Genomic DNA, 72,089 nt, shown 5'->3' on the forward strand with positions numbered 1-72,089 from the left:
GAAAAGTATCAGAAGCACAGCAGACTTCTCAGCACCAACAATGAAGTCAAGAAGAGCATCCAGTGAAATATTTCAGATCCTAAAGGAAAATGATTTCCAACCTAGACTGATGTACCCTGAAAAACTGTCCTTCAAACTCGATGGAGAAATAAGATACTTATATGACAAAGAAAAGCTGAAAAACTTCATGATCACCAAGCCAACTCTGCAAAGAATACTGAAAGACAGCCTAGATACATTTAGGGAAAAAGCACTAAACAAAACAGACAGTTAAAAAGAGCAGAAAGATAAGGACACAACAGCAGAAAGATAACATGTCAACAATAAACCAATATATAACAGTTCTAACCATTAATGTAAATGGTCTCAATGGACCAATTAGAAGAAACCGACTGGCAGAATGGATTAAGAAACCAAATCCAAACATATGCTGTCTACAAGAAATCCATCTAAACCCAAAAGGATATTCACAGACTGAAAGTCAAAGGATGGAAAACAATACTTCATGCAACAGGAAACAAAAAAAAGGGGGGGTAGCTATTTTGTTTGCAGACAATGTGAACTTCAAGCCAATAATGATCAGAAGGGATAAAGAAGGTCAATACATACTGGTTAGGGGAAAACTCCAAGAGGAAGAGAAAGCTATCTTAAATTTATATGCACCAAACTGCAGAGCACCCAGTTATATAAAACAAGTACTAACAAAAATGAAAAATCAAATTACCATTAACACAATTCTAACAGGAGATCTTAACACACCATTGACACCAATTGGCAGATCAACCAGACAGAAAATGACAAAGAAAAAAAAGAACTGAATTGAACCTGTGAACAAATGGACTTAACACATATACAGAGTATTCCACCCAACAACAACAGCATACACATTCTTCTCAGTATTACATGGGTCATTCTCTAAAATAGACAATATATTAATTCACAGAGCATATTTAAATAAATGCAAAAGGGTTGAAATTATCCCTTGCATGCTATCAGACCATACCATTATGAAATTAGAAATTAATGATAAGATACTGCAAAAATCTCACAAACACATGGAAACTGAATAACACTCTTGAGTAATCAGTGAGTCACAGAGGAAATTAAAGAAGAAATTAAACAATACCTACAAACAAATGGAAATACATATACAATGTACCCAGGATCTGTGTGATGCAATCAAAGCTGTCCTCTGAGGAAAATTTATTGCACGAGTTTCCACATTAGGAAAACAGAATGAATACAAATAAATAACCTGATGTTATACCTCAAACATCTAGAAAAAGAAGAGCAAGTCAAGCCCAAAGCCAAAAGAAGAGAAGAAATTATAAAAATCTGAGCAGAAATCAATGCAATAGAGACTAAAAAAAAAAAATCCAAAAAATCAATGAAGCAAAGACCTGGTTCTTTGAAAGAATAAATAAAATTGAAAAGCCCCTAGCCAACCTTATTTTAAAAATGGAAGAAAAAGTTCAAATCTATGCAATAAGGAATAAAAGATGTGAAATTACTACAGACCCTATTGAAATACAGAAGATCATCAACACCTATTTCAAAAACATCTACTCTCAAAGGTTTTATAACACAGAAGAAATAGACAGATTCCTAAAGCATATGAAGTACCAAAGCTAGGTCATGAAGATGTAAAACTACTGAATAACCCAAATTCTATCAATGAAATTGAAAACGTAATAAAATCATTACCTACAAAGAAGAGCCCAGGCCCAGACGGATTCACTGAAGAATTCTACAAGAAATACAAAGAAGACCTAATGCCAACACTCCTCAAACTCTTCATTGAAATGCAAAGGCAAGCATTCCTTCATAAATTGTTCCTAGAAGCAAATATCACTCTAGTACCAAAACCGGAGGAGGACCCAACTGAAAAAGAGAACTACAGACCAATCTCCCTAATAAACAAAGATGCAAAAATCCTCAATAAAATATTGCCAAATAGGATGCACCACATTAACAAGAAGATCATATACCATTACCAAGTGAGATTAATCCCAGGCATGCAGAGATTGTTTAATATATGTAAATCAATAAATGTACTACACCATAGCAATAGAGCCAAAAGTTATAATTACATGATCATTACTATAGATGCAGAAACAGCTTTTGATAAGGTCCAACATTCATTTATGATAAGAACCATGCAGAAAATTGGAATAGATGGTCCTTACCTCAATATAATTAAGACCGGCAATGACAAAACAACAGCCATTACCATACTAAATGATCAAAATCTGAAGGCCTTTACTTTAAAATCAGGCACAAGACAAGGATGTCCCTTATCACAGCTCCTATTTAATATAGCACTGGAAATACTGGCCAGGGCAATTAGAAAAGAGAGAGAAATAAAAGGCGTAAAGATAGGAAAAGAAGAAGTTAAATTATGATTATTTGCAGATGACATGATACTTTATATAGAAGATCCCCGAAGTTCCATTGAAAGACTCCTAGATATAATAAACAAATTCAGTAATGTAGCTGGATACAGAATCAATACTCAAAAATCAATAGCATTCCTATACACTAACAGCAAAGTCACAGAGACAAAAATAAGAGAGGCCACACCTTTCACACTAGCAACCAAGAAAATGAAATATTTAGGAATTACTCTCATGAAAGAAGTGAAAGACCTATACAGGGAAAATTATAACACATTGAAAAATGAAATTGAAGATTATCTCAAAGAATGGAAAGACATCCCTTGCTCATGGATAGGAAGAATAAATATTGTGAAAATGGCCATTCTCCCAAAACTTTTATACAGATGCAATGCAATCCCGATAAATATACCATGAACATACTTCATAGAACTTAAGAAATCACTCCTAAAATTCATCTGGAATGAGAAGAAACCTAGAATAGCAAGGACAGTTAGAGGCAGCAAAAGCAAGGTAGGAGGCACCACAATCCCTGACTTGAAGTTATACTACAAAGCAACTGTAGTAAAATCAACATGGTACTGGAACCAAAACAGAGCTGAAGATCAGTGGAATAGATGAGAAGATACAACCACAACTACAAACACACTCAACTACCTTATTTTGATAAAGGGGCCAAACATGTTCACGGGAAGAATGGCATTCTCTTTAATAAATGGTGGTGAAAAACTGGCTCTCCATATGCCTAAAACTAAAACTAGACCCATGCTTATCACCATGTTCGAAAATAAAATCTAAATGGATCAAAGATCTAAATATTAAAACAGAAACACTAAATCTATTGGAAAATAATTAGGTAAAAACCTTGAAGACATAGGAGTAGGTAGAGAATTGATGAACAGGACTCAAACCGCATGGGAAATGCTTCCCCGAATCAGTAATTGGGATCGCCTCTTATTCAAAAGTTTCTGCACATCAAATGAAATCTCCAGTGTAGTGAAAAGAAAACCCACAAACTGGGAAAAAATCTTAGTGAACTGCCCCTCAGACAGAGGACTTCTGTCTAAAACATATAAAGCATTTTTAAAAAGGAGATCACCAAAATTCAAAGACCCAATCCAAAAATGAGCATCTGAAATAAATAAACAATTTTGAGATGAAGAAATACAAATGACAAATAAATACATGAAAAAATGTTCACCATCAATGGTCATTAGAGAAATGCAAATTAAAGCCACACTGAGATTTCATCTCACTCCTGAAAGAATCGCCAAGATCAAGAAAACCACCAACAACAAATGTTGGAGACGCTCTTGGTACAAAGGAACTCTCCTGCACATTTGGTGGGAGTGTAGACTGGTACAACCATTGTGGAGGTCAGTCTGGAGATTTCTCAGAAAGCTGGGACTGGAAGCACCTTTTGGCCCAGCTATTCTACTTCTAGGCATATTCACAGAAGAACTGAAAGCATCATTCCACAGTGATATATGTGCACCCATTTTTATAGCAGCACAGTTTGTAATAGCCAGATCTTGGAAACAACCTAAGTGTCCATCAACTGAGGAATGGATAAAAAAGTTATGGTGTTTTATACAATGGAGAACTACTCAGCTATAAAGAATGATCACATTGACATATAAATAAATGGACACAGACTGAGACCATACTCATAAGTGAAATGAATCAAACTCACATGTATAAATACCAAATATATTCCCTAGTATAAGAAATGATAATACATAGAAGTATGTGGTAATCATGATACCCAGTCATATTGGTTTGAATCCATATAAGGTTTTCACTCATTAAGTGCAATGGTTTTACCCTGGGTTTTTCGATTTTAGTACCAAAAATAGCTGCTCTGAAGAAAATAACACATCATAAAAGCTAGTGCTGATTTAATATCATCTCCTTTGGAACTCCCATCAAATTGTTGTACATGTTTCCACTGGATTTAACATGCTGTATCTTAATATATTTTACTGTGATAGTACAAAACAATTTTTTACAGGCAAAGAGATAATATAGAAATCGTTGTTCATTTTCTAACTGGCTCTAAATACCCTGTAATTCTTTCATTGTCTTGAATGGCTTCACACTGTCTTGATGTAATTGATTCTATAGTATACAAAATTATACTCAAATAATTCAAGGAAAGAGGCACTATGGTGACTACTATTATGTTAGATTACCTGGTGGTGAAACCAAATGATGCTTTAATTGTTCAGTTCTGACCTGTGTTGTTCTATTACAATGTCTCTTTTATCTCAATCTCTACCCTTTTTAAAAAAAAATTATTCTATTTTTCTTCAATTAAAGGAAAACTAAATTAAAAAATAGTGGGATGTATTAGAGTAACTTGTTTTGTTTTCCTATTAACCTGATTTTAACCCCAGTATTGCTCTCCCCATCTTGTTCTGCCTGATTTTACTATATTCTATTTTGTTTGATAGTATCAAGTTTGAGAGTATAGGCAACCACTTTGTAGGTAATAAGATTTACTATGATGCCCATTATGGTTTGACTATTATCTTCTTTTGAAATTCTGTAAGGTTTCCAGTGTAGATTTTATTGGTCTTGTTCTGTACTGTTTTGATCAATTCTATTATACCTGATGATATAGGGAACTCTCTTTAAAAATAGCAAGAGGCACAGTGGTAACCATTTTTGATCACCTGATATTCTATTTTTGCATCAAGTACTATGCCCATCCTTATGTTCTAACCAACTCTGTTTTGTTAACTCACTTGAGGTTTTGTTCTCTTCAAAAAACTAATAAGAACTATGGGAGTAAAAAAAACACAAAAGTGTAATTGTTATTGTGAAGAAGAGAGGAAAGGAAGGTGGTCTAAGGGAACTAAGTGTCTGTTTGAGTGTGTTGGAAGGAAAACCATATTACTGAGCTTTTGTTGGATAATTGAACAGAATTGTCCGCAGTCTCGCTGTAGGAATGTTCACTTTATATGCTTTAATTTTTATAATCTGGACAACTGTTTCTAAGAAGACAATATGTATCCTATTAACTAGTGGTTTCTTACTGTATTTTATTCTTGAAACTCTTTATTATTTGTACAGTTTTACTGCTTTGCTTTTTATGTTCTTTTTTTTTCTCCTTAAATAAAAAAGTTAAACCTGGAATTTATATCTTTTATTTATTTATTTTTTGGTACTGGGGATCAAAATAATGACCTCACACTTTCCAGGCAGGGGCTTAAGCCACTGAGCTAAATCCCCAGCCCCACAATATATATTTTTCAGGTCTTATCATCTTCAGAGTAGTTGCCTCTACTCTTGGACTTGATACCAGCAATCATACCAAATGTGAATAAAATCAGTCAAGGCCAAATAACATTCAAACAAACAAGCTTAAAATAAGATCAGTCATAGTAAGACAATGTTACTAATACAGGGTTTCAGTTTTAGTTAATAGGAAATTAAGGACAATTACCATCATGGTATAACCTGCCATTTTTGGGTTACCTCTCTGTGCCCTCAAATCTAATATGAGTAGACAGACCAGAACAAAATATAATCAAACTAAACAGAGCAACAGAACTACTGTAGCTTTTAAATCCTCATACACTTTTCACAATGTGCTCTGCCTTCTTTTTTTAAAGGCAATTCCTCACCTTTCTCCTTCTCAGGATACTGTTATTCACTGTTCAGAGTGATATTAGTTTAGTCTCTTATGTTCAATTTCAGCATACATAAAAATAAAGATGTCTACTAAGAAGAGAATGAGACACATTATGGTAATCATTATCAACTTCCCCAAAATCAGTCTTGAAGATCAAAAAAGCCTGCATCATCTTGTAATTATTTGATTAGTTCTATAATGTTCAGTATATATTCAATGCTTGTGAAGATGGAACAACTATTTTGAAGAAAACTAGAGACAGTAAGATAGAAAATGAACATCTCAGTGGACTTGCTTTGAAACCTGTGTTTCCTTAACTTGTTTCTTTATGAACTGTTCTGTTTTGTCATGTTTAATCTTACCATCTTTAAGATAAAAAACAAGTTTGTAGAACAGATAAGCATATTAATAAGTTTTTGTTGGATCACTGAGGTGAACAGTTTGCAGTGTCATTATTTGAATATCACTTTGTATGCTTACATTTTGTAACTTGAATAATTACTTCTAAGATGACAATATGTAACTAATCAACTAGTGATTTCTTATTTATTATTTTTCAGAACTTCTGTATTATTTCTACACTTTTTGGTTTTTTTCTTTAAATAAAAATAATTCACAAAAATATAAAAATTAAGGTTTAAAGACAAAATATTAAGTACATAGACACTATCCATACTTGAAAGTGAAAAGCCCATTACAGTTTACCATGTTTAATTACAAGATGTCATGTTGAAGCACAAAGACACTTTAAAAAATCTAAAGAGGTATATGATTAACTGAAAACCACACAAAATATGTACTTGAGTAGAGCTCCATTTCAGATTTGTCATTTCTGTAAAATTTGTGAAGAAATATTGACATCAAACTTCTGTATTGATTATTTCTTCTGGTCTACTTGGAATTTTTAAAGTAAACTTAGATTTAAACTGTCTGAAGTGTGCTGATTTTTCTATGTATTTAACAACAAACATGGATTGCCATATTTCTCACATTGTTAATGCCCATAAGATAAAGTGAGCTCTTACAGATATGTAACAATGATCGTGTGTCCTTCGAGTATTCCCATAACACATAGCATTTATCTCTTGTGTGAGCTTGTTCACGTATTTCACTTGCAATCTGGCTGCTGAAAGTGTCTCCACTTGCTTACGTAGCCAGTGGTTCTTCCCCGTGTGAATTCTTTTATGTGTTTTGCAATGACTGTATGTGGTAAAAGCTTTGCCACATTGTTATATACATAGGTTTTCTCACCAGAGTGGAGTCATTGATGAATTTTACAAAATCCATGTGTGGTGAAAGCTTTCCCACATTCTTCACATAAACAGGGTTTCTCAACATTGTAAATTTTTTCATGTATTGTACAATGAGCATTTCTGCTGAAACCTTTCCCACATTCCTTACAGATATAAGTTTTCTTCCCAGTGTGAAGTTTTTCATGCATTATGCAATATGTACTTGTGCTCAAAAAATTCTAATAATGCTTATATACACTAGTTTTACCATTGCTTACATACATAGGGTTTCTCTCCAGTGTGAATTCTTTCATGTATTTTACAATTTGCCCATGTGCTAAAAGCTTTTCCACATTGCTTACATACATATGGTTTCTCTCCAGTGTGAATTCTTTCATGTTGCTTACAAGCTCCATGTTGGGTAAAACCTTTCCCACATTGCTTACATATATAGGGTTTCTCTCCAGTGTGAATTCTTTCATGTATTTTACAGTTTGTCTCTGTGTTAAAAGCTTTCCCACATTGCTTACATACATAGGGTTTCTCTCCAGTGTGAATTCTTTCATGTATTTGACAATTTGCCCGTGTGTTAAAAGCTTTCCCACATTTCTTACATACATATGGTTTCACTCCAGTGTGAATTATTTCATGTTGCTTACAATGTCGAGACTTGGTGAACCCTTTTCCACATTGCTGACATACATAGGGTTTCTCCCCACTGCCATATTTTTCATGGATCTGAACATGGTGGTGTGTTTCTGCTTCTTTCACATTCACATTACCTTCTGCAGTACAAAGGAATACTTCTTTACACTGATTCCAAGATGTATGTCCATAGGATTTCCCTACCTTGTCATTTCTGTTAAAAAAACAAAATCACATATCGGATTGATAACCATATCACTAAGTTTTTATTGGAGATTTGAACAAAATAGTTTGCAGTCTCGCTGTTTGAATCCCCACAACATATGTTTCACTTTTGTATTTCATTAACTATTTCTATGAGCAGCATATGTCATCACTGTCTTCAGATTTCTTACTGTTTATTTTCACTTTGAAAGTGGTATCATTTCTACTTATTTTGTTTTTTTAGTCTCTCCATACATTAAATAAAAAAAGAAACGTTCACAGTGAAATGGGTCTCAGTTTAATGACTGCATTAATGTAAAGTTCTGTTTTTAATGCCTGCTAAGAAACTCTGACCATGAAGTAACACAATGGCCTTGTAAGACATATTGAAAACAACCATTCCCAAAAGACTGGTACACATTTGGAAATCTTAAAATTTGGTACCTTTTGAAATGCAGAATCTTTATCTTCACTTTGGGCATGGGTGCGTATGTGTATCACATACAGATCATTCTGATATGTTTCCCCATCACAATCTCCCTTCTGCCCTTAACCTGTAGTTGCCTTTTCCATATGGTCAGTCTTACTTTTCTCTATTAACTCTTTCATTTCATTCCACAATTTATATTTTGGTTTCTCATCTAAGAGAAACCCTGTGAACTTTTAGGTTTCATAGCTGAGCTATTTCACTGAATTGATGGGAGAAAGAACCACCTATTTCTTATGGCAAATGACATTATATTCTTTATTTTTTGACATTATATAACACAATTTTTTCTTTTCCATGCTGGGAATGAACAACAGCTATTAGCATAAAATCTATAGCTTTTTAAATATGTTTTAAGAGATTTTTACTGATCATTAAGCTGTGACATTTGAACTTGAATTTGCAATTCTGCAAAATATGATTCCTAGTGTGCAGGATTTACAAGAATGCACAATCACAAAGAGTATATTAACATTTTCCTTCTCCACAAATCCATTGATAGATAGATAAGCTTCTTCAAGGCCTGATCTATTATATCTTGATCTGCTTTATATATGAATAAGCATGTATCAGTATTTTATGTGCATTTTGGATTTTTAAAAATACATCCAGGACAAGTATGAGGGGGTCAATTTCTACAGACAACTGCACACTGATATTCAGAATGTGTGCAATCAACATTCTACCAGCCTTCTAACAATTTTAGTCAGAATGGCTGATTCTTTAGAGCATGGCTTGGAAACACAAGAACTCCATTTTATTTCAAATTCTAATGCAATCTCAGCAATTTTTAGATGATGAATGTGTTGTATTCACATGTATATATGGGTAGAAAAACTGAAGAGAGAATGTCATAACTCAAAGTGTATGCCTTTCATACACATCTATATGCAATGTCATACATTTTCTTGATTTAATCCACTCATTATACATACCCTACCTTATACGTCTTCAGAGAATATTACTGAAAATAAATTGAATGGTGCCTCATTTCTTTGGCGGTATTTTTCTGCTGACTCACTAATTACTCAGGAACATTCCTTCTCCTTATGAGTGCAAATTACCTTAAGTATCTCCAGTAAATTTTGCATTCTTTTTCAGCTTCCTGGATATCCCCAAGTCCTCCTGAATTGTAGACATAGAAATACCAGCGCTCATTAGAATAATACATACAAATTAATAGATTTTGTTTAGAGTTATGATATAATGTGTCCAGGTCTGAACTATTTTTAAAAATATTTTCACATTGTTTTTAATGAAACAGTGACATACAACATTCTGACAGCATGAGTGACAAAAGTATTTTGTCATTACCTATTTCAATCATGTTCCTAAAGGTTTTGCCCATCACATCTCTGTAGAGCTTCTTTTGGGATGGACTCAGCAAAGTCCACTCCTCATTGCTGAAGTTCACGACCACATCCTCAAAGCTCACCACCTCCTAAAGGATCATACATATATTTCTCACATGAAGGTTGAGACACCAGGTTTGGGATATCTTAAATTCTCTTCTACAAATCTGAATCAAAAGCAAAGTGTGGTGGTATATATCTATAATGCCAGCACTCAAAAGGCTGAGGCAGGATGGTTTCAGTGAGTTCAGGGCAATTCTAGGCTCCATAGGGTGTTCAAATCTAGCTGATGTACATATAGAAAGCTTGTCTCAATAAAATGAAACAAAACTAAACAAATACAACCAAACAAAACAGCTGAATGAAGACTGATTTCTTCAAATTTTAATCCATGTCTTGGTCATTAATTTTGTGTATATACACATTTTTGAAGACAGCAAATTTGATGCTAGATTGCAACTCACTGCTAATGTAACAGCCAAATAGGAGCACTGATTCTTGTGCTGAGTCACTGCAATATTCCCTGTGTACTGTCTCTAATGCAGAGCTCACAGTGAGAAGCCTGCAGGACCAGCATCTACAAAGCACAGAGGCAGATAAATATCCCCTCAATCAAATGGGAAGCCACGCAAGCACCTCCCTTCCCTGGTACGTGGTGGCGGTGTGGCAGACTGTGGCCCATCCAGTGGGCAAAGCAGCAGCACCTCCTGAGATCCATGCCATGATGGAATTTAGGACACTTGGAAAGCAAGCAAGCACCACTTCTCCCTGGTAAGTGGTGGAGGTCTGGCAGAATGCTGCCCTTCCAGTGGGAGAACCAGCAGCAGCTCCTGAGATCCATGCCATGTGGGAACTTAGGATGCTGTTAAACAAAACAACCGGCCTGTCTCCCTACTAAGCAATAGTTAACCTACTGATGCATGGCCTAGAATCAAACATCCCACTTCCCTACCCCTCTTCTCCTGTCACCCCCCCCCCCGTTAGCAACTGGGAACCAGAAATCTGAGTGTCTCCTGGGAAGCAGACCATAACAAATAAGGGGGACTTCCTTCTACTATCTCTTTGAAGGTGAATATTTTTATTACTGTTTTGCTCTTTTCTGGTTAATGTTATTGCTCTATTCAATATTCTCTTTTGATAAGTACTATAATGTTCTGTATTTCATCTCATTTTGATATACGTGTTTGAAAGAACAACTATTGGGGCTGGGGGTTTAGCTCAGCGGCATAAGCACCTGCCTTGCAAGCAGACAGTCATGGGCTCGATCCCTGGTACTGATAAAAAGGAAAAAGACAAAAAAAAAAAAACGAACAACTATTATAAAGATAATACAATATACTGTGATACCTATTACTGTTAACGCAGTAACCAGTTGTGAAGTTGTGTACCAATTTCACTGTATGATCTTAGTTGGCCTTATTCTGCCTTGTTCTGTTGTATTTTACCACTTTCAAAATTTAAAAAAAAAGAAAAAAAAATCTCACCAATCATTTTGATAGGCTGCAGATAATGTCTCTTCTAATCTCATTTAGGCCAGTGAGTACTTTGTTCTTAATATACTTCAGCAGCATTTTGAAACATGAATTTGGTTTCATAGAACAAAACATAAATACCATCCAATATGGTACACAAATAATAACTCAAATGTTACTGGAAAATGCTGTTTTTAAAAAATAAGTATACAAAATGGAACCAGGCCCAAGCTGTAATTTATAGCTCACTGTCACCAAGTGTTCACTTTCAATTCAGATATAAGGAATATATCTTGTGAGGCTGGTGAAGGACTTCTTCCTTGAATTTGGGGTTATACTAAGTTACAGAGCTGGCTAAAATAGAGAAACCCTGACTGTGACACCCCACAGATAAAGTGAATCTTGAAAAGAGACTGCATAAGACACCTTTGGTTTGTTTTTAAAAATTATAGCCATATAATATGGAAAAATTCCAACAATATTCCACACTTTCTGAGAAACAATGTGGATATCTTCCATACAACAAAGAAAACACTTTCATAGTTGGGTATTTAGCTCAGTGGCATGAACACCTGCCTGGAAAGCATAGGTCATGAGTTTGATCCTTGGTACAAAAAAACCCCACATTTTACCTTCATGACACTGCGGCATAATTAGAGATAATCCAAATTAGATCTCAAGTATGGAACAGAAAATTCATGGGTTGACAAGGATGTGAAATACTGATTGTTGCCAGAGCTGGTGTTGATCACCTCAAGTAAGCAATCAAAACCCAGCTTTAACTTCACACTTACTCTAAGAACTACCTGAATTTCAGTGAAGACCCTCTCTGTTGTATGTCCTGCTATTGGCTTCCTGCATTCTGTCAGTCACTTGTACATCCTTTCCACACTCCTCTGATGGATCCTCAGCAGGAAACCCTTCATGCCTAACTATTGATATCACTGCAAAATTTCTGTTTAGAGCTTCTCCTTTACATCACTTAGTAAATTCCATTGCAGAGCATTTCCATATTTAAACTATGAACAACCAAGCCAATAAATCAGCTCTTAATTCAGAGATGACACACCTTTTACTTTCCATTCAGAAGGATATCACGTGTATATGTCCATGCAAATGCCTAAATTTCAGCATTTTTTGATGAGAATTTAACAGGTAGCCCTTTTTGGAATTTGTCCTTCACAAATTTTTACCCCGTCCTTGATAACACTTTCATATTTGCTTCATTTTTCTCAGACTTCAAAACTCTATGGCTGTTCGCACAAACCTAGTCTGTGAGCAAGGGTGCCACCTAAATAATTCAGTATGTTCAGAAATTATTTTGCACTGATCTGTATAATCCACAGGAGTTCACAAGTTGTTTGGGAAGCCTTTTTCCACTGAGGCACACTACTACACATCTTTGCATTCTCAGGAACTTTGCCACTACCTGTCATGAGGATGGAAATATGAGAACATAGTATAAATTGAGGAGATCACTATAAATACAACAAAGCCCAAGTTTAAGTTGAGCCATTGTGGCTATGAGGCCCTGCATTACAGACATTAATAAACTCCGGACATTCTAGATCTGCTACTCTGAGGAAAGAGAGCAGAGACCTAGCTCATTACTGCTCTACAAGCTACAAAAAGCATCATAGTCAGGGTCTTCCCAAGCTCCTTCCAGTGCCTAAGATGGTAGAGTTACCAGGCTAGCAATGAATTTCAAAGACGATACTTGAGTCTACGGCTGTCATAGTGAAGCCAGGGTACTGGGGACCCCAAATCACCCTTGTCAACAGCAAGAGACAAAAGGGCCAGTGAATGACACAAGGTCAGTGCTGGAGGACCTCAGGAGCTGAAGCTAACTAAATACCTGGAGCTCCAGACACTGGAAGTACTCCTAAATACTTGTAACTGGTTTCACCCAATCCACCCTACTTCTGGGCACCCATCCACAAACTCACTATTCCATGGTTCCAGGATCTCTCAGGATCTTTGCTAATCAGGCCACAGGACATCAAAAGTACTAAATGAGATCCAGCAAGCATTTTGCTACCATTATTATACTCAGAACAGATAAATCATCCTGAGACACTGGAAGAGACAGAAGTCACAGCCAGCAATGGCCCACCTGATTGGACAGTTCATATAGCCTGCCCTTTCATCACTGATTGACTCCTGCTCTACTGCCTTCCTTCTGAGTCAACAATAAACAGGGAAAGGAATACCTTCCTGTAAGAGAGGATCCCAAATGATAGTGAGAGAATCGACTCCCCGTTTGTAATGTAACCCCCCCGAGCTATAGAACAGAGCTGTAAGGAATGTTTCACTCCCTAATTCCTCCTTGAGATATTGGAGCAGGACAGGAAGGAATACATCTGCTAGTCATTAACCACAAGATGTTCTGTCCTCTGTAAAGATAAAGATAAGTAAAGGAATGTGCTGTTCAAACGAGACCGAGTTGTACCTGGCACTCTGAGATCAGACCAGGACCCTCAGTCTCCGTGGTTACTCAGCCCCAGACCCCTCGAATCAGCATCTGCCAAGTCCTGCACCGTTCAAAATTAACCAATGCGATTTGCTTCTGTAAACCTGCTTCCTTCCCGCTTGTGCCCTTAAAAACCCTGCACAGATTCCCCCCGGGGCCCTCCGCACTCGTTTGCCTGGAGGAACCCATGCGCATGGAAATAAACTTTTTTCCCTCACCAAGAGTTGAGTCCTTGGGGTCTCTTTCCCTGTGGCATCGGCCCTAACATCTTGGAGGCCCTAGCGAGATAGCACGTCTCACAGGAGGTGACCTCAACAGCTCTGCGATGGGTGAGTATGACCGGTCGCTTCTTATTTTTACTCTGAGGATCAATCTACCGGTACTGTTTTTGTTCTCTGGTGACTGGGGGACGCCCCACACGGTTTTCCATGACTCACCATCTGCGATAGGATTTTCCTATCGGTTTGGGGAATTTCATTCCCAATCTGTGGTCCGTCTGGGCCAATCTGGGGCCCAATCTGTGGTCCGTCTGGGCCAATCTGGGGAATTTCATTCCCAATCTGTGGTCCGTCCGGGCCAATCTGGAGGCACCCCCTAAGGTGACTTGTTTGGTGTGAAACTAATGCGTGAGAGTGAGGTGGCCGGCCTGTTTGTCCTGTGTGTTGTGACTGTTGTGAACGGTTATTTGTTGTGTCGCGTGTACGCTAACCAGTCTTTGTCTTCAGAACATCATGGGCCAAACGACATCGTCCCCATTGTCCCTCAGCCTCGACCATTGGTCAGAGGTTTGAGAGAGGGCTCACAATCTCTCCTTACAGGTTAAAAAAGTAAGTGGCAGACTTTCTGCTCGTCTGAGTGGCCCACATTCTCCGTGGGTTGGCCACTGGAGGGGACTTTCCACCTTCCCCTCATCTTAGCAGTTAAGAACATCATCTTCCGCCCCAGACGAGAGGGCCACCCTGACCGGGTCGCCTACATTTTGGTATGGACCTCAGGGAGGAGCCCCCACCGTGGGTAAAACCCTTCCTTCCTCCGCCCTCTCCTTGGTTGCCTGTTTAAACTTGTTACTAACTTAGGGGCTTGTTGCTCATTTCTGTTGCAGGATCCATATGGCTTATTGGATTCAAGGTTCATGATAAGAAAAATTATTTCCTTTAGCTGACCAAACTATGCAAGAAGCTCCCTTTGTTTGTGTCTTTAATGTTGTGGCGCCTTGTTTAATATGTAAGACTTCAATTGATTGCTTGCAACCTCGGCATGCCTTTTAAAAGGAGTATTTTTTTCTCTGGTGAAAATGTAAACATGTGCACATATATATATATCTATGGTTGTTAAGAGTCATGTCAACTTTGCCAAGTAAAAACCAGGCGGTACTATATTTGAGCCAGTTAAAAGGTTACAGTTTTGTTTTTAAAATACAGCATTTTTATGTGGTAAAAAGACATAAAATAAGTATGTTTTGGACTACTAGAAGGTGACTTCAAGGGTTTTGTTGAGAGTTTTGATGTTGTCTGAGAAATGAGAAAAAAGGTAATTGACTGGTAATAGTAAAAAGAGGGACAAAGAGAGTGGTCTTCAAGTAAAGGTGTCTGGCTATGCCAGAATGTAGAAAAAGATTAAAGTTTAGTTTGAGAGGTATTATTGTAAGTTGTAGAAGGCTCAAGAGGATGTGAATTTTATTTGTCTTGGTTTATAGTACTACAAATAACAGGTTTGACAAGAAGTAAATGTGTTCAGAATTTGACAGTATTAGATCAGTTTTGGTAAAGGTATTCAAAAGATTGTACTTTGCTGCAAAATGTTTTCATTAAAATGAGATGATAGGTGATACTAGAAATAAGATACAAGTTCTTACATGTGCTGTAAACATCTGGGAGATTATGCAGCACAATTTTGTTACCTATGAAAAAGCCCTTTTTGTTAAAAATATAATTTTAGTAAAATGATGGCCTGCCACGTGACACCCTTGGACAAAAAGCAGTGTGCCATCCAGATGAAGCCGGCTCTCTGATCCGGAATGCCAAAACCATGTTCTCCTTTTGTGCCACCCTGACTGGACATCCAAATGTAAGGAGGTTTCCCAATATCGCCAGTTGTTCTTTTTGTAACTCAGTCGGCCCCACATGTTAGACAAAAATTACAAAGGTTTGAGAGGTTTAAGGAAATGCCCCTCAGCCAGTTAATAGAGATAACACAAAAAGGTCTTTGAGAACTAAAAAACTTTTACAAAAAGATAGCCAAGGTGTTACAGACGAGACTTTCTGGAGGCAGTTGGATACTGTAGGCTAAATTTTACTGGAAACTTGCCTCTATATGACTCCCATAAGGGAGAAACTCAAAATTCGCTGAACTGGACTGATAAATGTAAACAGGCCTTCCAACAGCTCAAGCGGGCCTTGACAGAGGACCCAGCCCTGGGACTCCCTGACGTTACCAAGCCTTTCATCTTGTTCATAGATAAACTCAGGGACATTGCCAAAGGAGTCCTAACTCAGGACATTGGCCCTTGAAAGAGGCCTATAGCCTACCTCTCCAAAAGACTTGATTCAGTAACAGGAGTATGGCCCCCCTGCCTTAAAATACTAGCTACTGTGACAATGTTACTTAAGGAAGTGAAGAAACATGCTTTGGGCAAGTGATTTCTGTGGTAACCTCTCACAGTTTAGAAACTCTTATCAAAACCCCTCCTAAAAAAAGGCTCTCAAATGCCAGAATTCTACTGTCTAGCCCTGCTTCTAGACCCAGAATCAATGATATTCAAGACTTCTTCAGCTTTAAACCCAGCCACCCTTATGCCTGATGATGATCCGGAGGAACAAAGGACACCTCTCTCCATGAGTGCGCTGACATCCTTGAACTGCAGCAGAACCTACAGGCTGATCTTACTGACCAGCTTTTGGGGAAATGCCAACAACTGTTCGATGGAAGCAGCTTCATCCAAAATGGCAAACGAGTGGCCGAGGCAGCAGTGACCACCAAAAAGGAGGTACTCTGCGTTAAGCGGGTAGAGCCTGGCACTTCTGCCCAAAGGGCGAAGCTTGTTGCTTTGCCTGAGAGGCTAAAACTAGCCACAGGAAAGAGGGTAAAACATTTTTCTTACTGTAGATATGCCTTTGCTACTGTACATATACGTGGAGCCGTCTATCAAGAGTGAGGTTTCTTAACCTCAGTTGGGACTAAGATTAAAAATGCTCCACAGATTCTAGACTTGCTGACAGCTGTCTGGCTGCCTCAATGGGTTGCTATTCATTACAAGGCTCACCAGACAGGAGACGACGCTGTCACCTTAGGAAACAGTTTGGCAGATCAAGCCATTAAAAAAAAAAAATAGCAACCACATCAGAGGGGTCAACCAAGAAAGTAACTGCTCTTATACTATTCCTCTGACCTTGTCAGAACCAGTCTACACAAAGAAAGACCTACAGTTGGCATCTCAACTTGGAGTAAAGTCTCCCAACCCAAGGGGCTAATACCAGTTACCTGATATACAAGTATGGTTACTAGAGACACTAGGGCAGGAGCTGTTATACTGGGCTCGCCAGACTACTCGTTTAGAAAAAACTAAACTTGTAGATTTGTCCAGAACTCAATATTTTATTCCAAAACTCTACAAACTGACCACCTCTTCGAGCTCCAGATGCCCACAGTGCTTGTTAGTCAACTCAGCCAAGAGCTCTGCACTGGAGACCACCCGACATCAAGGAATTGTTCCAGGAGAACATTAAAAAGTAGGCTTTATGGACATGGTAAAACTTAATTTACAGGGACACCACTATCTCTTGGTATTAATAAACACTTTTACTGGCTGGGTAGAGGCTTTCCCTACTAAGCCTGAGTCAGCCTTAGTGATAGTTAAAAGGCTATCGCATGAGATCATACCTTGATTTGGCCTCCCACTATCAATGGGGTCCGATAATGGCCTGGCTTTCATAGCCCGAGTCACCCAAAAGTTAGCCCAGACATTAAAGTATTAAAGATTAATTAAAACTCCACTGTGCCTATCAGCCACAAAGCTTAGGGCAAATAGAATGTATGAACCAAAGTCTCAAGGACATTTTAGCTAAGCTGTCTTCAAAAACTGGCGATAATTGGATGAGCCTTCTTCCCTTTGCACTGTTAAGAGCTAGATATACCCCATATGTTTCTAAAATTTCCCCCTTTAAAGCCATGTTGGGGAGGCCCCCGCCATTGGTTCCAAGATTGTCAGAAGACAAATTAGCTAAAACTACTAATCAAGATCTTAAGTCCCTACAGACACTCCAACCTGTGTTGGCCTGAATCCACCAGCTGTTTAGACAAAAACACTTGGACCCGCCTTCAGAGACCAAGGCCCCAGGGACTCCAGACTTGGTTCAATGTCACCACCATGACTCCCTCAAATCCTGCTGGGAAGGACCTTTCACCGTGGTGCTCAGTACCCCCACTGGCATCAAGGTAGCAGGAAAAATTGCACGGATTCACTACACACATGTAAAGCCACTGGAAACAACAGACAACGAGGGACATACTCAGTGGACTACACAATAGACTGGTAACCCTTAAAGTTAAAAATTGACTAAAGCATAGTTAGATTATACTGGTCATAAACTGTTTTAGCTTGCTTGTTTTGATTTTAATAACATTGATGCCGACCTTACAAGGCGGCTTTGGTCCCCCTGTAAGCAAAAAAAAAACAATTGTTAAAGATCTTTTGTTTTTAAAAAAAGGGGGTCTCTGCACCACACTTAGAAAAAAATGTTGTTTTTACACTGATCATACTGGGATTGTAAAAGATGCAATAAAAATTTGAGAGAGAAAATCAGATCTCGAGAGCCCCCTTCAAGTGAAGCCAAAGTGTTCTCTTTCCGGGAATCAATTCTGCCCTATATCCTCCCTTTATTGGGACCCCTGGCCAGATTCATTATAGTCAAGGCTATAGCCCCTTGCCTCATTAACCGAGTAACCCGGTTTGTAAGGGCCCAGATTTCTCAAGTAAAAGTTATGATGCTACGTCAACAATATGATCCCTTACCCATACAGGACCTTTAAGATTAAAAGTCATCCACAAAAAAAAGGGGGGAATGAGAGAATCGACTCCCCATTTGTAATGTAACCCCTTCGAGCTATAGAACAGAGCTGTAAGGAATGTTTCACTCCCTAATTCCTCCTTGAGATATCGGAGCAGGACAGGAAGGAATACATCTGCTAGTCATTAACCACAAGATGTTCTGTCCTCTGTAAAGATAAAGATAAGTAAAGGAATGTGCTGTTCAAACGAGACCGAGTTGTACCTGGCACTCTGAGATCAGACCAGGACCCTCAGTCTCCGTGGTTACTCAGCCCCAGACCCCTCGAATCAGCATCTGCCAAGTCCTGTGCCGTTCAAAATTAACCAATGCGATTTGCTTCTGTTAACCTGCTTCCTTCCCGCTTGTGCCCTTAAAAACCCTGCACAGATTCCCCTCAGGGCCCTCCACACTCGTTTGCCTGAAGGACCCCATGCGCATGGAAATAAACTTTTTTCCCTCACCAAGAGTTGAGTCCTTGGGGTCTCTTTCCCTGTGGCGTCAGCCCTAACAATAGACTGTAGTGCAGAGACTTCTGGAGCTGCCATTCTTCTACAGTGGTGAACTGAGCTAGGCAGAGGAGTGTTTGTACTGAAAAGCTTTACCTCAGGCTTTTAATTTTCAAATCCATTTTATTTCAAGGAAAGAAGAGCACATCAACTAAATTTAATTTCAAAACATGTCAATCAGAGAGCAACACTGGTATATACATTGCACATTGTCATCCCCAGATCACTCACCCAGAGCACAAGACATCTCTAATCAAGTTTCAAAAAAGTACTGTTACAGGCACCTGAGTTACTTAAATACTCTTGACATGAACCAAGGGTAGGTCCTCCAAGGAGCTAATGCAGGAGACCAGATACCTTGCAACTATGGGGAAGACTGACACCTCATGATATGGGCCAAGGCTCAAGACAACGATAAACAAATTCATCCATATTCTAAGGATAGATATTCTAAATAGTTCCCTAGCACTCTGAGGAAGTTAGGAGTCACCATTCAGAGAAATGTATCCTTATCCTAAAGACTGACATTCTAAATAGTTCCTGTCATACTGAGGAACTCAGATATCACCCTCCAAAACCCCTAAAGGAAGAGTCACAGCTGCCTAAGAATGCCTGCTTTCTATGTGACTCCCTTCCCCCTTTGCTCCCAATTTAATCAGCTTTTCCTGAACTTAATAATCCTATTGGGTACCATAGCTCTGACCCATCTTATGCCCATCTGCATTGTGAGTTCCTAATTTTCCCCACCTTAAACTCATTTCACCAAATGATTTTACTCCATAAAGGTCCCTAGAAAGGACAGTGTTTAGCAACCTGCTCAGGACCCCTTATCTCTCTCAGGCAGCTTTCTTTCTCTCAATAAGTACATTCTTTACTTTGATTTCTTCATTCCAATCAAAGGTTGTACTTCAAAGTGTTTTACCCTAGAAACAATTACAGGACATCATGGTGGTAGTTCAAAGTGGAAGAAGGTGAAATCAGAGATGCTTATTCATATGGCCACTTCCTCTATTCTCCTTAATTACAACTTCCTCTTTCCTTCCCAGGGGCCTAATGAAAATTCCCATCAGCTCTCGCATGACATCAATCTCCCCTCAAGCACCATATCCAGTCAAAAGTCACATATACCCCATAACCCCATAGTCAGTTGGAAAAAAGAAAAAAGCCACACCCTTAGGGGCTGTGGGCTCCTCTCCACATTCTTTAAGTAAAAGGCCACTTTTACATTGCTTATATTCTGCTTCTCTACTGTTCTAGTTTATCTCCTCAGTAACTTCAATAATCTAATCCATTTTAAACCTATCTCACCACACGATTTTATTCTATAAAATTCCTAGAAAAGATAGAGTCCTTTGCTACCAGCTCAGAACCCCTCCTGTTTCTCCCTGACAGAAGCTTTCTGATAGGATTTTTGGTGTAGTAAAGAAGAGAATATAAAGTCAAAATGACCTTTATTCTAAGAATATGGAGAGAACCCCATGACCACTGGGGGTCTGGCTTTTTCTTCTGGAAAACTGTGGGTGGCATACAAGTAGTTTTTGACTTGGTTGGTGGTTTAAGTTGTCATTGCTGATATGCAAGTAGCTGATTGAGATTCCTTCCTTGCCACAGGTACCTTGAATAGGGAAAAGGAAAGTCACTTCAAGGTAAAAGTCCCCTGGTTCCACCTCGACTTCCAAAATATCCTATTTAGAGCAAAATATTATCACTTTCTTTCTCTCAATAAATATATTCTGCTCTTCAACTCTGTTGTTCCTAAAATTCATTCTTGTGTTTTAGACAACACATGCTCATACCAGACATAGAAGGTCAGGAATTTCATTCCACTTTATCACGGTATGGCTGCCTGTATTTCTAACTAACTCAGCTGCCTGTAACTTTAAGAATTGTTTATCAATTTGACTTGGAGCAATTGTAGCAAATAAAATGTTCTTAATGGATATAGGGAAATATATCATTAAACTGAAAAAATGTTTATCACAGTGTTTCTAGCTAGCATCAGCCAACATTTTCAACTTTCAAGTTTGAGGGAAAACAAAAAATAAAAACAACTCAGAAAATAGCAATCCTATAAGGGACAGTATATCATTCACTGTAGTTGCCATGTTATCTGCAGGTATTTCATAGACCACGAAAGAAACATTGAGCCAATTAAATACCAAGTATCAGTTTCAATAAATGTGCTCATAGCACTGCATCATTGACAACTGTGATTTTTTTTTTTCTGTATGAGGGATTGAACTCATGACCTTGTGCTCTCCAGGCAGCTCCTTGTATCACTGAGCTCAATCCCCAGCCTCAACAACTTTAGATACTAAATATGACTATTAACAATGTTTAATTTGCCATTGACATATTTAGTATAAATTTTGTAAATGTACATTTTCACAAATGCAATTATTTTCTTTCGTTGCAGTTTAAATTACTTTTTTTTTTAGGTACTAGGGATCAAAGTTACAATCTACCACTATCCAGGGAGGCTTTTCTGCCTGCTGAGCTAAATCCCTGGCGTGAATTAATGAGTATTTCACTTTATTCAATCAAATAGTACTGTGATTTTAGCAAAGGTTTTCAATGTAGACAGAAATTGATATACAATCAGAGGGGAACTGGAACCTCAAAGAGTCAATGCAAAAAACTAAATACAACAATCACTGCTACAGGCACAGGTGAAGAAAGCCAGACCTGAAAGTGAAAATGCAGTGACCATGTCTACATGCTCCTGAAAAGAAAAACAACAGCTTGAAATGTACTAAAGTTACCACCATCTCCTCCAGGAAGTTCAGATAGGCATCAATTACCATAATCAATGACCAGAACAATTGGACTATTGTTCCCACAAATGCCTTGGCTCTTTTCACGTACCTTTTCTGGCTGACTTATTCCCCTGATGAATAATATTAGTTAAGCACCTACAAGCTTATAGATTGATTGTGGTTTGAGACCCACAGTTTGCCCACATTGTGACTATCCTGTATAAATGACCCCTGACAATATGACTGTGGCCAAAACACTGAAGATCACTCCTGAAAATTCAGAGCTATTCTCTCTTTTTTTCTAAGACAATTTTTGAACTTCTTTTGGTTTGTGACTTCATTTCTCAATGTTGTCAGCCATTAAATGGTGCATTTGATATCAAACAGGGCAGGATTATATTTCTGTTTTCTCAATTTAAATATGAAATGTCTGCTAATGGCATTGTTCCAAAGCCTGAATTTCAAGCTCTTTGTTTGCCCTGAGTTTAACATTTCCATGAGCTTTTAGAAGTCCTCATTCTAGTGAACTGCAAATGTATTGGAGGAAGGAGGTCACTGCTGTGCTGTAGCACAATAGATGCCATTCCTAAGCCTGTGTTTGTCACTGCCTCCTGAATGCCACTGCATGCCACTACCTGGCCTTCTTTCCTCTGCCAGCATCATTCAATAATTCCCATTTTACATAAGTCAAATTTCACTCAGTTCTATTTTTGTTTGTTTTCAATAGTCTTTCTGTCTACTTTGTTGTTGTTTTTTTCATTTTAGTTTTTTGATTTAAAGACATAGTCTCACTTTGGAGTTCTGGCCAGCCTTGCACTCACTATGCAGCTTAGGCCGTCATTGAATACAAGCCCATTCTCCTGTTTCAGCTTTTTTATTGTTTGGGAAAATAGGTGGGCATTATAGCACATAGTGTTTGTCTTTTTTCTCCTTTCTTTTTCACAATTATTCTTTCATTTCAGTGGCACTGTCATTTAATCCCGAGGTGTGCTTGTGTCAGTAAAGGTTTCTGCAACTTGAGTTGAGTTTGTGAACAATAATATAGGAAGCCAATATAGGAACCCAATTGAGAAATGTGGAATTTCATAGCTGATCTCAGGACCACCTGTATACAGTACCCCCACCCCCATATCAGGATCTAAAAAAGAGGCTCTGAACTGGAAAGTTACAGATGTTTTAAAAGATAGAATCACAAAAAGATCCTGTTGGAAATCATTTAGCTAGAATCTTATAATAATGGTTGGATAACAACTGTATTCTGCTTCTTTTGTTGAGCAGGTTAATTTTTTTCTTTGGGTACAGCTCATTTTGCTTTTCTCCTGGGACTTCAACACTGAGTAATTTTCTATTTTTCTGGGTGAAATAAAGGGCGCTAGTTAAATTCAAAGCTCAAAATGGCATCTATTATGCCAAGCTACAACACAGCTAAGTTACAAGCCTCAATATTTTCTAGGGTAAAAACACATATATCTATAATCTAAACACTTAAGAGGCTGAGGCAGGAGTGCTGCTTTGAGGTTAGGGCAATTCTGTTCTCCATATAGGGTTCAAATCTAGCTGATATACATAGAGAATACTCTTCACAATAAAATAAAACTAAACTACACAAATAAAACCAAACAAAACAGCTGAATGGACACTGATTTCTTCAAATCTTAATTCCACATCTTGGGGATTAATTTTTGGTATATACACATTTTTTTTAAAATTTTTCATCGGTGCCAGGGATCGAACTCATGACTGCCTGCTTGCAAGGCAGGTGCTTATGCTGCTGAGCTAAATAGCCAGCCCCCTATATACACATTTTTGAGATAGCAAATTTAATGTTCTATTGCAACTCACAGCTAATGTAACAGCCAAATAGGAGCACTGATTCTTATGCTGAGTCACCGCAAGAATACCTGTGCACTGTCTCTAAAGCAGAGCTCATAGTGAGAGCCTACAGGACCAGCATCCATAAAGCACAGAGGCAGACAAATATCTCATGAATCACTTTGATGTACTAACAATGATATCTCTTCAAATCTCATTTAGGCCACTGAGTCCTTTGTTCTTAATATACTTAAGCAGTATTTTGATATTTAAATTTGCTTTCATAGAACAAAACATAAATAACATCAAATATGATACATAATTAATAACTCAAATGTTCATTGAAAACTGCTGTATGTAAAAAATGTATAAACAATGAAACCAGGTACGTTTCAAATTATAGCTTAGTGTCACCAAGTGATCACTCTCTATTCAGATATAAGAAATATATCTTGGGAGGCTGATACAGGAGAACTTCCTTGAGTTTGGAGCTAGCCTAAGTTTCAGAGCTGTCTGAAATATAGAAACGCTGACTGAGACACCCCACAGACAATGTGAATCTTGAAAAGTCACTGCATATGACACCTTTGGTTTGCTTTAAAAATTATATTCATACAATACAGAAAAATTCCACAATATTCCACATTTTCTGGGGAACAATGTTGATATCATACATAGTATACAGAATGCATTTTCAAAGCTGGGTATTTAGCTCAGCAGCATGAACACCTACCTAGCAAACTTGAGATCATGAGTTTGATCCCTGTTACAAAAAAATTCAAAGTTCACCTTCATGACACTGGGTCATAATTAGAGATAATCAAAATTAGATCTCAAGTTAAGAACACAGAATTCATGGGTTGACAAGGATGTGGAATACTGATTCTTACCAGAGCTGGTGTTTTTCACCTCAAGGAAGAAATCATAAGCCAACTTTATCTTCATGCTTACTCTAAGAACTACCTGACTTTCAGGGAAGACCCTCTCTGTTTTATGTCTGAAGAGACCAAGAAAGCTCGTTCCATCTGCTGCTTCCCCTCCCCTTCTCCCTTCAAATCCAACTAGGTTAAGTTTTAACTTCCTAAAGGCCATAAAACAAAGGCCTGAGGTAATAGCTCCTGACATCCTGGGTCTTCCCTATCCAGAAGCCCCATCACAAATTGTGTTAATTTCATCAGATTGTATTAGATTGTACATTCTTCACAAAAATAGCTTCATTTATATCATAGTAATACCTGTAACTGTAAATGTGTGTCTTCCTTTTCCCCTGGGTAAAAGATTGATATGTTAATCAATGCTCTCTTCTGTAAAGAATTGTAAAATCTTACCCAATTGATATGCTAACCATTGTTGCCCCCTACAAATAGAACAGTTGTGTTGCTAAAGTAAGGTAATTAAGGTTGTTACTTGCTGTTAGACTTTTCTATTCAGGAGGCCTTGTGGTGCGAGTTTCAAAACTATGTGCAGCTCCACCCCCACAAGAACCAGTGTTCTTAAACAGTTAAGACAAACAGTCTTAACCTAAGGCAGATCTCTCAGTCATGAGACAAACGCCCATTCCTAAGAAATGCCACCCCTTCTAGGGAGACACTCCCTTGCCCCACTAAAAAACCCAATCCCTTAAGGACAGCTCACCATCAGCTCTGCTCTAACCGCTATGATTGGCTTCTGTAACAATGCTTGCTTGCTTTGCTGTTTTAGGCCTTAAAAGGCACAGCCCTGCTCCAGTAAGGGGTTCTCCATTTCCACCTGTTTGGAGGACCCCAGGTACACGGAATAATAAAAACCCCTTTGTTTTTTACATGAGAGCGAGGCCCTTGGAGTCTTCCTTGCGACAACGGTCTAACAGTCCTGCTATTGGCACACTGCATCCTGCCAGTCACTTCCACATCCTTTCCATGCTCCTCTGATCCACCCTAAGCAGAAAACTCTTCATGACTAAACTACTTATATCCCTGCACAATTTCAATTTATGGCATCTCCTTTACACCACTTAGTAAAGTCCATTGCAGAGCATTTCCATATTTCAACAATGTATATGATCAACCAAGCTATTAAGTCAACTGTTAATTCGGAGATGACACCCATATTCCTTTCCATTCAGAAGGATATCACGTGTATATGTTCATGCAAATGACTACATTTAGGCATTTTTCAATGAGAATTTAACAGGCAGCTCTTTCTGGAATTTGTCCTTAGTAAACACACCTGCCTTGGATGACACATTTATATCTGCTCCATTTTTCTCAAAATTTAAACCTCTATGGATGTTCTCCCAAACATTGTCTATGAGCACATGTGTCACATAAAGTATGTTCAGAAATTCTTTGCATTGTTCTGTATAATACACAGCAGTTCATCCAGTGTTTGGGAAGCCTTCCTCCACTGAGGCACATCACTACACATCCTTGAATTCTCAGAACCTTTGCTTCCACCTTTCATGAGCATGGAAATATGAGAATATAGTATAAATTTAGGTGATCACAAAATACATAAATGCATAAGTTTAAGGAGAGCAGTTGTGGTATGAGGTCCTGCATCACAGACATTTATAAACTTCTGGCTTTCAGATCTGTTGCTGACAGGAATGAAAGCAGAAACCTAGCTTATTACAGCTGCATCCAGCTTGAAACCACATCGGAATCAGGCTCTCCTCATGCCCGTTCCTGGGCCCAGACTGTTGGAGGAGCAAGGGCAGCAGGCGATTTCAAAAACACATTGTGGCCTGGTGGTATCACAGTGGTGACAGCGTTCTAGGGACCCAGAACAGTCCTGGCCCCAGCAAGAGGTAAAAGGGTCAGAGGATGACTCACTGCTAGCACTAGACGACCTCAGGGTCTGAGGCTAAGTACACAGGCTCTAGACAGCACAGCTGCTTCTGCTTCTCACCATTTGTTTTTTTTTTTTCTTTTCTTTTCTTTTCTTTTCTTTCTTTTTTCTTTTTTTTTTTTGTCTTTTTCCTTTTTATCGGTACAGGGGATCAAACTCATGACTGACTGCTTTCAAGCCAGGCACTTATGCCGCTGAGCTAAACCCCCAGCCCCTTCAAACCACTTCTAACTGGTTTCAACCGGATTCCACCCCATATCACTGCTCCCATCCCATAACATCACCATTGCCTAGTTTGGAGTTCTCCCAGGTTCTTTCTAAGCAGTCCACAGTGAATCGAAGCAAAAAATAGTGGTCTAGCAAACATCTAGTGCTCCCTTTTTTGCCCTGACCTTGCAATTGTTGCCATGACACTGGAAGAGACCGCCTACCTTGGCCCGCCTGATTGGACAGTTTTTACAGCCAGCCTCTTCATCACTAACTGGCTCCTGCTCTCCTGCCTACCATCCCCACCAAGAATAATTACAGAAAAAAAAATCCACCCTGTAACTGTGCATCCCCAATGAAAGATGGTGGAGGCTTCTGGAGCTGGCTGTCTTCTGGAATGTTGACCTCAGCTCGTCTGATGGGCATTTGCAACGAAAGTCTTTAACTCAGTCCTTGTTTTTTCTCCCAAAGCCATTTTATTTGAAAGTTAAAAAGTAAAAAAGTGGTCCAGGGATTTAGCTTAAGCACCTGCCTGGCATGCTAGAGGTCCTGCATTCCATCCAAGATCTGGCTACCACAAACTGTGCTGTTATAAACAGGTGCACATATAACACTGTTGTATGATGATTTTTATTCTTTTGGGTAGATACCCAGAAGGAAGCTGAGTTGAGTGGGACCTGTAGACCTAGTTTGTGTGGAATCTCCACACTGATTTCCACAGTGGTTGCTTTACCACCAACAATGGAGAAGGGTTCTTTTATCCACACAACTCCTCCAGAATTCGTTATTGCTTGATTTTTTGACAGTAGGCATTTTTTCTGGGGCAAGGCGACATATCAGTGTTATTTAATTTGCAATTGTTAAATGATGAGTGATTCAGAGCATTTTATCACATATTTATTTGCTGTTTCTATTTCTTCATCTGAGAACTGTGTATTTCACCTCAGATGCACATTTTTGGATTGGGTCTTTAAATCTGGGAAGACTGACATTTTTTAGTTTTTCGTGCTCTCAATAGTAATACTTTGTCTGAGGAACAGTTGGCAAGCATTTTCTCCCACGTTGTGGGTTGTCTTTTCACTCTGTTAGTGATTTCTCTTGCTGTTAAAAAGTTTTTCAGTAGGGTGAGATTCTCACTTAATTCTCTTTGATTTTTGCTGTTCAATCGAAGTTTTCTTCAAAAAGACTTTGTTTACATCAATGTCTTAAAGAGTTTTACTTACTCTATCTTGCAGCAGATTTAATGTTTCTGTTTTAATATAAGATCTTTCATCTATTCTGATCTTAGCTTAATACGCTTTGAAAGATAATATTCAGAATGTATAGAGCCAGTTTTTCCAGCACTATTTATTAAAGAGGCTGCTTTTCTTCCAATGACTCTGTTTGGCACCTTTGTCAAAGATAAGATGGTTTAGTTGTCTGGGGTTGTTTCTCCATCTTCTAATTTGTTCCTTTGATCTTTGGGTCTGGTTTTGTTTGTTTTGTTTTTTGCCAGGACGACATCTTTTTTTTTAATCACAATACCTTTATAGTATAATTTCAAGTGAGGGATTTTGATGAACCCTATCTTTCCTTTGTTGCCCAGGATCACCTTTGCTACTCTGATGCTCTTCTGGTTCCAGATGAATTTTAGGATTTATTTTGTGTAATTCTTTGAGATATGCTACGGGGTTTTGATTGGGTTTGCACTAAATCTGTACAATAGCTTTGGAAGTATGGTCATTTTCACTATATTGAATTTCCCTATCCAAGACTATGATATAGCTCTTCATTTTAGAATATCTTCTTCAATCTCCTTTTTTGAGAGTACTGTAGTTTACAGTGTAGAGATCATTTACATCCTTTGTTAGATTGATTCCTAAGTATTTCATTTTGTTGGATGCTATTGTAAAAGTTATTGTTTCCTTGATTTCTCTTTCCATGAGTTTTTTATTCTTGTTTATAAAGTCTATTGATTGTTGAGTGTTGCCTTTGTAACCAGCTATATTACTGAATTTGCTTCTTAAACTAGAAGTCTTTTGGTGGAATTTTTAGGGTCTTCTAAGTAGAGTATAATGTCTCCTGCAAATAATGATATTTTAATGTTCCTTTCCTATCTTTATTCCTTTTATTTCTTTCTCTTGTCTAATTGCTCCAGCTAGTTTCCAGGACTATATTGAATAAGAGTGGAGACAGTAGGCATCCTTGTTTTGTTCCTGATTTTAGAGTGAAACCTTTCAGTGTTTGTCCACGTAGTATGAGGTTGACTGTTGATTTGTAATAAAAGGCTTTTATCAGATTGAGATAAAGATCATCTCCCCAATTTTTGTAGGTTTTTTATTATGAATAGGTGATGGACTTTGTCAAAATCTTTTTCTGCATCTATTGAAGTGATCAAATGAGTTTTGCTTTTGGATTTGACAATACGGTGTATTATATTTATGGATTTATGTATGTTGAGCCACCCCTGAGTACCAGGGAATAATTCCACTTGATCATGATGTAAAATCTTCTTGATGATATTCTGCAGTCTGTTTGCCAGTATCTTATTGAGGATTTTTGCTTCAATGTTCACTAGGCAGAATGGTCTGTAATTCTCTTTCTTATTTGGATTGTTCTCTGGTTTTGCTATCAGGGTAATGCTTGCTTCCAGGAATGAACTGAGAAGTACCATTTCCCATTCGATTTCATTAAATTTTGAGAAGTGATGGTGTTAGGTCTTCTCTAAATTTCTTATTTATCCCTGCCATTTCATGGCTACCCCTGCTTTCTTTCAAGGATCAGTGGACTCTTTCCATAATGGGCTGCAAATGTTTTCAGGATTCACGTTCAGTCCTCCAGGAATAAAAATCCACTGATGTCAGAAAATATTCTGAGAACAGGCCAGGGCAGGACACAACAGAACAGAGTTGGAAGTCTGTGTTAGAGGCTGCAGACTTCATTTTCATGATTTTCACTCATTTCTATTAATTTTCCACCAAGAAACCCAGTATGTGAACACAAAAGGAGCACAGTTACCATGTATAGTGAAGACATTACATTAAAATGATAGGAATGGTCTGCAACAGAGTAAGGATGAAATAAAAGCAAGCATCAGTACTCCAAGACAAGCTTGCTACTCATTCAGGCTCATAAAGATGCTGAATTCTGAAAGTGATCATATTGCCAAGCATGGGGGTGACAATTATTGCTGAAATGGAACCTAATCCAATTAAACATTTCCTTCTGGTGAGGCAGGGACACCCAATGACTTCACACTCTAAGTTCCCCTTGCCGTATAGTTCCCTTGTCACTAATTGGCACTCAGCTCTTTGTTGAACTCTACTTAATAAAAAACATGGCCCCATGATGAAATACGGGGCAAGACCCCAAGATGACGAATGGGGCAAGACATCTTTTTTAAAAGAAGCAATTTTATTTTACATGGCCCAGTGACACAGTGCAAATGGAATTTGCAAAGCTGTGCAACTGAGTTAGAGTTTTGATTGATTTTTATAGTTCATTTATGATTAGCTCATTGATCAGTAAGTACATAGTGATGAGAAACAGAAATAAGGTGGGCCTTTGTTCCCCTTTGCTTGAGGACAGAGGCATTTCACAGTGGGTGGTTGGCCTATTCATAGCCCTTGGTCTGCCAATTTCAGGAACATTTGTCTCTCATAAAGGGAACAGTGGATGGCACAGCATCATTTGTCTCTTACAAGGGGAACAAAATTTGACATAGCACACAGGTCACTAAGGTGGGGGGGATGACGCATTACAGAACAGCAGAATGACATGGTCAGTTAATTTATACCTATGTGGTTGGTGCTTGGTTACTAGGGCAATGAGCTCAGTAGAATGATAATATTACTAATAACTATCTTTTTAAGTAACTATTTTTGTTAATTATCTTTTAATCAATTATTTTAATTTTTAGCATCTCAGTATAACACTCTTCAGGATTTTAATATTCCTAGAAGTCATATATTCCCTAAAGCCTGGTGATCCAGTTGTTAACACCTTTTGGCTTCCGAAATGTGTACGAGATTACTATGATTGCTTCTATATGTATAAACTGCAGCCATGTGTGTTAGAACACATGAAAAAAATCTGGTCTCTGGATCCTTCCTCTCAGGTTCTGAAACTGTTTTCTGGCTCCTTGATCTCATAAAAAAGTTACTTTTTCCTTTTCACTTTTTTCCAAGATATTTATGCTTTTGAAACAGTCAAAATCAAACATCCCTCATGGAAACCATGAGATAAAGAATATATTTATATTAAATTCTATAAGTCAGGTATTTTGTACCTGTATAAAAGTAAAGAAATAAATAGCTAATATAATTCAGCTAGCTGTATGTTCTGAATAATCTTCCAAATGCATCAACTCATTCTTCAACTAATTATGTAAATGAGTTTTTAATCTATGTAAACCCTAACAGTTTTTTAGCATACCTGTTTCAGTTTGACTCCAGCAATTCTTTGGAGATCAAAACCACTTAATTTCCTGTACAATCCATTCTGTGCCAAGCAGGCATAACTGGCATCTGGTCAGGAATTCATGGTTAAAACAAATGAACTGCTAGAAACACCGAGATTCATGTTACATAGTACTTAGCAAGTTGATGGAGGCCTCCGTTATTATCTACCAATTTCACTTATAAGTACTGACTTAGAAAAGTTATGCTGAATACTCACAATGATGTAAAGAGGTGTATAATCATGCCTTCTGAGAAATCACTATAATACCCCTCAATATGTTAAAAAGGTAGCATATGTTGATAAGTTAGCAATATATTTGTTGATAATAACACTTCCATCTACAGGTAAAGAAAATTTACATGCAACAAAATTTTCAGGAAACTTACAGTTATCCTATCTAGAAGGTAAGTTTTTATTGGAGCCTATGCCTAAATACCTAGCCCCCAAAAAAGTGCACAACAAAGGACCAAAAGAAGGAGAAAAGTGGCATTGTCTTGAGGGCAACAGGAAGAGTGAAATCTTCTTCAGAACTCATAACTCTGCTAACCAGCCAGCCACCTGTCACTAGGCAGCCCATATTTAATCAGAACAAGCAAGGAAGTGAGAGGACAATGGTAAAAACCTGAGCAGGCCCCTGGGAGAGGGTCAGGGACCCGACAGAGCAACAGATGATTCTAATTAAGAAAAATTATTCAGGACGTCTCTAGGTGTCCTCAGCTGTGGCCTATCTTGTTCCTTGTGGTGTCTCCTCATTCTCAATTCAATCATGCCCAGGCCACACCACAGCCCTGCACATGTATTCATCTTCAACCCTTTCCAACAACTCTCTCTTATTTTGTTTTGTTGACTCCCAGGATGGGTGGCCAGCTTAAGGTGGGGAAGCATTGAGGAGAACTCCAATTTAAACTCATCATAGTCCATCAGTTCATAACAGTAGTCATTTAACAGTATAGCCAGCAATTGTCAGAGGATGTTAGTGATCCTAGTTTCTCCCACAGCCAAGCGTTTACATTGCACTATATCTTCCAGAGGCCAGACATTCCTCCAGGACGTCCAAAGCCAAGCTAACATGAGATCTGCATTAACTACTGTCTTAGTTATTTTTTACTTGTTTCTGAGACAAAATACGTGAAGCCCAAGTTGAGAAAGGAAAGGTTTATTTCTTCATTTTTTGGAGGTTTCAGTCCACACTCAGTTGGCTCCAAGGCAGGTGTACATGGCTGGGCCACATTTCATGGCAGCTGCAAACAGCAAGCAGGAACCAGCAAAAAGCAAGACACACTTTTTTCCTGCCATTATATTACATCCTGGCTCCACCCCTATGTGGGTGTAGCACTAACACCATCAATCCACCTACTACACAATGAACCATCACAAATGCACAATGCAAACTCATGAAGCCTGGGGGACACAGGCATAAACCATGACATTCCACCCCTGGCCCCCAGGACTCATATACATCCATTATGCAAAAGACATTTAGTCCACCTCCAAGAGTTGCCAAAAGACCTTCCTATCAAGGTCACTTAGGTCTTCTCAGGAGTTATCTTAGAACCATTCATAACACCTCATGGCTCTTCTGTCAGTGTCAGCCACTTAGAAGAGTCACAATCATTGCTTCACCACGTTGCTCTCTGTGAAAGCTTGGGAGATTTTTCTCCTGTGACTCTTCTTAGGCACACCTTGCATTGAAGGTGACTTTCCTCTGTGGTTTCATCATCTCCTTGATGAGACAACCGGGGGCTCACTGAATATCTTATGATGATGCAATCAGAGATTATTTTATATCCTGGGTCTCCACCACCCTTGAAGGGCTGGGGCCAAAATATTGGCTATCCATTTAGCCCATCTGTTTCTCTGAGTTTTGGCTTCCAAACCTTAGCTGTCAAACATCCAAAAGAAGTTTTTCATAACAATACAGTATATTACAGGCAGTAAGTGTAATATTACTATTTTATCTAAAGATGAAACATCTTAGAACATTAAATGAATCCTATTTTCTTCTATCCATGGACATTTTAGCCTTTGAATACCTACAGTATTAACACTTGCATATTTTACATAATATATCAGGAATCAGAACCATACATAGTATTGCATCATGACAATCACGAGATTCTTGTAATAATCTAAATTCTTGTTTGACATAAAATATCCCTTTTAGTCAATCACCCTTATCTAATACACAAGAAGTTTTTTGTATATTATTGAAAAACTTATTGATCTTTAGTTGAATGTGAATCTCACAAGTCTTTGTGAGCAGCAAAGGTGTGCACATGAGACAAAAATCTGTTACCATAAGTAATCCCCATTTTACAATCATGGAGTCTTATGCATCCAGAATTATGAATATATGCAATACATCATATATTTGATTAAAATCAACTGTCATAACCGTGTGAAACCTTTATACATGCATGATCAAACCAAAAATATGTATTACTTCATTTGATAATGACCAATGTGAACATTTAGGAATAAATTTCATAAATTTGTTTGAGCTGTCTCCTATAGTGATCTGGAGATCATTGAGGTCTCTAATCAATGGATAAAAACTGGTTAAAAATGTTACCAGACAGCTGCTTTCTTATTTATCAATCAGAGCTTGGTCCACCAATCTAACTGCTAAGGGACATTATTTATTTATATTTTTAAATTTATTTTTATTTAAAGAAAGACAAAACAAAACAGAAAGCAGGCATAAATAGTACATACATTCAAATTAAAGAATAAACAGTAATAAATCACTACTTTGTGTGTTTTATTGTCCTCTTTCAAATAATTGTTCAAGATACAAAAGTGGACCATATAAATCGGAATTCAAACAGGGAGACTTCAAGTAGTTCTGTTCAACTATCTAATAAAAACTAAGTAATATGGCAATCAATCCTATACACTTAACCATGTATGTATTTATCCTTATCTTCATTTATGTTGAGTTTAAACAAACCAAAGCAGATTAAAATCACTCTAGTTGAAGATTAATATATTGCTTGATTTCACATCATGACACTATGGAACCAGCACTGGGTACTGTAGTCCCCTTTTTTTTCCTAAAGTATTTGTTCATTTCATCGTGTATCATAAAATCAGTTCTTCTACATTATTGATAGGTTTTATGGAAGCATGCATCTTAACATGTGTTACTATCCTTTCTATATTAGAGGGAGAAACTGAACAAAGCAGGACAGAGCAAAACATAATCCTAGAGATACATAAAACTAAAAAGACATATAAAACTGCTGTACAAGGAGTACTACCATGGTTACTGTGTTGTCTCTTGTTATCGTCAATAAAAATGGCTATATCATCGGATAAAGTATAATTGAATATATCATTGCATAACAGTATTAACAGAAATAGAACTTTGTAGATAGTGTAGAGCTACTAAAACAGATATTAGTCAAGTCAGAATGGGTATTATAGAGAATCATTTCTATTTTCAGTATAGTTGTCTACACTCTGACGATACTATCAACCTAACGGTTTTGAATAAAATAGTCAATAACAAGAAGCAATCAAACAAATCAGATTTAAATAAATTCAGTAATGATATAACAGTATAAGTTATAGAGGAATCTGGTTTAAGTTAACAGGAAATTAAAGGTGATTACTGTGGTATATCCTGATATTTTTGGGATAGCTGTCTGTGCCCTCAGATTTAGTGCTTGTATAAAAACTGGGATGGAATAAGTTCTATCTAAACAGAGTGGTACAAGTAATATGGGTTTTAATTCCTGATACACTTATAGCAATATCTTCTTCTGTCTTTTTAAAGTCTATTCTTCCCCTTTCACTCCCCCAGGGTGTACTGTGTATTTTTGGGTCTCTCCAACACCCTTGGTTTTATATTGTGTGGGCAACCTGCTATTTATCTAAGTGTTTCTGAACTTTCTCACTCCAGGACTTGATCTCTAGTTATATTTCTTTACTTATTAAAGCCTTTCTTTCCAACCTACCCATAAATACTGATCCAGTTGCCCCTATTACTCATTCCCTATCACATCAAGTTCTATTTTCTCATATTCAGTTTTGGTCCAAATACCCTTCTTCAGGTCAATTATGCTTCCTATAAAGAGCATCACAGTTGGCCCTATTTCTTGATCCACTCTGCCTGTGATTCTCTCTTTTTTCCTTAATTTAGTGTTTATAGGACATCTGCATTAGAAATTATATCCAACCTTCTCTGTCTCATTCCTGTTGTTCTATTTTTCTGTAATCAGTTGTCTATTTGTCTTCTTCACTTTGGTTTTTGCTCCATTCATTGTGGCCTCTCTATCACTGTTCCTGAAATCTTGGTGATTTTCTCTCTCTTTAGAATGTCCTATAGTATTCTCTGTAGGGTTGCATTGGTGGTTGTGAATTCTCCCAGTTCCTCTTTATCTTGGAAGCATCTTATTTCTCCATTAATTTCTAGGAAAACTTTTCAGGATACATCAATCTGGGCCATAGGTTATTTTCTTTCAGGACTTGGAATGATTCACTCCATTTTCTTCATGATTTGATGGTTTGTGCCAAGCAGTCTGATGTAATTCTGATGGACTTTCCCTTATAGACGATCTGTTTTTTGTCTCTGACAGCTTTTAATATTCTGTTCTTATATTGGATTTCTGGGATCTGGATTATTATATGCCTATGTGTAGTTCTGCTTTGGTTTAGATGGCTGGGGTTCTGTATGCCTCATACAGCTGAGTATCTTTTCCTTTTCCTATGCTTGGGATGTTTTCCTTATTTTTGTGAATAGAATTTGAGTTCCTTTGTTTGTACTCCTGCTGCTTCATTCACATTCGTTATTCTTAAGTATACATCTTTTTGTCATCATCTAGCATTTGTATTGTTATTACTTGTTTCCTTGTTATATTTAAGAAATTTTTCCTTTCATGATCCTACAGCACAAACCTGTCCTCTAGTTTGGATAATCTACCCTAGTTTCTGGCAATTAATTTTGCCAGCTTGCAAAGGAGTTTTTAAATTCATGGTTCTCTCTTTGAACCAGCTTCCTTTCTTCTAACTTTTCTCTTTTTTCCGCATGAAACAATTCTCCCCTTTTTTTGTTTTCTTCCCTTTTTCCATGTTTTTTTCTTGAGAGGTGCTTAGCATTTCTTAAATTATTCTATTTATATCTTGCTTTATTTGGTTAAATACTTCACCTTTCAAATTATCTATGCATTCCTGGAGATATTGCTATCTGTCTACTGGGGCCATGTCTGATATTGCATTATTGATGTCCTCATTCTGCTTTGCATTTACGGTTCCTGGATCCATGCTCTCATGATTGAGGAATGAGCACCCTTTCTTGTTGCTTCCTCTTATTATTTTTTGTTCCTTCCATACAGGTGTATATGGGAGGTCCAGGTTCTTTGTTTGTAGGTTACAGTTTGTCTGAAGTGCTGATTGTATGTCCACCCCCCCCCCAGTGCAGTGTACTATGTGGATACAGACCAGGGAAGCCTATGCTGCACCCACCCCCTCTGGATTAATCAGCCTGCTGAAGGCTTACTGCATTAGGGCATTGGGCCTGGTATGAGTTAGCCTATTGGTTTCAGCCTGAGGCATGACACAGGTCAGGTGCTCCCCATCAATCCCACTTGAGAAGGAAGAAGCTGACCGAAGTCACTGCAGCCAATTGTTCTGGCCAATTGGCCCTGTCCCAGGATGTCATCTCTTGGAGGCTCTATGGAAGGCGTTTATTCCCGTCATTCACCACAGGTCGATGCAGGGTTCCCTGCCAGCTCAGCTTATCAGTTAAGATCACCGACTCCCATCTTCAGTGAAATGCATCTCCAGTGAGAGGAAACTGATGAGCTTTTGTGTAGTTCCATAAGTCTTGGCTGCATGAGATCAAGTGTAGGAGTGGCAGCAAGTTCAAGTGGCAGCACCAAGACTGTAGCTGTTTCAGTAGAAGCACTGGGACTGTATTTTTAAATGGTTTCTCTCAGCTTAATTTTTTCCAGGCTTGGGAGGATCTATCTCCCTCTGCCTGGGTCTCACTATGCTATATTATTTTTGGAATCTAAGGTGACATCTCAGAGAATCTCTGTAGCCTACTGTTAACTATCCACCATCTTTTCTTCTCCAGGACTTTGTTTATTCATCCTAATAATATAATTTCTAAATAATGAGACTATAAATCAGTGATGAAGAACAACATATTGCATTCATATACCCAGGCTTTGTGACATTTCGAGCAGCTGGCAACCAATGTGAAACCATGCTTCGTAAATTCACAACCCAAACATATCTTTGATCAAACAATGCAAACTTGGAAAAAGAGAAAAGTTACTGAGCTTAAAATGAAAGGAACAGCTGTTCACAGAGTGGACAAATAGACAAACAGACAGATGATCAGTGTGGATTCAAACACAGAAATCAGCACACAACTTGTCGGGGTCTGTGAGAATATTTCAGTTCCCCAGAGGCCATTTATGTACTTGTACCATGCCTCTTTGTTAAACTAGCTGCCCTCTTAAACCCCATGCTTTTTGTTTCATTGATCTATCTCTGACAGTGGGGTGTTAAGGTCTCCTATTTCAGTTATATACTTGTGTTTGGTTTTTCATGTCCGTTAGTATTTGTCTCATATAGCTGGGTGCTCCTGTATTTGATGCATATATATTTGTAATTCTTCCTCTTGTAGTTTCTCACTTACACATATGTAGTGGCCTTCTTTATCTCCTTTAAACATTTTAAAGTTCACATTTTCTGCAAACAGAATAACTATCCTGCTTTTTTCTGGGTTCCTGTTTCATAGAAAACTGTTTTCCATCTTTTGTCTTTTAACCTATGAAGTTTTTTTTTTTTTTTAGTAAAATGTGTTTCTTGTATACAGCATATTGTGGGTTCCTGTTTCTTGATCCACTCTGTCAACCTGTTTCTTTTTATAGGTGAGTTGTGCCCATTTACCTTTTTAGATATCACTGATATGTACTTACTTGACTTTGCCATGTTGTATTCCTGTCGTTGATCTCCTGCTTTTCTCCCTTGTTCAATTTCTTGCCGAGCCTGGTCATTTCTTTCTGTTGTTCTGAAGATTGTGGTCATTTTTATCCCCATCTGGCATGTCTTTCAATAATCTTTCGAGGGTTGGTTTGTTGGACATGAATTTCTTCAGTTGTTCTTTCTCATTAAAGTATCTTGTTTCTCCATTAAATTTGAAAGACACTTTTTCTGGGTACATCGGTCTAGGTTGAAAGTTGTTTTCTTTTAGGGCTTGAAATTTTTCACACCAAACTCATCTTAACCTGAAGGTTTGTGCTGAAATGTTTGCCTTAATAGTAATCATAGTCTTTCCTGGACAGGTGAGCTGTGTCTATTCTCTAACAGTTTTACTATTCTGTTTTTATGCTGTATGTCTGGGATCTTAATTATTATATGTTTGAGCATAGACTTATGTTTGTTGTGACTGTTTGGCACTTTGTGTGGCTCTTATTTGTATATCAGAATTTTCCTGATGTTTAGAAATTTTTCTGTTTTTATTTATGTGAATAGCTTAGTTATGTCATTTGCATTGACTCATGCATTTTCACTGATGTCTATTAGTCTTACATTGCTTCTCTTGCCATCATGTTGAAGCTTCTGGATTGTCATTTCATGATGCTTTGTTATTTTTATATGTTCTACACATTCATGATCACTCCCTGCAATGCTGTCCTCAAATTATGAAATTCTATTCTCAGCTTCATTTAAATGGTTTTGCCAGCTTTCAGTATATTTTTTTTGTTTCTTGACTATATCTTTACATATGTTTCATAGATTCTACTTGTTTTCTACATTGTTCATTCATAGATTCAATTTACCATGCTCCTGTATTTTTGTTTTATATATCTCTTCTCTAGGTATGTTGAGCAACTAGTTTACTATAGTTGTTATTTCTTTACATGAGAAATTATTTCTAATTCAATTTCCTCTGTAGCCTCATGGATTTGTTTCTTTACTTCATTTTCTATCTTTTGAGGTTTCTGATTTATGACTTTTAAAGTCCTCTATTTCAATGTAGGTTGGTCTTGCTCCTGATGGACCAGATGTTTGAGATTGCATTTTGCCTTTTCTTTTTGTCATTTTCCAATAGGTATAACACCCATGGTGAGACTGTTTCACTCACATTTTGCTTTAACTCTTTCGGCTGCTCCCATATTCCAAAGCTGTCTAGATTGTACATATGTATTATGGGTAGAGAGGAGAGTCCCCTGAGTCCCTCTCCTTGGGCTAGGGGCTCCTCCACCTCCATCTTCTGTCAAGTAGTAGGCCTGTCATGCAATACCAAGGAACTCTCACAGGGACTGTCCTAGTCATGGGGCCTTAACTTCAGGAGAGGTCAGCACTCCCTGGGTCATGCAGTGTGACTTCCACAGGAGCCAGCTGTGATTCCAAGTCCTCCATGGGATTCACAAGTCTATCACTTCTAAGGCCTTCAACATGCCCTTGGCAGTCACATGAACCCTTCCCAGTTTCTACATGCCTCCTATCATTGTCAATTATCAGGTAAACGAATATTCATTCCACAAGAGAAACCCTGTTTTTGTTTTGAAGAGCACAATGCAGACTTTCTTTTTTTCAGCAAAACACACTGGTATTGGTGAGGAAGTGCACAAAGGAAATTTTTTCTCTCTTGTTTGTGGTAAATTCACTTCAGATATCATTTTTACAGTTAATTTCACATTAACTCATCTGACTATCTTAGGATTCTGTACATACAATCTTCTCTATGTCATGAAGAGTATTTTATAAAATATTCATATGAACTTTGTTTCCAACAACTGAAAACTGAAATGTGAATATCCAATAACATTTGAATGAATAAAAAAACACAGAAAACCATGAAGTGAGAACCTATGAAAGAAAATCCATAGGAAAACACTGTACAGCAATCTCACTGTACATAATCCTTAATGATTATGATTGGTGAAAGAAGGCAGAGAGGTCAAATTCTATCCAGTCATTACACACATTTGGAAAATGTGACAAGACATGTGTGATAGAAGACAGGTCAGTTCATATAAGAGATAAACTCTGTTCTCTCAGAGTTGCTGGGTATCAGGAATCCAAGAGGCTTTGCTGGGTCTGTTACCATCATATCTCTGTAAAGACAGGCTCAGGGGAGATGGCACTAGGGCATAATTTGCTCTCAGGGTCTGTCCCTTGCTTTCAGGCAGGACCCAAGGCGAAAGCCTGGTGCCTTTTGGACTGTTTTCCCTTTTCTCACTCAAAGCTCATCAGGCTCTCCTCTTGCAAGCTTCAGAGATAGCAGTGGCTTCCCCACAGCGAGAGATCCAGAGATGGAGAAAAATAAATACTAAAATGTAAGAGAGAAAATAAGAGGGAAAGAACAGAAGATGGGTCACAGTTATTTTACTGCTTGAACCTTAGTATTTGCATCACATGATGTCTGGCATATTCAGTTATTTAAGAGTGAGTCAAGAGCTGGGGAGAGAGCTCAGTATAGAGTACTTGGTTACCATGCATCAGGCCCTGGGCTCAATTTCAACACTGCTAATGCAAAATAACAACACTAATAATAATAATAATAATAATAATAATAATAATAATAATTCACTAAGTGAGGCCCATAATGTAGGGAATGGGCTACTCAGCTTTTGACATCAGAAGGTCATCTATCAGCTATTGAGTAGGAGTCAGACCATGGGAGTGCTAATTCACACAGGTGTGAATGTAGAAGCAATGCCAGAAGATTTGGTGGTTCAACTCCATCCATAGTGCTGGCATAGCCTGTGTGAGGTCCTGACTCGAGGCCATAGCACCAGTACGTAGAACAAATTGTGATGCTTAGGGAACATAAAGATGATTGAATTGAAGAACTTCTGCCCCCTCATGATGCCACCAGGGAATATGTCCAGGAGGTCAGTGTCATTTTTACCACCAGGCAGCACTGTATTCCACGTTCATCGCACCGGTTCCTGGATTTAACCTCTAATTCTGTATACTATGTACACAAGACACTAGCCAACAGGCGTTACAATTGTCATCTCAGACTGGTGAAAATATCCCTAGGAAGTAGATGCCAGGATGACCTCTATATTGCATGGGGACACTCCGTGAAAGACCTGAGGCATGGTGTCTTGTCTAGGTTTATGGAGGAAGTCAGGAGGAGGATTTGGATCTTTCTCCTCAGAGCTGTGACCCTGTCAGCACTGCTGGTTTTTCTTAGCCTTGGGGAAGCCTTGACTCCTATCATGGATCTGTCACATGGGTGAAGCTGTTATCTTTATTGTGAAGGACACTGGAGAGTCATTCCATGGGCTTCCAAGGTATCCACAGTAAGAAACTCTGGAGGATACCATAGGACACAGGTTCACACAGACATCATAAAAAGAGCTGGTGAGTGCATTTAACCACCAATTTACTAGGCTATGGCCCTAATGCAGTGGCCACAGTAAATTTAGCCACTGTTCTCTTGGGATTCCATGTTATCCAGGACACAATTCCCTCTAAAGAACAGATCAGGTACTACCCACATTACTGTGAATGTGCCTAACTTCCTGGCCTCTGGATATGTGAACACATAATAGAGGAATAGGTGTCCCCAGAAGACACACATAATGGAATGATGCATCACTATATGAACTGAAGAGGAAAGAATGGCAGGCAGAACACACTCCTTCTGACCACTCACTTCACAGATATTTGCAGTGCACCAACCCTGTAGAGTAAGCACAAGTAGAGCAACACTGCAGACACCATTCTCTTTCTCACAGAGACAACAACACGAGGGTGGGAAAGGAAGATGGATTTCATGCTTTCCTAAAGAAAGGAGCACGGTGGTCACAGCACTTTTAGGGACTAATATCAGCGGGGTAAGTCTTCTTGGACCAGCGCTGTCCCATTCAAGGCAGAGAGAAGGCTGGGCTGGGCTCTTTGCAACTGGAGCAGGAGGCTGGTGTCCAATTCTACAAGATATCCCAGCTGAATTGGATAAAACTGAAACTAAGCACTGCATTCAGAAGATTTTGGCTTTGGCCTGTGGGCCTCTCATGAGTGCATGGGACACTTGACAAGGAGAAAGACTGCCAGTCTTGGGACCTCAAGCAACCCTGAGGCATGCAGAAATGAGTTGGTCCAAGCTGAATGAGAAACTTTGTGGTGGATTTGTGCACAGAGTTGTCTGTGACAGGCACTGGGAAGTTCTGGGACCTACAAGGAGCAAGGACAGTTGGTGATTGTTCTCCTGCTGACACATGGCTGGTACATGACTAACTTCAAGTCCCAATTGCACAGCTTTGGTCATCCACACCTCCAGTGACTTTACCAGCTCTGGGATCAAAGTGAAAACTAGGGTCAGGCATGCACTCTTAAGGAATTCCATAACTGGCACTTTTAGTCACGCCATGACAGGTGTCTTGAACTTCACTTAGGCCAAGTCCTGCAAAGCACCTGCTTTTACCTTCCCATCCCCTTTTAACCCATCCCCTTGTATTTCTTTCAGTTTTGATTTTTACTCCTATCTCTATAATTATTCTCAACATCAAATTCTAAGTTAATTTTAATTAAAAGTGAAGATATCATGCATTTCAACATATTCAATTCAGTAGCACGTCATCACATCACCAATTTGTACAATTTCCACATCCATTGAGTTCCAGCAATCTGCTCAGTTTTGGACCCTTCCATATTCTTGTACTCTCTTACTATTCCCCACTCACTCTGATTTTTTCACCCTGTGATTTAGTTCTCTGGGTCTTTCATATTCATGCATCAGATCATGTTTGACCAAATATTCCTAAAGGAGACTGGCTGCTATTGCTCTTCAATAGAAGAGAAAATCCCGGGTAAACCAGAGTGTACAGATAAAATGTGAAGACTATTGTTTATCTACTCATCTTTTCATGTTGGAAAAGCTTTCCCATGATTTCAGTGGTACAAGGGAGAGAGAAAGATCTGATTCTTTACATTTGAAAAACAGAAACAAGAATAATGTAGAATCCACAATAAGAAATCTTTGCTTACAAGCAGCAGACAGATAAATAGTTTGTATTAGAAGTGACAAAGAGGTGTCATGAGTCCATTCTGTGAGAGATGAAAAATTCTTGTAATTTAAAAGAGAATCACCACATGTAAACAAATGTAGAAAATGCTGAGCTTCACAAAGCTGATTCATGCAGGCAAACATCCCTGACATGTGCTGTGGCTCCATCTGATGGCGGGTTTTAAGGCAAGAGCTGAACATCACTAGGGAGAACATGTGTGCAGAGAAGAGCCCTGTCCAGTAGCTCCCATCACAGCTCTACACAGGTGTCCCCAGACCTTGCAATGCTCACAATAGAGATTTATCCCACACAGAGATCCACATAACTTTTCAGGCTTTGTGTTTAAGACTGTGGTTCACTGCACTGTTTGAAGCAGGAGGACACTGGGAGCCTTGCTACACTTCACTTAGAGAGTTCAAGGGATTAGAGTGGGTCACGAGAACCAGGGAAAGCTGTGGGGATGCTGAGCTCATTCTTTCTGGGCCCACAAGGAAAGAGAAAAAGGAATCTGATCACAAAGTAATACACTGATGAGAGTAGGATGTGTGCATGGAAGATCTTGGTCTTGAAAATGAAATGTCTCTGACATCAATGTGTGTTCACACACAGAAATGTAAGAATCTATGCCCAAGATTGGTGTCTCAGCAGTGTACTTACTTATGCAAACCCTGACTCAAAATAAAAAAGAAATTTGAAATCAGAATTTACTGTAATTCAGTGCAAGGGCCTGCATTCAATTCCCTGAATTGAGTTAAGGAAAAAAATTGGGATCAAGATGAAGGGCTGCAGAAAACCACCTGGTCTTTCTGGAGAGCAGTGTGCCCCAAGCTGCTTGAGCCTCCACATCTTTCTTGGGCACTTTGATTTTAAAGAATGGTCAGTTCCATGAAGGATGGGGAAAGGAGGATTTTCATCCAAGAATACGAAGTCTCATTTACAATTGAGAAGAAATTTTCAATGATTACTAAACTGCATGGTAACCACAGTTAATAAGGATAGCTTTCAAATCTGTTAAACAATGGGATTTGCAGTTGTAGTCACTGTGAAAGTATTTGTAGGTTAGTAAGTTGGTAGCACATTAACTAGATTGATTCTTTGTACAAAGGAGCGATAGATCAAAAGCACAGGTCACCCCACAAACATTCCTAATTATTGTGAATTACCAAAGGATGTATCCTATACCTGTACTCCTAGCACTCTGGGAGGGAAAGGAAGGATGCCCACAAGGTTAAACCCAACTTGGAGAGCAGAGTAAATTATTTAGAGACTGTCTCAAAAATTAAAAAAAAAAAACAAGAAATTTTTAAAGTGCATGGTCATATAGCTCATACAGGAATCCCTGGGATCATTGAACACAGTTTATTAACCACTATTTTGGTATGAAAAAATGTAATCTATTTATAAAAGTGTTTTCATAATTTATTAATATCTATCTGTGCTACATTAAAATAAAAAAGAGGAAAAATTGTTTGTTTGTTTGTTTTATTGTCCTCTGAGACAAGGTATTGCCATGTACTGCAGGCTGACCTTGACTCAACAAGTGTTTCAGGCTAGGCTTGAACTCCCTGTGATCCTCGAGTCTAACCCTCACATGTGCTGGGATTACAGGCATGCACCACCATGCCTTGCAAGAAAGTGTTTTTTTTTTAATTGTCAAGAGGATAAAACCAAATGAAATAAAACAGAATAGAGTGAATCAAAACAAAAGGATGATCATGGTACATCAGTTAAAAATAAAATCTGTGTGGCCTCTCAGCTGGCACAGAAAATGAGTCAACACCTTGCTGAACTCCAAATTTCTCCAGATAATTGGGCAAATACCTAAATTTTGCAAGGTGTCTATTGTTAACATGTCTTGTCTATGCAGCAATTTATATCAAGTACCAGGGAAAGAACACAGAACTTTGATTTATTATTTCCAATGTCTGGAATTTATCCCAAGAAAAAAAGATATATGCTCAATGTAGTTTTTCTAAGAGGAACTAGACTTGTGTACATGGTCAGTAACAGGATAACTAAGTGAAACTCTACCTATGCATCTAAAATAAATATTCAACAGTATGCAAATACATAAACGATGTGAGCAGAACTGGGGAGTATGGTTAGAGAAAGCCAAATACGGACAAGATGGGTATTCTGCAGCAGGTTCAAAAATGTGGGTGAATTATATTTTTTGCGGATTTAAATTTTTAAGCTGCTGATCACGCTTCCTCATCCCTCAAAGCCCCATGCCACATTCAGACTCCTCACAAAGCTTAAACAACCAAGAGGACCAATATTAAAACAAGCAGAAAGCCCTTATCAATGGAATGAACTGGAGACAAAGCATGTGCAGGTAGAATAAAAACTGCTAACTTAGTTTAACATCCAGGTCCTCTCTCAGTCTGCAGGGAGGAGCTGCAAGTGGAATAAAATCGTCCTGTTGGGGTAAATGTCCGCGGCTCAGCAGGGCCAGGCTCACTGAGAGCAGAGGCCATGTGAGACCCCCAGCCGCCCTGCCACAGGTCCCACACCAGGGCTAGGCTCTCAACAGCAACGGGGGGGGGGGGTCGCGGTAAGGGTCCCGGGCTATTCGCGAGGCCTGGACCCCGAAAGAGGAGTAAGGAAAGAAGGGCCCTGAAGACCTGAGGCTAGGTCGCCCCAGTGCCGCGCCCGCAGCCTCCCCGGACCCCCCACCAAGGGCACCTGTGCCGCTAAAGTCGGGGCCACAGGGCCGCGCCTCCACTCAACACCAGCTGCCTTCCGCCTACCTGGCCCAGACCCCAGTCCCAGCCCAGCCACAGCCTAGGCCAAGGAAGGAAGAGTGCTCAGGTCTCCAGAAGGGGTTGCTAGCAGCAAAATGGCCACTCGGTGCATCCACTGTGAAGCAAGGCCGGGGCGGGGCAGGACTGAGTGGGATGCGAAGGCCAGTGGCTAGGGACCGTCCCTGGGCGCGGACCACCCAGGTTGGGCCGGGTGGAGCATAATCTTCGCTGGCGGCCAGGGGTTGTGGCCAAGCGATGTGAGTGGCGGGGCCAGAAGCTGGGACCCAGGAGGTGCAGAGCCCTCCAGGAGGCAGGAATGAGGTGGTGGGCGTGGCAGTGGGGGTTAGGGTTTCTCTGAAGCTGGGTGTGGCTGCAGGTGGAGCTTCGGGGAGACTGAGCCCCAGGCCTGCTGTGGGAGGAAGCAGAGGAGTGGACTGAGTCTGAGGCTTGGAATTTATAGATGTCTGGACTCAAATCTTCCCGGGCCTGACACCTTAGGTACACTGCTACTCTTCTAGGAGCTTCAATTTCTGCTACTGTTATTCTCCTATTATTTTGCTTTGAAATATTGCGGGTTTTTTTCCATTAAAAAAACAAACTGTGAAGAATGGCAATACTCATCTCTTGGCACTGCTGTGAAGATCCAATGAAAACACTGCAGAGCTCTTCCCATGGTTCCTAACATACATCAAGTGCTCAGATGCCATTGTTATTTGTGTTGTTGCCCTTCTTTTATTACAGAGAAATGAGTGCTTTTGGTATCCGTCGTCTGATGTCTTCATAACTTACATATATGTTTACATGTTAATATAACAAACTAACAAGCATATGTAACCCTTACAGGTGTGAGGCCAGGGCCTCTCTGAGGTGTTTTACATATGTTAATTCTTACAAGAGTAGGACTTAGGAATTATCTTCATTTTCATAGCTGTGTGAGACAAGACACCAACATTTAATACATTTTCCAATGACAAACAAGTGGACAGAATTTTAACACAGTGAGCCTCATACCAACACCTCCGTTAACTAACCCATACTTGGCACAGCACTGCTACAGTTCTGCTTTGGATTTTTCACATGAGTGAGGCATGAAATTATTCGTGGGAGGTTGCACAGGTAAAGAGGCAGTTTGTGTCAGGGTTCACCAGAGGGTCAGATTTAATTTGTGTGTGTGCCTCTGTGTGTGTGTGTGTGTGTGTGTATGTGTGTGTATGTATGTGTGTATGTGTCACACATAAAGTATATACAAAGTAGGATTAGAATGGCCAACTGCAGAGTCACGGAGAGAACACAAAAGGGCCATGTTCTCCTTGGAGATGCTGAAGAATTGGCTGAAGGTTAGATGGACTGTTCATGGGCACTGTGTGAACACTTGTTGGCCTGTTTTGGGAACTCAAGGAAGATTTTCTTGGGTGAGCTCCCAAGGTCAGAGAATGTACATGTTCAAGACATCAGCAACAGTGGCAGGCAGTGTGAAGCAGAGCAGAGAACCACTGTTTTTGTTGTATAATTCTTACAGTTTGTTAGCTCATATTTACATTCTTGTATAATGCTCTAAGTAGTCCATGGTGGCCAGGAAAAAGAGTAGAGGGACAGCACCAGGGAGGAAGGAACCAGAGACCAGGTGGAGTACCTATTGTCATTTCTCCATGACCCATACAGATGAGCTGAGAAGTACACTTTACTAATCTCTTGGACAGCTCTCAAGCCCATCAAGTTGACAATGAAGATAATAATCACATAGCAGAAGTTTTGTGATGTGAAAATTATAGGAGATTTACATATGTGCGTATATACAGTATTTTGGGTTTTTTCCACCTTTAAAATTCTATCCAAAGTCAAAAAATTCTGAATTTTAGGTAATAGAAATAAACTTTCCTTAGGTAAAGTTTATAAAATGAACTGAAAAAGATTGAAAAATAGATGAACAAGAGTTAAAAAAGAACAGGGTTTAAAAATAGTCACAGGAAGAGCCAGAAATCTTTAATCTACTTTGAACAACTACTTGAAAGACACTTAAATAATTTCTGAGTTAAACAAGCAAGACCTGAAATATTCAACTGCACACTGAGTATCTTCCCCTTGGAAATCAGTGCTACAGCTATACAAACACAAGAATGACTACAGCAACTTTATTTTTGAGCTCAAAACTGGAAACACCAAAAAGGGCCTCAGCTGATGGACACATGAGGATCTGTGGTTCATCCACACAATTGGATGTGATGGCTCAGCCACTGACAAGGAGCAGCACTTGGGAAACCTAACATGGTAATGAGGATTGAATAAACTCTACCAGCTCCCCCAAAACAAAAACAAAAACCTTCTGCATCCTGTGTGGTTACAGACCTGTCACCTTTAGAAAATACAAAGTGTTTCCCAGAGACAAAAAGCAGACACATTGCTTAGGATAGAAGGAAGCAATTATAAGGAGCCATAAGCAAAATATGAAGGTCACATATACATGACCACTTCGGTGATGGTTTTCAAGGGGCTCATGTATGACAAGATTCCTAGAGGATTTTTTGTTTGTTTTTAGTCTCCGTATTGTTTATTTTTGATACCAGGAAACAAATTCAGGACCCTGTGCTTGCCAGGGAGCACTTTGCCAGTGAGCTATATCCCTGGCCCATGTCAAGCTTCATCCAATTTTGTATTTAAACCTGTTAGTTCATTGTATGTCAATTATAATGAAATAAAATTGCTCTTAAAACACTTCTCATCTGAGCTACACACAAAAGCTTTATTTACTTATAGATTTACTGACTAGCAATTTTGTTTTTTTATAGATTTATTTCTAAGTAGTATTGTTTATGGATTATTTTCTATGAAGTCTGTTTATAGATTTATTTAATTTTGCCTTGCTGAAGATTGAATCCACTGCCTTGGTCCTTTTATCATAATTTATTCCCAGACAGGGCCTTGCAAAGTTGCTAAGTTGTTTACATTTGGCTGGAATTTTATTACACTTATTAGCATTTTTTTGTACTGAAGTATAACAAAGGTACCTAAATTGAGTAGTCTCAAGTAAATCAATAAATACAGCTTAACAAACAATAGCTGGGTGTGATGGTACATGCGTGTAATTCTGGCACTTAGGAAGCTGAGGCAGGAGGAGTCTTACAAGTTCTAGGTCAGCCTAATTTACATAGTGAATTGAAGGCCAGCCTGAACTACACAGTGAGAGTCTTAAAAAATAAATTAATAAAATAAAATAAGATAAACCCTGGACTAAGGCAAGGAATCATCTTCTAGTCCAGAGCATGGGCATCGTCAGAAGATTTACTTTAGAAGGTGTTATGGTTTGTATCTGGGTGTCCCCATCAAAGCCTCATGAAGTCACAGAGCGAGCTAAACCTAGCATCTGTGATTGGTTCTCTGTTTAGTGCTGTGACTGGTGATGAAAGTGCTTCACAATCCCGGGGTTTGAATTAGTGGAGTAAAAGAGGTCTCACCAGTCCATTTTGTGAGAGAAGTGAGAAAGTCTTGTAATTCGAAAGGAAATCACCTCCTGTGTCCAACAGGTGCAGAAAACATTGAGCCTCCCAAAGTTGATTCACGCAGGCACAAGTCACTGTGATGTTCTGTGTCCCATTCAATGGCACATTTTAAGGCAGGATCTGAACAGAACTGGAGAGATCATGGGGGACAGAGCAGAGTCCTGTCCCACAGCTCCCATCACAGCTATATATGGAGCCATCCTTAGACCTCACAGGACTAAGAAGAGAGGTTTCTCAAACACAGAATGATACACAAATTGTCAAGATTTCTTTTCAAGAGTTTGATTCACAGTACGGTTTAAAGCAGAAAGGAACTGGGACCCTCACTAGCCTTTACATAGAGCATGCACAAGAGACCTGTTTGGAGAATGCCATGCATGATTGTTGGAGGGAACTCTGGCCAGGGCCATAGAGGTGCAGGTCTAGGGGTGAAAAACTCATAGCACAGCAAGGTTTTTCATGGGTTAACCAGTGCATTGGGAGTCTACACTTCAAACCAGTGCTTCCTGACAACAGGGACAACACTGAGCAAGGGCATTTGGATGCCAGAGTGGTCAGTCAGGTGAGGGGCAGCCCTGACTGACACAGCTGAGCAGAGTATCCCTCTGGAGCTGAATCCCTACCTGGTCCACCTCACTTCCTTCTTCAGGTCTGTCAGCAAGGACATCACACAGAAGCATGGCAACACAATTGAATTTTGCTCAGACTAAATCGTTTAGCTTCCTTTGAAGAAATGATTGAAAATGCACTAGTCTGAGAAAAACAAGGCTGAGAACAGCACTCTGCATGTTGTGTAAATAAACTGACCCTTTACAAGTCATGGAAATAATGCCTGTGGGTGAGTCTGCAATGGCAGAGTTGTGGAACGTCATGCATGCAGGTTTCACAATTGCAAAAGAATAACTCCAGGGGCTGGGGATTTAGCTCAGCGGCATAAACACCTGCCTTGCAGGCAGGCAGTCGTGAGTTCGGTCTCTGGTACAGATTTAAAAAAATAATAATAAATAAATAAATAAATAAATAAATAAAATAACTCCAAATAAATGCTACATGGCCATGACTTCCCTTTGGCACTGCATTGTAGCAAGCTAGATTTACTGAGCCACCTCAGTAAACCCAAGCAAAAACCCACCAGACAATTCCATCAAACAAATGTGATGTTTCAGCAGCTCTGCTCCCTGCTTGATGCTGCTGCTGGTTGACAATTTCAAGGTGTTTCCTTCTGCACAAGCCATCTCTGCCCCTCTCAGCTCATGATTGTTTCGGTGTGGATCAGACTACATCTTTACATAAAATCCCATCATGATTTCAGGATGGGTAGCAGTCTCCTGTTTACTGGAAATTATTTTTGAAGTTTGGGTGTAAGAATCCTTAGACCATGTGCTTAGCAATTTGAGGGGAAATGAGATTGTTTGAAGTAAATGTAGGAAACTCATTTGTCAGTGGCAGATTCAGTTGGTATTGAAGCCCATATGTTATGGGTAAACAGGCATGAGTCAGGGTTTGCTGTACAAAATGCTGGAAGGCACAGCAGTGTCCCCAAGTTCAGTTTCTGCTTTCCTTCCCTCATTCTACCAAGCTTGAGAGTAGATTCTCAGCATTCAAGCACATAGGGTTTGAACTACAGTAGAAATCTGTAAAAACTTCTGTTAACTGGGTAATGAAAAGACAAGGAAATGGTTTTTGGCAAAACACAGTTCTAAATATATGCTTAAATAAACAAAGCAGCCCCAAAAAAATAACAACAACAAGAACTGTAATGACAATATTGTGTTTTGTTCCAATGCCACTACCTCAGTCTCAAAGATAGGAGCAAAATTTGCAGAATAGAAGCGTCACTGAAGACAGTGGTCTTTGTGGTCTTCATCTCCAGAGGTGCAGATTGGGTGCCCTGCCCACTAAGTCAGATGAATTCAGGATAGTACCTGAATCCTGGTGGAGGCTGAGACCAGGACCCAGGAAGTGAGGCCCCGGGGGCTGAGGAATCAGAGTTTTTGCTGTGTCCTGGTTGCTCTGCCTTCCCTTGCCTCCCGGGCTGCAGCACAGAATGAGGTGGGGGAAAAAGGTGTAAGGCAGGCAGTGCTGGGCTCCTGTGCAAGCTGCACACTCCCTGTGCTGCCTGAAAGCAGCAAGATTCAGGACTTCCTTGCTGGAAAAATAGACACTTGCTGAATACCAAGCCTGCTTATTTTATATTTACAGTGATGTTTGAAGTGTCTGTATTGTGCATAACTTTCAGTATATATAATGAAATTAAATCACCCATTTTCACATACCTATTCAAGAAATTAGCCACAATTAAATATTGACTGATTTCAATAATAGGAATATTGAATAGAACACTATAAATAATGCTATGGAATGGAAAAGTGGGAAAAACACCAAAAAGGATTCCCCCCAGGTTCAGTGGTCTGCCCTCCAGGAGCTCCTCTCTTCTGTCCTCACATGCTATTCAGGCCTGGGTCTCTTTTTTGCTGGGTGGAGAGAGGATCAGGCTTTGAGCTCTTCTATCATCTCAGGTAGGATCCAGGACATGGCCTAGGACATGGTCTTCTTTCAGCATTTTCTGTGACTATAATTTTAGAATTGGCTCAGCAGCTCTGTTGTGGTACATTCACGGTTTTTATCTATCCACACTCATAACTGAATAAGAAGAGATCATGCATGTCTCTCAATCTTATTTTTTATAATGAGGCCATAGAAGTGGAATTTCTAGGTTAAATGTATATAAATTGAATTTCCTGATCATAAAATTTACCCTAAAACTCACCATAGAGTTGGAGCCTGGAAGGGGAAGCCTGGGGCTGCTCAGATCTCTGTGGAGATCTGAAGTCAGGGGAAGATGGACCATGCAGATGTGGAGGACACCACAGCACCTAGTAGTGTACCATGTACAAGAAAGGCTCAGTTCCAGGACTCCTGATCCATCAGTCAGCTTCTCAGCATACAGCATACACTGCAGGCTGGGTAAGAGAGGGCTGTTGTGGCCCTGATGCCAGAGCTCCTCCCTGCAGCCCTGAGGCCCCATGGCTCACTCAGGGGAACTCTGTACAAGAAGATCAGCATGTTTCAGAGCCTACCTTGACTGAATGTCTTCCACCAAGGTGAGATCTCAACTGCCACATGTGGATTCACCACAGCTGTGGAGCAGGACAGGTGTTTACAGGAAGCAGGTCAGGAGGTGGGAACACTGCAGGCAGGTAAGGGTACAAAGCCTGAAATAACAGACCTGGGACTAACCTGCCCCGGTGTCCTCCAGGAGTAACTGTACCTGCAACAATGTGCTTTAAAAGACTAAATAACTTAACAGATTACTCACAAAAATATATACTGTAGGGGAAGTTTGAAGATACAAAAGTAAATTGCTACGTCCCTAAGTAAAATGTGATGTGACCCCTAATCAGGACATGATCTCCTATGGCGTCCCTGACCCACATCCTTAGAAGAATACACACCATTTGACACAACATTAACAAAAAAGGGCAATGAGTCAACAACCATAACTGCTTAATAATAACAACACATGGACTTCCGGGAGAACATGGCGGACAGATAGCAGCAACTACGGGAGGCTCTCTGAAAGACTCGGCTCAGAAGCCAGGAATGGTGCGGACTATGGAGACATAAGCAGGTGGAGATATGCTCTGCTGACTCAGGAACGAACTGGGCTGAGAGAAACCAACTTGGAATGCAATCCTGGTGCTAAAACAGGAACAGAAAAGCCTCGGTGTGGAGGCTGGATGCCACGCCATTGTAAGCCGCGATTTGGGTTTCCCGCCGCGCGGCGGCTGGCTGCCTCTACAGTGGCTCGGCAAGGGGAGAGACGCGCAGAAGCTCTGAGAACGGCAATCTGCGAACGGCAGGGAGGCGTGCACTGACTTGTGGTGAGGTGAGTGAGAGAAACTGACACTCTACCACAGTTTGACTCCAGCAGAGGACTTTCTGGGCCCGAGCAGTCCTGCGGGAGCAGGGCGCGGTGGCGACTCCAGCCACACATCCCCCTCTCGGGCTGGACAGGTGAAAAGTGCCTGGCCTGCGTGACGCTGCCAGCGGACCTGGTAGGCTGTCCCAACCCAGATCCCAGAGCCTGACAGTGGCCGGGAGGGGAGACGCGTAGGCTGCCTGGTCCGTAACTCCCTGGTGCGCAGCGGTGAGCGGGAACACCTAACCGGCGCAATTCGATCAGGCTGTGGCTGACTGGGAGAGAAGCTGGGCCTCTTATATAAGCTTGCATATATAAGGAACAGAGAAGAAGAGGCAGCATGGGAAGAGGCAGCAACAAGAAAGGCTCCTCGGCCCCCAATTCTGAGAAACAGGCAATAGCAGACACCGCACCAATACACATAAGGCACCATATAGAGAGCCTCATAGACCAATTCAGGAATGAAGTTATCAACGACCTGAAGCTATAAGTATGCAGAATAGTTAGAGAAATGCTAAGCACCACCCAAGAAAAAACAGGTGGTGGAATGGAAGAACAGAAAAAAAGGGGAGAATTGTTTGATGGAGAAAACAGAGAAAGCATAGAATATGTGAAGCAGGTTCAAAGGGACTACCAAGATACTAAGAAGTCTATCGAAGACTGGCATAACAGCTTGAAAGAAACTAAGGACAGACTATCTGAACTGGAGGGCAGACTTGTAATATGGGAGAATGAAATGAAAAACTTCTTAAAAATAACAAAGAAACAAACAGCAATAATACAAAGACAAGAAGATGATAAGAGGATCCATAACTTAAGGATTAAGAACATAAAAGAAGAAGTAGGGACACAAACAAGTGAACTACAAAAGCTACTCACAGAAATAATCCAGGAGAATTTTCCTAATTTAGCAAAAGGTAAAGATACTCAGATGTATGAGGCATACAGGACCCCAGCTACCTACAACCCAAACAGAGCTACACCCAGGCATGTAATAATCAAAATTCCAGAAATTCAATACAAGAACAGAATATTAAAAGCTGTCAGAGACAAGAAACAGACCACTTACAAGGGAACACCCATCAGAATTACAGCAGATTTCTCTGCACAAACCATCAAATCACGAAGAGCATGGGGAGAAATAATTCAAGCTTTGAAAGATAATAATCTCCAGCCAAGATTGCGATATCCTGCACAACTGTCCCTGGAAATTGATGGAAAAACAAGGTGCTTCCAGGATAAAGAGGAACTGGGGGAATTTGCAACCACCAATTCAACTCTACAGAGAGTATTGCAGGATATTCTAAAAAAAGAAAACTACAAAGAATCCAGAAATGATGGCAGAGAGGCCACAATGAATGGAGCAGAGAACAAAATGAAGAAAACAAACTGACAACTAATGACAGAAAAAGAGCTCAACAGAAATGAGGCAGAGAAGATTGGATGATAGGAACAGCTATTTCGGAGAAAATGACATCTTAATAGGTAATACTGATTTAGTATCATCTTGTTTTGAAGTCTCATCTAGCTTTTGTCCTTCTGTCTCCAATGGTCTAAATAGGCTGTATCTTATTGGATTTTATTATGTACGATAGTATAAGCAAATACCTTTTAAAGACAAGGAGATTATACAGAAACCATTGTTCATTTTCTGTTAGTTGATTCTAAATACTCTGTAATGCTGTCATTCTCTTGAATGGTTTTACATTGTTTTGATATACTTAATGCTACAGTATACGAAGTTGTACTCAAGGATTTCAAAGAAAGAGACAATATGGTAACTACTTTTAGGTTAGGATTATCTGGTGGTGAAACACTACTCTGCTTAAATGGTTATGTTTTGATCTGCACTGTTTCGTTGTTATGCCCTCTTTTATCTCAATCTCCATTATTTACTTTTTTATCTTTATCCTTTTAATTAAAGGAAAAAATAGCAGGATGTATTATAGTAACCCACTTTGACTTTTCATTACCTTGATTTAAAGCCCTGTATTACTCTCACCATGTGGTTTTTAACTGATGTTCCCCTATTCTGTTTTGCTGGATAGTATCAGGTTCGAAAGTTTAGGCATCAGCTGTGAAGATAATGAGATTCATTATGACGCCCATTCTTGTTGACTTTTATCTACTTTTGAAGACCTACAATGTCTCCAATGTTTTGGTTTTGTCGGTTTTATTCTTTACTGTTTTGTTCAATTGTATTATAACTAACGATATAGGCAATTCTATTAGAGATAGCGGGAGGCATTATGGTAACCACTGTTGATCACCTTGTATTATGTTTTTACATTATCTATTATGTCCACCCTTTTGACTTGACCGATTTTGTTCTGTTATGTCACATTTGGTTTTACTCTCTTCCAAAAAAGTAATAAGAACCGTGGGAGCAATGAAACCCAAAATGTGTAATAGTCATGGTACAAAAGAGAGGAAAAGAAAGTGCTCCAAACTATATAACTGCATGTACATTTAAGTGTATAAGATAGAAAATGGTATCACAGTTTTATTGGATCAATGAACAGAACTGTTTGCAGTATCATTGATGGAATGTCCACTTTATAAGCTTTAATTTTGTGACTTGAACAATTATTTCTAAGAAGACAATATGTAATCCATTAACTAGTGATTTCCTACTGTTCATTTTTTTTCTGTAAATCTGTATAACTTGTACCCTTTCCCTGCTTTTTTTTTCTTTTCTCCTTAAATAAAATTTTAAAAAAAATTTAAAAAAAAATAATAACAACACATGCCAGAATATGATAAATGCCCTGCTGACTTGTATGAAGTGTATAGTAAAGAATAAATACTGGATTTGGCCATGTTGGGACTTAGGGAGCTGAACAAGAAAACAAATCTCCTGCCTTCCTGGCAAGCACCCCTGGTGCAAGCCAGGAGGAGAACCAGTCAGCATCTCCCATGAGCCTACTGGTGCATGGACTGAGAGCCATACATCTCATTTAGCCACCATTGGTTAGCAAGGAGAGGCAGAATTCTGAGCATCTCTTAGGAAGATGACTGTGTGCAATATAGAATATATGGGAGATTTCTTTCTATCTTGTGTTTGAAAACCAGTGTTGTCTTTAGACTTTTGCTGTGTTCTGATTAATTGTTTTGTTCTATTCAATATTATCTTTTGACTGGTTTTAAAATGTTCTGTGTTTGTTTGGATTTCACTATAACTAATTGAATGGAAACCGATTGTGAAGATAATGAGATATACTATTGTACCTATTACTGTTATCACGGACCCTGCTGTGAATTTCTGTACCAATTTCAGTGCATTGTCTCAATTTGCTTTGTTCTGTTTGCTCTGTTGTATTTTCCTACCTTCAAAATAAAATTTTGAAAAAGAATAAATACTAATAATTTTTCATGTTTTTCAAGGGAAGGGAACCACCACCAATTCTTTTTAAATGACGAAGTCACCCTGATGACAAAGCCGGAATATAATGCATTCAAAAAATGATAATACTCTAATGGCCAATGTTCTTAATGAACATACACAAAAATATTCAAGTAAATGCTCATCAGCTAAATTCACCAGCACATACAAAATTTAAACACCACAATAAACATTGGGTTCACCCTCAGTGGTGCTACAATGGTTCCACTTGCACAAATCATTCAGTGTCACTTGCCACATTCACAGCATGAGGCACAGCTAACCCCTCAAGGGATTTAGAAAAATCACTTTGAGAAATTCAAAAGTTCACCATTCTTTCATGATAAGAACCATTCACACACACCATGGGTAGGAGGAATGAATCTCAGCACAGCAAAGAATAGGCATGACAAGCCCATCACTGACATCATGCTCAGAGGCTGACAAGCTGCAAGATTGGCTTCTCAGGTCAGGAACAAGACCAGGCTTTGGGCTCTTTTCAACACACTACTTGAAGTCCTAGTCCTAGAATTAATCAACAATAAGAATCCAAATGTTTACCAAATCAGAAAGGAAGAATTAAGAGGTACCTCTGTTTCCTGAGGATACATTTCATATAATAAACTTAAAACTCCACTGAACAACTTTTAGAACAAATTGGAAAATAACTTCATTTTCAAGGTGCAAAATCCATATGTCATAATCAATTCATATCTATGTGTCTCAAACAAACTGCAGACTCAAATACAAAGAACACAATTCATTTCATAATTCATCCAAAAGAATTAATAGTTATGTAAAATTTAAACCAAACACACCTTTTCTCAGAAAATTGTAGAAACTGAAGCAATGAGTGAAGTGGAACTAAGAGAAAAAAGGCAAATTATGATGGTGGACGGGAAAAATTCATGTTGTTATAATGTATATGCTACCCAGAGCAACTAGGAGTTTAAATGCCATTCCTGTCAAAATATCAGAGTCATTTTCTTAGAAATAGAAAAAACAAAATGAAAATGCACAGGGAAAGACAAGGAGTCATCCTATAGCCATGGAAAAAAACATTAAAGTAGAGGCAACAAAATACAGAGTTTTCTGGTATATAATAAAGTGACAACAGTCAAAAGGGTCCTACACTGCAAGAACTGGACCACAGGTTAAAAGGGCCAGCACAGTAGAGAAAAACTCATACAGTCACCAGGAATTTTGTTTTGTTTCACCTTTTTCCTTCCCTTCCCTCCCCCGCTTCACCTCTGCTTTCCTTCATTTCTGTTTACTTTAGTTTTCTTTCTTTTTCTTTTTCAGTTTTTGGTCAAGTTCTTCCCGTGTAGCTCTGGCCTAAGCTGAAATCAGAGTGTGTTGCAGGCTTGTCCGAAACTTACAGGAATCCTGCTGCCTCAGCCTCCTGAGTGCAGGCATTACAGGCATATTAAACATTCCATGCTCAGCCGATGAGTTTTTAACAACACTATGATGAAACCAGGTCTGTTGGAGCGTCTTGTAATGCCAGCAGTCCGGAAGGCTGAGGCAACAACATCATAAATTTAAGAACAGTCTAAGCAGTATAGCCACTTATCCAGAACCTGGATGAAAATATAAAGAATTTTAAATGTGGAAGGCCATGGAGCTAAGTGCAAATCTCAGTATTCAATCCATAGAAACTGAATGCAAAACAAAAAACTTGGAAAGTCCAATGGTAGAAAAAATAGTATTTAACACTGTCCTATCCTTCTGGAGGGCAGTGTGTCCCAATTGGCATTAGATTTCATGTTTTTCTTGTGGTTTGACTTCAAACAATCATCAAAATCCATGAGGGATTAAAAAAAAAAAACAGAATGTGCTTCAAGGACACCAAGTCTCAGACCCAGTGCAGAAGGCATTTGCAGTGATATTCTGAAGGGCATGATGAGCACAGTTACAAAGCAGAGAATCTACCAACAGTGTTAATGGGATTTTCAATCCTACTCACTGTGAAAAAAAACTGCCAGTTAGGAAGTTGGTAGATGGCTTAACTAGATCCATTCTTTCTGCAAGTGTCTAAAGATCAAAGCCAATTATTTCATTCTATGAATGCACAAAATTACTGCTGATTACCAACTCAAGATAATACCTGCAATCATAGCACTTTGGGAGAGGGAGGGAGATTGAGTAAAGAAAGGTTTAAGCCTGGCCTGGGAAACTCACAATCTTAGTGAGATCATGTTTTAGAATTTGTAAAAAACATTAACAAATTTTACAAATGTATGAAAATATAGATCATTAAGGAATCATTGTGCACAATGCAGTAGCCAATGTTATTCTCTCATTATTCTTCTGTATTTTATTCTTTTATAGACTTAACAGTAGCATCTATTAAGTGGTCCTTATTAATATGTAACTGAGTTACATTAAAATAAGACAAGAAAGTCTTTCCAAAAAACAGTAATCCTTTGCTCAAATCCTACTTCCATATATAAAGTTAGTACAAAAATAAAAAGAACCATCAAATTCTGTTTATACTATGTTATCCAAATCCTAAGATTGTGTATTCAGTAGCATACATACATTAATTTCAGTAAAAACGTCAAAAAAATTGAAACAGTTCAACTTCTTGGCAGTAGATCAATGTCTACCTCATGGTAAACCTAATGCTCAGTGTGCTGACTAAAGTACATATGTAAGAAAATTTCACGAAGAGTTGATTTGTTGATTTATAGATGATTTTTGTGTCTTTTTAAACCTTTTTAAATGTATCTTTTATTTTGATTTGTTTATTTATTTTTGAGACAGGATTTTGCTAGGAAGTTTAGGCTTTCATTGAACTCACATTGTAGCCCAGGCTCACCTCAACTCACAGCAATCTTGCTGCCTCAGACTTGTAACTTCTGGCATTAGAGATGTTTACTACCAAACCTGGCTCTTGTTTACTTTTTAAATTTTTTCCAAAATTAAATTACCCAGGATTATATGATATGTCATAGTTTATCAGGTGAGTTTTACAAAATGAACTCAGAAAGCACTGAAAATGCACTGAAGGAAACTCAAAATCCTCACCAACACTAAACATAGTGTAACATAACATAACATAACATAACATAACATAACATATTATAGCATTAAAAACACAACAAAACAAAGCAAAACAAAATAAGAAAATAGGGTTGGAGGTTTAGTTCAGCAGTATAAGTGCCCCCTTGGCAAACCTGAGGTCATAAGTTCAATCCTCAGTACCAAAAAGATAAGAACCACCTAACTGTGATTTTAAAATTGCTTCCAAGTGTACCTTAACAGTTTGTAAGCTAATCACACACAGGACATATAATCTGGCAATTTAACATCTAAGTACTTTTTCTTTGAAATAAAAGTCTATGTCCACTCAAGACCATGTTTAAGAATGGCTGTGGCAGCTGGCTTTCCAGGGCCAACCCAGAAACAGAACAAATGGGATCAGTTGATGGGTGACAGATGCATGAACAAGTTGCAGTTGGCAGGTTCAGCCCCATGAGAGTGTGTGGTGGCTCCACCACCAATAGGCAGCAGTATGTGGAGAGCCCAGCACAGAGATGTTGCTTGAAGGAGACCAACCAAGAGCATTGAAAGTGAACAGGCTCAGAACCATCACCTCTAGGAAAGGCAAACTACCCAGCATGGACACAAAGCCCATGGTCTGTTTGGGATGGGAGAACAGGAAGTGAAAACAGTGACTAGGAGACAAATTCCCCAGGAGGGATGCCCATGTGTCCTCATTAGCACAGGGTGATGATGTCTATGGTCTTGCAAAGCCTCCCCTTGCCCTCACCAATTGCTGTCCTTCCTCAAAGGAGGCCATAGTATTGAGCACTACAGTGTGTGGCTGAGGTAAACATGAGTAAAACTTACTATGAATCCTCCTTTCTGGACACATGGGTGTTATAACATGAAACATTTCATATCCTTCAAGGAAAATTATTATGGGCATTATGGGAACACCTCCATGCTCCTTAATGATAATGAAATGAAACTAACTTAAGTCCAGAAAAGACAGTCAAAATAAAATTTGAGAAATCTCTAAATGAAGAAACTGTGTACTTCATCCTCAAGGGAAAGGATTTTTGGAAGGAAAAGTCTAAAAACACACACATTTGCTAGTTTTTTAACTTGTTGTTTCTAAGTAGGACACAGATTGGCTCACAATAAAAAAAAGGAGGTGGAGCCTCAACTGTGGACCCCAGCACATGATCTCACTTCCTTGGTGACAAGTCCAAACAGAACTCTGAAGGCTCTGGTCACCAGGCACTGAGGTCTGGGGATAGTTGGCCTTCATGGATGGCTGGCTCAAGATAGTGGACAAGGAACATGCTACACTGCTTTCCCAGGGCAATTGGCCCCATCATCAGGACCCTGTGTCAGGGAACCATGTGGGAACATATGGAGAGGATGGTTCACTTGGTCCAGGTGCTTCAGGAAGTTCAACTGGAAACACCCAGCTGTCAGCAGCTCAGGCCAGGACTCATTGGCACACAGAGGCACCCAGAGGCGCCCAGAGACAAGAGGAAGCCCAGAACACACATCCCTAGGCTCAACCCCCAGCCACTAAGAGACACTGAGTCCAGGACAAGTTCAGATACAGGGAAGTTAATTTCTCACCTGAACAGCCCCGTGGGACTTAGCCACCTGTGTATTCAAGTCCTGGCTATGTAAAAGCACCTCAGTCTCGGTTTACAACACTGAACTGTGGGGTCCTGAGTGGATCCAGAGTGCAGGGTCACTGAGGATGAAATGGGGGATCCATGGCAAGGGATGAGCTGTGGCCTGGGCCCCATGAAGACCTATGACAGAGGCTGTTCTGATTCCCAGGGATGAACTTCCACTGCCCTCACTGACACACACATGGGGAAAACATTTTCATCAACTCACTACCCAAATATATTTTCTTTTCTTTTCCTTCCTACTAGACCCTGGCCACCACTCATCCTATGTCCTTGTAATTTACCTGTCCTACCTTTTCCACATCCTGCAGTTATGTTTCTCCTCTGCCTAACTCTGCTGTAAGTAACTGTTTAATCTCGCCTTGTCTGAGAAGGGAAAATCCAGACAGACTGCATCAATTTCTCATTCAGGTATTCATGGACTTTTGGCAGGGCATAGAAAAAGAATTGAAGAATTTTTTGTAAATCTTAGGATTCTTTATTTTCTTAATTATGTTCCTGGCTTTATAGACATATACACGTCAAAACTGCTCCACATTTAATTACATGTAGGTTATTTCATGTCTATTTCATATGAAGGAGACTAACACACTTTCTTTCATTACAGAGCAGCACCATGGTAGTGTCACACCCATGTGTATACTTTAGATATTTCCAATGAAATATTATTAATATAGAAAGTGCAGTGTCACAAGCAGCATGTCCATTGAATTCCCATGTGGTTTATTTCCATGCAATTTTATAAATATGTCTGCCTATGTCCTCTTCTCTGGACAGAGTAAATTTGCATAAAGTCTGGCTCAGCATGTCACCACCTATAAGTTTCAGTTCTTACCCAGTAGTTCAATCAAAGAACCAGACACCTGAACACAGGCCAATTAAGAATAACGAGGCTTTGTGTACATAAGAAAAGAAACATAATGGTCAAGGAGGCAAACAAGCTGGAGAAATGAGCACTGGGAAACAGCAGTGGCATCAGGTCCCAGGTAGTAAAAACCAGCCCAGAACTTTAATCCACCAGGCTCCTGGCCAGGCTGGGGTAGATGGTGGGGGCCCAAAAGCTCTCCATGACTCCTCAGGAGCTGGGGTGCAGTCTTCAATCACAGATCTGCTGTGTCATGGTGTAAACCCCTGCAGCCTTCACAGAGGCCAGCCTATTGGATGCTCCATGCTATAAATGTTCCAGGCTGAAGTTATTCCACCAAGTCCTGGCTGTACTGTGCTGCTACTGGGGGTTGGCAACAGGAGAGATTAGGTCACTGATTCAGCAGCCGCTGGGTTTTCCACAAAGAAATAGCTGAATATGTGAGTGCCCCAGTGTGAGCTAAGGTGTAGCTCCTGAATTCGATGGATGATAGAAAGTTTTCCCATGGTCTATGAACCAAGTGGGCCTGTAAAGTGTCACAGGCTTGGGGCAAGGCATCAGTGACAGTGAGTGGTGAGTTCTAAGTCCAGGCTTTGCCCTGCCCAATGGACTGCATGTGACAATGGCAATGTGAGGTAACCTGAGGATGAAGACCTTAGTAGGGATGGTATCAAATTACAGGCAGGTGTGGATGGGGATAGTGCCCAGGTGAAGAGAACCCCATGTGGCCCTCTAGTGCCTCACCCTCGAGCATGCTAGAATCTCCACAGTAAAGGACTATGTGTGTTATCCCACTCCCGATGGACATTTGAGAACCAGTGCCAAGAGAGGGACAATGCCAGGTCCTAGGCACAGGACATGGGCAGAGTGAAGAGGATATGGGAGAAGTCCAAAGGAGAAAGACCTCCTAGCACAGGACCCAGCCGACTCACAAAGGCATTGGAACAGCAGCCCCCAAGCTCCTGGGACCTGAGCCTAAACATATGGGACTGATTTCAAGCAGCGTCCCAAGGGATACACACCCATGTGCACACACACACAGGAACAAACAGTGATGCCATGGGCACACACTGGGTTGCTCAGAGGAAAAGTGATCTGATTCATTCAGTCTACATGCCTCAAATTCTCACATTATTCCTGGGCTGAACTAGGCTGGCACCAACATAGAACAGGACAATATGTCACTGGCCACCCAGAAGCTGGAAGGCTGGAGGAAAGGGACAAACCAATGCAGAATATAGTGGAAGAGAAGACCCAGGGCTATATCCCAATAAAGCAAGGGAACACAGAGGTCAAGGTCACTACATGGGGGATCTGAACAGCCTCACTGAGATGGAACTGATGCCTGAACCTGAGACATGCAGGCCCTAATGCTGTACAGAGTTGAGTCTGTGTGGCAGAAGACAGAGGACCAACCATTTAGAGATTCAAAGTCAAAAATTTTTTTAGTCAAGAAAGAGATGAGAAGAGAAAACAGAGGGCCTGGTGAGAATAAGAGAGGGGAGGAGTGGGGGAGTGAAAGGGGTGGGGGCAGAATCTCACATCTGCTATAGCGCATCAGTGACCACTGATGGTTGCATGGCTGCAAACTTAGGTACAGCAGGTAAACTTCAGTTCTCTCAGGTTCTATGGGTTAGGAATTCAGGAGGTGCTGCTGCGGAATCCACCATAGTTTCTCCTGACTAGGCTGCAGGCTCAGTGGAAACACTGCTGTGGCAGAATCTGTTCTCAGGCTCTCTCTCTTGCTAACAGGCAGGAACTCAGTTAGGATGGAGGTCTGATGTCTCCTCTGTCTGTAAACCTTTTTCTCTGCATAGAGCCAACCTCTCCTCAGGGAAAATGCAGAGATAGTCAGAGATTTAGAGAGGAAGACAGAATGAAACAGAGAGGAAGGAAGGAAGAACAGAGGAGGGAGAGAGCAGGAGGTTGGTCACAGTCATTTTATGTGTGAACCTTGGTAGTCACATCGAATTACATCTGCCATGTTCTGTTATTAAGAATAAGTAATTAATTGGGGAGAGAGCTCAAGATAGAGCACTTGCCTACCATGCATGAGGACCTGGGCTCAACTTCAGCCTGGCTAATACAAACCAGAACAAAATTCACTATGTGTTACTGACGCTCAAGGAATGGGCTACTCAGGAGGTGGCCATCAGAAGGTGAGCTGTCAGCAGTTGAGCACCCTTGCCAAGGGTGTAGTGATTCACACAGGTGTGAATGTAGGCACAGTGCTGGTAGATTTGGGGGTGCATCTGCATCCATAGTGCTTGCTTATCCTGTGTGAGGTCTTGACTTGAGGCCATAGCACCAACGCACAGAAGAAATTGAGATGCTTAGGGAACATAATGATGGCTGATCTGATGAATTTCTGCCCCCTTATGATGCCACCAGGGAAATATGTCCAGGAGGAGAGCGTTATTTCCACCACCATACAGCAGGAACCAGGCTTGTGTTCACCTCCCTTCCACCCCTTCATGGAATTTACCTCTAATTCTGTACACTGTGTACACATGACACCAGCCCACAAGGTTTAAAAGTGTTATCTCTCACTTCTGATGATGTCCCTAGGAAGCAGATGCCATAGTTCAGCGGGACACATTGCAAAGGAACTGAAACGCATTGTGTCTTTTCTAAGTTGACAAGGGAAGTGGGAAGGAGGAATTGGGTCTAAAACTAGGTCTGCTCAGACCAGCGACCCTGGCTTTATTGTGGTTTTTCCTTTCCCATGGGAAAGCTTTGCCTCTTGCCAAGGATCCATCACTTGGGTGGAGCTGTTGTCTTCACTCTGAAGGACACTGGGCAGTCATTCCATGTGTTTCCATGGTATCCAGAGCAAGAATCTCTGGGGATGCCAGATGACCCAGTTCCACACAGACATCATGGAGGGAGCTGGTGAGGGCCTTAAATCATCAATGTACCAGGCATTGACCATGATGCAATGACCAGAGCAGATGCAAACATTGGTCTCTTGTGCTTCCATGTTATGAAAGCCACACAGTCACCCTGGAGAGCAGACCAGGTACTACCCACATTACTGTGAGTTTCCCTAATTCTTGGACTCTGTACACATGGCCATATAATAGGGGAAGGGGAGACCCATGAAGGCACACAGAATGGGGTGATGCATCCATATATGAACGGAAGGTTGAAGAAAGGCAGGCAGGAAGCACTCCCACTATCCACTCACTTTTCAGATAGTTACAGAGCAGCACCCTGTTGAGCACCCATGATTAAATAACACTGCAGACTCCTCTCTCTTTCTCACAGAGGCAATATGCCACAAGGGTGATAAAGGGAATTGCATTTCAGGCTTCCTGAGGAGTGGAGGACAGGTGGTCACAGCACTGTCCAGGGAACTCTGTCAGCAAGTGAGGGCTGATTATGGTTAGCACACAGGATACCCTCGGAGGGCAGTTTGGGAGGGAAGCCAGACCTGTAGTGCTGCTTACAACTGTCCTCCTCAGGATCAGAGTTTCCCTTCTTGGCTCCTGGCAGGTCCTGGAAGGTGGGACAACCAGCCCTATCAAATCTGATTGAGTTGGGCCAAGCCTAGCTCACTGAAAATGAGAAATACAGTGAGAAGGAATTGGCCTGGGTCTGTTGGTTTCTGAGGAGGACATAGGGCACTTTAGATGGAGAAAGACTCTCAGACTTGGGGCCTCCTGGAACACAGAGGCATGCAGAAGTGAGTGGGGTGAGGCAAAATAGGAAGTTTTCCTGGGCTGCATTTGTGCACCGAGCTGTCCTGACAGGCCCTGGAAGGCTTTGGGGCTTGCAAGGGGCAAGGACAGTTGGGGATTTTTCTAAGGCAGCGCTGGTACCAGACAGAGCTCAAGGTCTACTTACAGATCTTGTGCCAGCCTCACCTCCAATGACCTCACCAGATCAATCTGAAAATCAAGGTCAGACACCCGGTCAGGTGGAATTCAAGGGCAGGTCTGTCGCTGGCTCCTTGGCAGGTGTCCTCAGCTCCACTTAGGGCTCAAGTCTTGCAAAGTACCCGCCCTTCGTTTCCCCTTCACTTTACCTCTTCTATTTCTCTCAGTTTTCATTTCTACTCTTAAATCTATAGTTATTTAAAACATTAAATTCTAAGATAATTTAATTTTAAGTTAAGATTTCATTAGTTTCCACATGTTCAGTTGAGTCACACATAAGCACATTGTCAATTGGTACAATCTTCACATCTGTCTAGTTCCACCTTTCTGCTCAGTGTTGGACCCATCCATACCCCTGTCTTTCCTGCTAGTCCCCACCCACCGCTGACCTTTCTCTCACTGTGATTTACTAACCTGGGTTTTTCATATCAGTTTATCAGATTCTGTTTGCCCAAACATTCCTGGAGGAGACTGGATGTTACTGCTGTTTGACAGAAGAGAAAACAACAGATAGACAAAGTCTATAGGGAAAATCTAGAGACCATTTGTATGTACTCATCTTTTCATGTCAGAAAATGTTTTCCATGATTTCAGTGATACAAAGGTACCTACAAATGACTGATTCATTGCATTTGAAAAACAACAATAATGCAAAAATCACAACAGGAAACCTTTCTTTACAACGAATAATCAGATAGATGTTTTTTATTACAAGTATGAAAGAGGTCTCATGAGTCCGTATTGTGAGGTAAATGACAAATTCTTCTAACTCAAAGGGAATCACCAAGGCCAACAAGCACACAAAACACTGAGCCTCCTAAACCCGATACATGCAGGCACACATCCCTGAAATGTACTATTTCCCCATCCACTGACACATTTTAAGGCAGGTGCTGAACAACAATGGGAAGTACATGGAGGGCAGAGCACAGCCCTATCTCGCAGCTCCCATCAGAGCTCTAAACAGCCTTCCCTAGAACTCCTACGACTAAGAATAGAGTTTTCTCCCACACAGAATGCTGCACAAATATTCAAGAGTTTGATTCACAGTACTCTTTGAAGCAGGAAGTAACTGGGACCCTCCCTACCCTCCATGTAGAGTACGCACAGGAGAGTTGTTTGGATGATGCTGTTCACTGTAGCTGGGGGGAACCTTGCCCTGGCCCCAGGGCCACAGATCTTCAGGGCTAAGGATGACAAACTCATGGCATGACAAGGTTTTCCCTGGGCCAGCCAGTGCACTGGGCATCTCCACTGCAATCCAGTGCCTCCCAAAGCCAGGGACAGCACTTGGAAAAGACATTTGGATGCCTGGGTGGCCAGTCAGGGGAGGAGCAGCCCTGCCTGACACAGCTGTGCAAAATGTGTCTCTCTGGAGCTAAACCTCCAGCAGATCCCACTCATTGCCTTCATCAGGTCTGGCAGCAAGGATGTCACACAGAAGCACAGCAACACACTTGAAGTTTACCCAAACTAAATCGTTTAGCTTCCCTTCAAGAAATGACTGAAAATGCACCAGTCTGGAAAACCATGTCTGAGAACACTAGTCTGCATTTTGTATAAATAAACTGATCCTTTACAAGACATGGTGGTAATGCCCGTGGGTGGGTCTGCTATGGCACAGATATAGACTCATGTACACAGGTTTTGTAACTGCAATAGAAAAATTGCAAATAAATGATGCATGTGCATGACTTTGTGTTTATATTGCACTGAAGGAAGGGGGATAGAGGCAGCAACCTAGATTTACTGAGCTGCCTCAGTAAACCAAGGGCACAATGCACCACATGATTCCATTACCCAATTGTGAAAGCTCAGCAACTTGGTTCCTGCTTCTTGCTGCTGTTGCTTGACAATTTTGAGGTGTTTCTATCTGTGCCAGCCATCTCTGCCTCTCTTAGCTTCTGTCCCCAGGGTGTAGATCAGACTATGTGTTTACAAAAAGTTCCATCTTGATTTCGGACCAGTGGCAGCCTCTCATGTACTGGAAATAATTCTTCAAGTTTGGCCATAAGAAACCTGATACAATGTGCGTGAGAGGAAATGAGATAGTCTGATATACATGCAGGAAACTCATTTTGTCTGTGCCAGACTCAGCTGCTACTGAAGCCCATATTTTTGAGGTAAAAAGATATGAGTTGGAGTGTTGGAAGGCACAGTAACATCCCCAAGTTCAGTTTCTGCTTTGCTTCTCTCATTTTACTAAGCTACAGAATGGATTCTGAGTGTTCAAACACATAGGGTGTGAAGTGCAGCAGAAAGCTGTAAAAACTTCAGTTAACTGGGGTGTGAAAAGACAAGGAAAGTTTTTTGGCAAAATACACCTCTAAATAGGTATTTAAAGCATCAAAGAAACCAAGAAGAAGACAAAGATGAAGATGAAGAGGAAAAGGAAGAAGAAGAAGAAGAAGAAGAGGAAGAGGAAGAGGAAGAAGAAGAAGAAGAAGAAGAAGAAGAAGAAGAAGAAGAAGAAGAAGAAGAAGAAAAGAGAAGAAGGAAAAAGAAGGAAAAGAAAGAAAAACAAAAAGTAATGCCAATGTATGTGGTTTTGTCTCCAATGCCTCAGCCTCATTTAGAAAGGAAAGGATCAAAATTTGCAGAATGAAAGGGTCACTGTGGAAAATGGACTTTGCCCCAAGGCACTGATGGTGTGTCTGGCCCACTATGTAAGTTCAACCCAGGGCAAAGCCTGGAGCCTGGTGGAGGCTGAGGCCAGGACCCAGGAGTTGAGGCCCCTGGGGCTGAGGTGGCAGAGTCTTTGCTGCACCCTGGTGGCTCTGCCTTATTGAGCCTGCAGGGCTGCAGCATGGATGTAGTGGTGGAAATGGGTGTAAGGTAGGAGGTGCTGGCTCCTCTGCATGCTGCACACTCCCTGCTTGACCTGAGCACAGGAAGATTCAAGTCCTCCTTGCTGGAAAAAGAGACTCTGAAGAAGATTCTGGGTGTCCTCTACCAGACACAGATGAACACAGTGACTTCTCAGGTAGGGAGGGCAGGACACCCACCACAGCGGGATCTGCATGGCTTCATGTGTTGGGGGTTTAAAAGTTATCATGAATGATGTGTTGCCTTCTTGAATAAAAGACTCCTTATTTTATATATCTATAAAGTTAAGTGTGAATTTTCTTCTATATGCATATCCCAATTAAATACAAAAGAATACTAAGTCATCCATTTCCACTCACCTATTCAAGAAAATACCAACTATTTATTCTTAAGTGAATTGAACAGAAGAGAAGTAATACTGAATGGAGCACTATAAATAATGCAGTGGAAAAACAAAATGGAAAAAACCACAAAGGCATCCCTCCCAGGATGAGAGGTCTGCCATCTCTCTCATGTCCTCACCTGCTGTGCAGGCCTGTGTCTCTTCACTGCTGGGTGGAGAGAGAGCCAAGACACAAACTCTCTTCCATCTCAGGAAAGATCAGGGACATGGCCTAGGACATGGCCTTCTTTCAGCATTTTCAGGGGCTGTAATTTATAATTAACTCAGCTGCTGTGCTGTGGAACATTCAGGGTTTCTAACAGTCCACACCTTAACTGATGAAGAAGAGAATATGGTGTCTTTCAATCTTATTTCTTATAATGACCCTTAGAAGTGGAATTTCCAGGTTAAATGTATATAAGGTGAACTTCACAGATTTTTCACCTGAAGCCTCAGCATAGAGTTAGAGCCTGGTAGAGGAAGACTGAATCTGCTCAGATCTATGTGGAGATCTAAAGTCAGAGAGATGGTCCAGGCAGAGGTGCAGGACACCATGGCTAAAAAAGGCCTGGTCCAGGTCGTCTCATCCTTGAGTAAGTTCTCAGGAAAGCATCACACACTGCACACTGGACAGGAGAGAGCTGGAATGCTTCGAGAGCTCCTGCCTACATGCCTGAGGCCCCCTCTCTCACTCAGGGAAGCTCTGTATGACAAGGTCAGTCTGTTACAGAGCCCAATTGTCTGAATGTTTTCCACCCAGGTGAAGATCTGAACTGCCACATGTGGACTCACCGTAGCTATGGAGCAGGACAGGTGTTTACAGGGAGCAGGTCAGGAGATGGGGACACTGCAGGCAGGTCAGGGTATGAAGCCTTACATAAGTGACCAGGCCCTCACCAGCCCCAGTTTCCTCCAGCAGTAACCACACCATGGAACAGTGTGCATTAAATCTGAGTAACTGAAAGGAATTACTCACAAAATGATATATCATAGAGATAGTTTGAAGATACAAAAGTAAATGGTAGCATCCATAAGTAAAATGAAATGTGACCCTTAATGGATATGTGGTGTCCATTGATGTTCCCAAACCACATGCATCAGAAGGAAATAGTCTGATGAACAGAGCAATAAGGAGCACAGACAATGTGTAAAAATCACAGCTGCTTAATAACAACAACAAAGCTGGGATACAATAAGTGCACTGGTGAATTTTAGGCAGTATATAATAAGGAATAAATACTGATTGTTTTTCAATTCTTCAATCAAGTTGAAGGAAAAACCAAAACCAACTTCTTTTAAGTGAGAAAATACTGAAAATGAAGCCAGACAATAATGTGTTAAAAATAATATAAATGAAAAAACTCTGTTGGCTAATATTCCTACCAAACATACACAAAACTGTTCATCTAAATGTTTGCCATGTTAACTCACTAGCATATTCAAAATTAACCATCATGATCAACACTGGGCTCAATCTCAGTGGTGCAAGAATGGTCCCTCTTACACAAACTATCTGTTTCCACCGGTTTTAACATGTTGTATCTTACTATATTTTATGATATATAGTAGTATAAACAAAATTTTTTATAGGCAAAGAGATAATATAGAAACCATTGTTCATTTTCTGTTAACTGATTCTAAATACCCTGTAATTCTTTCATTCTCTTGAATGGCTTCACACTGACTTGATATGCTTGATGCTATAGTATACAAATTTATACTCAAATAATTCAAAGAATGAAGCACTATGATTACTACTATTATGTTAAATTATCTGCGAGTGAAACAAAATTATGCTTAAATTGTTCCATTATGACCAGTGTTGTTCTATTACAATGTCCTCTTTTATCTTGATCTCCACCCTTTTTTAAAAAATTAAACTATTTTTTATTTTTTATCAATTAAGGGAAAACTAAATTAAAAAATAACGGGATATATTATAGTAACTATTTGTTTTCCTATTAACCTGATTTGAACCCCAATATTTGTTCTCCCCATCTTGTTCTGATTTTACTATATTCTATTTTGTTTGATAGTATCAAGTTTGAGGGCATAGGCAACCACTTTGAAGGCAATAAGATTTACTATGATGCCCATTATAGTTTGACTATTATCTTCTTTTGAAATCTTGTAAGGTCTCCAGTTTAATTTTTATTGGTCTTGGTCTGTACTGTTTTGATCAATTCTATCATACCTGATGGTATAGGCAACTCTTTTTAAAAATAGCAAGAGGAACAATGGTAACCATTTTTGATCATCTGATATTCTATTTTTGAATCATGTTCTATGCCCATCCTTCTGTTCTAACCGACTCTGTTTTGTTTAGTCATCTTAAGATTTATTCTCTTCAAAAAATGTAATAAGAATTGTGGGAATAAAAAAACTCAAAAACTTTAATTGTTATTGTGAAAAAGAGGAATGGAAGGTGGTGTATGGGATATAACTTCATGCTTGAGTG

Source organism: Cavia porcellus, unplaced genomic scaffold (genome assembly GCF_034190915.1).
Source record: "Cavia porcellus strain 051 isolate PalLab524CR breed Dunkin Hartley unplaced genomic scaffold, mCavPor4.1 scaffold_46, whole genome shotgun sequence".
In the NCBI taxonomy this organism is placed as follows: Eukaryota; Metazoa; Chordata; class Mammalia; order Rodentia; family Caviidae; genus Cavia; species Cavia porcellus.